At 38.5% G+C, this 72,089-nt stretch overlaps 4 protein-coding genes across 4 annotated transcripts in view; all 4 read right to left on the reverse strand.

The window, feature by feature from the left end:
• Nucleotides 1-18,899: 18,899 nt before the first annotated feature.
• gjd2b (gap junction protein delta 2b) lies at nucleotides 18,900-23,618 on the reverse strand. The gene is made up of 2 exons (XM_079375399.1): nucleotides 23,366-23,618; nucleotides 18,900-21,212 (listed from the first exon to the last, which is right to left on the reverse strand). Exons 1-2 carry the CDS (start codon nucleotides 23,434-23,436, stop codon nucleotides 20,369-20,371), a joined length of 915 nt encoding a protein of 304 aa, XP_079231525.1. The 5' UTR covers nucleotides 23,437-23,618; the 3' UTR covers nucleotides 18,900-20,368.
• A 726-nt stretch (nucleotides 23,619-24,344) lies between these two features.
• Nucleotides 24,345-29,278, reverse strand: LOC306843692 (actin, alpha cardiac muscle 1). The gene is made up of 8 exons (XM_079375314.1): nucleotides 29,244-29,278; nucleotides 28,344-28,488; nucleotides 28,003-28,242; nucleotides 27,692-27,776; nucleotides 27,451-27,612; nucleotides 27,184-27,375; nucleotides 26,226-26,407; nucleotides 24,345-26,121 (listed from the first exon to the last, which is right to left on the reverse strand). The coding sequence occupies exons 2-8, from the start codon at nucleotides 28,470-28,472 to the stop codon at nucleotides 25,978-25,980; spliced, it is 1,134 nt and encodes a 377-aa protein (XP_079231440.1). The 5' UTR covers nucleotides 28,473-28,488; nucleotides 29,244-29,278; the 3' UTR covers nucleotides 24,345-25,977.
• A 13,073-nt stretch (nucleotides 29,279-42,351) lies between these two features.
• Nucleotides 42,352-50,088, reverse strand: znf770 (zinc finger protein 770). The gene is made up of 2 exons (XM_079375334.1): nucleotides 49,886-50,088; nucleotides 42,352-49,018 (listed from the first exon to the last, which is right to left on the reverse strand). The coding sequence occupies exon 2, from the start codon at nucleotides 49,004-49,006 to the stop codon at nucleotides 42,572-42,574; it is 6,435 nt and encodes a 2,144-aa protein (XP_079231460.1). The 5' UTR covers nucleotides 49,007-49,018; nucleotides 49,886-50,088; the 3' UTR covers nucleotides 42,352-42,571.
• A 15,127-nt stretch (nucleotides 50,089-65,215) lies between these two features.
• Nucleotides 65,216-72,089, reverse strand: part of meis2b (Meis homeobox 2b) — a 16,423-nt gene continuing 9,549 nt past the window's right edge. The window contains exons 9-13 of the mRNA XM_079375311.1: nucleotides 70,171-70,247; nucleotides 68,353-68,411; nucleotides 68,172-68,261; nucleotides 67,967-68,053; nucleotides 65,216-66,301 (exon numbers count right to left, since the gene is read on the reverse strand). Of these exons, the coding sequence (XP_079231437.1) occupies nucleotides 67,995-68,053; nucleotides 68,172-68,261; nucleotides 68,353-68,411; nucleotides 70,171-70,247 (285 nt within the window). The 3' untranslated portion in view covers nucleotides 65,216-66,301; nucleotides 67,967-67,994. The remainder of the gene's footprint in view (nucleotides 66,302-67,966; nucleotides 68,054-68,171; nucleotides 68,262-68,352; nucleotides 68,412-70,170; nucleotides 70,248-72,089) is intronic.

A 72,089-nucleotide genomic window follows, 5' to 3' on the forward strand; every position in this document is an offset into this window, starting at 1 on the left:
TTCTTTGTATGTTTAAAGAGTGTGCTCAATAAAGACATGAAAGATGATGATTGATTGCATTTGATCAGCTTAGAAATATTGTGTTTGTTGATATTTCAGACTTTAGTGAAAATCAAATCAAATTTCATGACCAATTTATGCAGAAAACCAGAAAATTGAAAACAGTTCACTTACTTTTTCTCACCACTGTTTATCTGATCAAAGGGGGTTGAACACATCATTTTTTGCTTAATTGGAACAGCAGCTACTCTATTTTTTCTCAATTTGCTTCTCTGTTTACCTTTACATAGTCACCACTGATAAGGTACTCCTAAATATAATGTAGAAACTTTTTAAAACATTCTGTGAAGCTGCTTTGCAACGATTTGTATCGTGAAAAGCGCTATACAAATATACATTAATTGAATTAAGTTATTAAATTATTGAATTTAACTGGGCTTTTATTTCATTAATATTTTCTGCAGTTTTTTTATGTAATTAAAATTTTTTAAGTACACTACAAGTGCACATTCAGTAAAATTAAGTGCACTTATTTTTCACAAGTGTCCTGTTTAAAATATATCTTGTTGAATTATGTGCCAAGTATAATGCACAGTTTTCTGTTAGTAGTAAGCTAATTATTTCATCCCAAATATAGCCACAGACTTTTCCCTTATGATTTTCTTGCAGAGCATTCTGGGTAGTTGAGTTCATGTGAGGCTACAGTACATGTTGGTTGTTGGCTTACTTCACCTGACAACAATGCGGAGAGGGAAGAGGCCACAAATCTCATAATCCACCATGACTCTGAACCTGGGATGATTAAAAAACCAAGCCCGAATAATGCACTCTGCTTTAAATATACAATCACAACCCAAATACTCCTAATGGGCTCACCAGAGAGACGAAAAAACAAAAAAGAAGAAATGAAATTGGAACAAACATTTTGGCAAAGATAAATCTGTTGAGGGTGGATAGAGAAGGACAGACCCAAGCAGCTTTGTCTCTTCAGTTATTCTCATATGCTGTGACTGTCATATGAAAAGTATAATGGTTGGCAAGTTAACATGATTATAACAAGCATAGTAAGAATTCTGTGTATGTGGATTTCAGTATGCATGCATATTTATATAGACACAACACACACATACTTGCACATACATATCGGTCAATGACAAATAAGGACATCCAAAATTAGGGAAAATATTTTTAAAATCAGTTTTATGTTTTCAGTTTTAATTTAAAGACTATAAATGTCATGAAAGCAGACTTTCTACCATAAAGCAGAAAGTATGCATAGTCATATATAATATATTACTTTCACTACCATTCAAAACTTTGGGGCCAGTAAGATGGTTGATAGATTGATTGATTGATGGATTTGTTTTTATTTATTTATTTGTTTGTTTGTTTGAAGGAGAAGAAGAAGATAATTCATCAAACTGATCAAAAATTACAGTAAAGACATGTAAGATTTCTACTGAAACTAAATGCTGTTCTTTTGAATTATTATCAAAGAATCCTGAAAAACTATTTCCACTACTTTTTTTTTTCAGGAGCTGTTCCCTTCCAGAAACTCGAGCTGCGTCGAAGCGCTAGGGGAACGCCCACAGCGTGACCGCGCTCTGAACCAGAGTGTAACGTGTCCAATGGAAGGGCGAGACGTCATAGGCGGGTGACGTCACTGAGCGGAAAGCATGAAAGCATTATGAATGAGAACGGCGCGCAGTCAGCTCTAAAAAAGGAGAAAGGGGGCTGATTGTGTTTCTCTCCGCTGTACATCTCGCATTCCCGCCGCTGCTGAGGCACGGCGGCGAGTGTGATTGCGGGGATCGCAGCGCGCGTTGCCGGGGCGACGCGTGCGTTATGTATTCTCATTCATATCAGAGCGATGCCCCGGGTGGAACAGACGCTCGCGAGCTATCTTCCCCCTTGCGTGGCGTTGTCTCTGAAGGCTCGCGGCTGCAGGTCAGGCTGGTGCGTGTCTGCACACTGAAAAAAAAAAAAAAGAGTGTTGCAGGCGCACCAAGCTGACGAACCTGCTTAGAGAGCTGGATGAGGGATTGGGGCTCAATTTGATTGAAATATAAGCTGATGTCTGAGCTCCCTAGAAACGCTGTCTGTGGTCGACCCTATCTGACATGAAGGAGAAGATAGGATTTTCCTCATGGACGCCCCGCTTGCGCCTTCTGGCCTGTTCGGCGATGCCGTCAATTACGTCGTCAACAGGTACCAGGAGGCTTGTAGATAAGCGGCGGCGTTTCAGCGGTTTCTCCCTCACCTAGCTCAGGGGGCTGCTGGGCGGGAGCAGCCCTCGCCGCGTGCCAGCCCCTCTTTAGAGAGGCGCAAAACAGAGCGTGAATACTCGCACCCCACCGAGGTGGGGCCGTGGCGGCTAACGCTCTGGGTCGGGGAACTCTAAGGCTAAGCCGGATCTGCGGACCGTTCTTAAGTCTAAGGGGGTTCTCGGCCAAGAAGCCTACGGGCGTGGGAGATCAGTCTGCCAACCCTGCCAGAGTTCCAGGGCGCAGCTGGCTCCAGCAAGCGATGTTCTCAGTTTCTTCCGCCCCAAAGTGTAGCGGAGCTGAGAAGCTCGCCACCCCTGCGGGGGTCCCTAGAGCTCCTGGTTCGGCCGTCTCCTGCCGGTCCTCCGCTTCAGGGCACCGTGCCAGCAGCTCTGGGTACATCAGAGGCCAGTCTCGAGAGACTGGTTCCCTTAGTAGACCATTTAGGTAGCGTGGAAAATACTGCCAAATGGATCTCATTGGGTCCTGCGTACTGTAGAGAAAGGCCTTTTGTATTCAGTTTGGCGCTCCGCCACCGCCTTTCAACGGGGTGATTCCCACGTGCGTGGGCCCCCAGCAGGCTCTGATCATGGAACAGGAAATAGACACTCTCTTGAGGAAGGAGGCCATCGAGGTGGTCCCTCGTCACGGAAGAGAGTCCGGGTTCTACAGCCGTGCTGCAGGTCCTCAGTCCTCCTCCCTTTCGGGAGCCTGACCAGCGAAAGCATAACTGTGTGTGTCCAGTGCGAGCACTGGACGCATACGTCCACAGAGCTGCCCTGTGGAGAAGGACGGACCAATTGCTAGTTGGCTTCGGTCCTCCTAAGCGGGGTCTGCCTGCTTCTAGGCAGACCCTTAGCAGGTGGATTGTGGATACTATTTCCTTGGCCTATGAATCTTCAGGCATCCCTTCACCTCTGGGGCTTAAGGCCCATTCAACTAGGAGTATGGCGGCCTCCAAGGCCTTTCCGGCAGGGGTTTCGATGCAGGATATCTGCAATGCTGCGGGTTGGTCCACGCCCCTCACCTTTGTTCGGTTCAATCACCTTGATCTTACGGCCACTCCCAGCTCTTCTTTTTCTCGCCCTCGCTGTGCTCCCAGTGATACACACAGGGCAGGTATTTTGGAAGTCTGGTGGCATGGGCATCTCGTTCCCCTAGCGCTTCGACGCAGCTCGAGTTCCTGGAAGGGAACGTCTCGGTTACGTATGTAACCCCAGTTCCCTGAAGGGAACGAGACGCTGTGTCTCGAAGCCATACTTCCTGTATCCCTGCGGGCGGTTGCTTCATTCCTGGAAGCAAACGCCGGCTCCACCGCACGTGCTTATATGCTTTCCGGTCAGTGACGTCACCCTCCTATGACGTCTCGCCCTTCCATTGGACACGAATGGAGGGTGGGAAGTCGTGGCCTAATGGTTAGAGAGTCGGACTTGTAATCCGAAGGTTGCGGGTTCGAGTCTCCGGCCGGCAGGAATTGTAGGTGGGGGGAGTGAATGTCCAGCGCTCTCTCCACCCTCAATACCACAACTGAGGTGCCCTTGAGCAAGGCACCGAACCCCCAACTGCTCCCCGGGCGCTGCAGCATAAAATGGCTGCCCACTGCTCCGGGTGTGTGTTCACGGTGTGTGTGTGTTCACTGCTGTGTGTGCGCACGTTGGATGGGTTAAATGCAGAGCACGAATTCCGAGTATGGGTCACCATACTTGGCTGAATGTCACTTCACTTTTCACTTTTCTTTTCACGTTACACTCTGGTTCAGAGCTCGGTCACGCTGTGGGCGTTCCCCTAGCGCTTCGACGCAGCGTCTCGTTCCCTTCAGGGAACCGGGGTTACATACGTAACCGGGAGGTTTTTCAACATTGGTAATAATAAGGAATTTTATTATTTGTTATTTTATTATTATTATTCAATTTTTTTGAGCAGCAAATCAGCATATTAGAATGATTTCTGAAGGATCATGTGATACTGAAGTCTGGAGTAATGATGCTGAAAATTCAGCTTTGCATCACAGTAATAAAATATATTTTAAAATATATTAAAATATAAATAGTTATTTTAAACTGTAATAATATTTCACAATATTACTGTATTTTTTTTTTACTGTATTTTTGAAAAAAATAAACAGCTGTGGTAAGACTCGTCAAAAAAATAAAAATAAAAAAATGACACCAAAATTTAATCCCTTTAACATTTGAGTACTTGAACTAACCTTTTAATGTCATAAAGAGCTCAAACTATCTTGTAGTTTAAATAAGTCATCTCTCTCTCTCTAAATAAGTCACATTTCTGTGACTTTTTATCTTTATTATAATCAGGATGGTTACTCCACATTTTTATCTTTAAGTCTCCCCCCAAAATAAGCTATGATAGCATTCACTATTTTGGGAGCTTTGTCTATAGTCTCTGCAGCTGGAGTGCCTGTGACACCTTATATGTCATGTCAGGTGATATTTTTGAATTAATGGCTCTGCACTCCTCGTTCTTGAGGCTTAAAAACATATGTGGTGATAAGTCTTACTGCCCTTGAGAGTTATGCTTACAAAGAATGCCTGGCATGTGCCGCTCTGTGGAACCAAAATCAGCTTAACGCTGAATAACAGACCTTTGCATTAATACATGCTTCTCTGATCCTAGAGAGAGAGCGAGAGACAGACAGACAGACAGAAAGACAGTGCTTTGGGGAACACAATGATCACAAGGTGAAGCCTGTCATTTTTGGACTTTAAATCAAGTGTGACATATTTGGAACTCAGTGTTTAGAGCGTTTGCACGAATCGTCAAATCTGAGGACTCTTGGTTGCTCATAGATATATTAAGCTCCCCTGGCAAAATATTTTCTAGTAAATCAATCCATATTAGACATTAATCCAAGTTCCAGTGTTTTATTTGTGTCCTGAACGTTATCCGTGTGGACTATTTACCGAAACAAAAATCAGGGAAAAATTATAATGGCTAAGCCACACAACAGAGAGAAAAAACAAAACAAGCATATACAATATATATATATACTGTATATATATATATATATATATATATATATATATATATATATATAAAACAACTCGAAAACAACTTGTCCTTCTAAATCATTTTGATGTGCTGATTTGGTATTCAAGAAATATTTATTTTCAATATTTCAAATAATTTTTTTTTTCTCTGATGTGTCAATGGTCATCAAGGCTGCATTTATTTGATTACAAAAAGGCAAATATAGCAATATTGCGATATATTTTATTTTATGTTTATATATTCCTTTTAACCTATGCCATTTACAGCTTTGGACCAGTAGTTTTTCCCCCGCATATGAGTCAGGATGCAACAAACTAATCAAAAGTGACAGTAAAATCATTTATAATGTTACAAGAGATTTCTACTACAAATAAATGGTCTTCTTTTGAACTTTCTATTCATTGAATAATCCTGAAAAAAAGGGTCATGTGATACTGAAGACTGGAGTAATGATGCTGAAAATTCAGCCTTGCATCACAGGAATAAATTACATTTTAAAATATATTTAAATAGAAAACAGTTGTTTTAAATTGTAATATTATTTCACAAAATTACTATTTAGTAAAACACAACAAGTCATGTGTAGCATATTTAGGACTCTTGGTTGGTCATAGACATATTAAGCTCCCCTGGCAAAATATTTTCTAGTAACCCAATCCATATTAGACATTATGCCAAATTCCAGTGCTTTATTTGAGTTCTGCATATTATCTGTGTGGCCTTTTAAGAGAAACAAAAACCAGGGCAAAACTGCAAAGCCCAAACCCCACAACAGAATAAACACATCCAAGCCTCTGAGCAAACAACTGAATGGACTGAATGGATTCTCCCCCAGCAAGCGGCGACAGGGTTATCTCCCTCCCAGTGCATGCTGGGTAACAGTTTTGGGCACATTCAGGTGTCAGCAGATCTCTGTTGTTGGACGTCAGGGCCGATATTTCACGGCGTGACAGCACGTCCCTTCACGCAGCAACCTCCAAAGGCCGACGTCAGCTGGACATGACGAGATGTGTCACACCGCATGACCAGCGCAGTTCAGAGATGGGGACAAAGCCTGCATCATAATGTTTGAGGGCACACAGAGACGAGAAACCCTGTGGTCAGGCTGCAAGTCTACAGTGTGATGGTTTGATTGATGTGTGAGTCAAATCCGAGCGTGATAGACAGTGTTTCAGCTCAGATATCCTGTGGTTGGCGGTATGGTTTCCACGGGGAAGGGTTATTGGCTGCTGGTTGTTGAGGCTTTGGGCTGCTAGCTTCAGTCTGCGTTAGGCATGTTGACTGCAGAGTCACTAAGAGAAGGTTGTCATCACCGCACCCTTGAGCGGGCCACTTAAAGTGAGGTTGCGCCGGGAGAGCCGTTCGTGCAGAGTGTACTGTAAATGGCTTTGGATGAAAAGCCTCTGCTAAATGACAAGTGATGTCTTCTTGAGAGCCATTGTGGAACCATGAGAAACCATTTCATCATTGAGAAACCATTTATGTCCACCATTGTAAAATTCTGTTAATTTATTGACCAATGATAAGTTTGTCCCCAATAATAATAATAAAAAAATAAATCATTGAATTTGAAACGCGTGTATCAATTCTTAGAAATGTACCTTTTGAATTCATGTTGTTTTATATATTGTTGGTTTGCCTATATATTATTGATCTTTTTTATCTATCTATCTATCTATCTATCTATCTATCTATCTATCTATCTATCTATCTATCTATCTATCTATCTATCTATCTATCTATCTATCTATATATCTATCTATCTAATCTGTCTGTCAGTCTATTTATTTATTTTGTTTACCTTTTTATGAATGTTTCCATTTTTTTATAACACACACATTGAGTACTCAGTAAACACATTTTGTATTTATTTTTTATTTTTATACATCAAATTTTTATTTTATTTTTTTTGTTTATATTGTAATTAATATTTAATTCATTTACACACAAGTACACACACACACGTGTGTATATAAATTTTTTCGGGAATATTTGATGAACAAAAAGTTCAAATGGACAGCATTTATATGAAATAAAAATATTTTGTGACATTTTAGATATCTTTACCTCTCACATTTGACCCCCCCCCCAAAAAAAAAGATAAATAAATAGATAATAATATGCATAATTATGTGTATACAATATGACCAATACATAATTATATATTCCCATTATATACATACATAAATACATTCATACCTACATACATACATACGCTAAAAGGGTTCAATCTCTATTACACCGAGCAAGGATAATAATGTGTCAGCTGTGCCTCAGGAGGTCTTTGGTAAAGCGTCTCTGGCTGTTTAGGTTTAGGAACATGTAACAGCATTACCGGCAGGTCCTTGTCACCCTGATGTCTCTGTTGGCTATCAATCAGACAGACGGGGAGGGGAGGGTGTGCTGGCGTGTGTGTTTAATGTATGTGGCTGCTGATGGATCGCCCTTGTGTCACTGCGTTAGTCTTCTGGCATCACCTCTTCCAGCAGTTCTCCATGACAAACCAGCGCTGGCCTTCTCCTCTCACAGAATGAGCTGATCGACACGGCCACAGATGGATACACACACACACACATGTTGGTTTTTGTGGTTTATGGGGACTCTCCATAGGCGTAATGGTTTTTATACTGAACAATAATATGAAGTTGCCTCAAACGCTCCTGTTTAGAGTGAGCTGTCACATAGATACTCAACACGAGTTACTGTGCCTCCATAAATCCAGTCTTGTGTGCTGGTCAGGTGCTATTATCTTATTGATTACTTATTTTCATTAGGGCCTGGTCAAGGAGGGGACCAAGAAATCACCCATAAATCTTTACATAAGAGGTTGTAATTTAAATGAATGACAACCCCTCCACCCTCTGTAAGCCAGCTGATATCTGAAGTCTGCACAAGAGAGCAACAGGGAAATTTGGTCAGTTCACGGTTTCCTCTGAGATAAATAGTGGTTCGAGCTGCCATCACACCGCGTTTCTTACTTGAGCACTATCAAATATATATATATAATATATCACCTCATTCAGTCTTACCTTGATGCAGTCCAATAGAACTTGATGTACTGTGGCCATCAGTCAGGTCATATGTTCAGCAGTTTCAGTTGCTTCATTTTAGATATTTAAAATAGCATTTAGTATATATATGTTACACAGCAATATATATATATTTTTAATTTTTTTGAGGTAATATAATATTTATAAATTAAATTAATTTTTATTTAGTTTTTAATTAAATTAAATTATTTTGTGATCATTAAGTGTTAAATAAATAAATACAATTTATTTATTTATTTATATCTCACATTTTATATTTGTTAAATATTATATGCTTGGTGCTTGGAATATATGACATTATTTTAAGGTATTACTTGCCATTGTGTTATTGTTCTGTTGTAAAGATTTCTTTCATATAGTATTTATGTCACTTAATGTTGTTTAAATAATGATTTGTATGGATTTGTGATAATTTGGTTTATATGTGAAACAAGAATAAAGAATATTTCAATTGCAACAGAACAGATGTTCATATATGTTTATATAAATATATATGCAATATGTTAAATGCAATATATATATATATATATATATATATATATATATATATATATATATTGCATTTAATCCAATGTTTTTTTTTGGTTTTTTTTTACTAGCAATTTTTTAGTGGAATTTGTTTTAAATTGTTTTAAAACAATTGGAACATCTTGTGCATGGCAAAAAACTAGTTGCTTATCTATTCATTGAGTTTTTTCATTCCACTGCCCAGGGTCTCGTATTTTTAAACATGAAAACTTGTTCCGTGTGAATGGACCCTGAGTGTGTTTAGTCTTTCCAATCAACTATGTTTGACTTGTTGTGAAGGCTTATGATGGTAATGTGATGAAAATCTCATACAAACACACAAACAAAAGCCCACATGAGCATATGCAGCCAAACTTAGACAAACAAAGGGAGACAGTTAGCCTGGGTTAATCTTGTAGAGCCTGTAGTCTTAAATTAAGAAAGAAAAGAAAAACCATGCAGGAGGAAATGGATAGGTGAGAGGTTGTGAATTGTGACGTATCAGGTTGTGACGTCTTAATTAATAATCCACTAAGAAGCAAGGCTCAGTCGGGATTAACCTGTGAGTCTTTTCTTGGCACCACAGTGACTAGCTGTCCTTACGCAGTGGTAAGTGGTAAGTGGTAGTTTGTCGGTGGTGCAGTGATAGTAAAGTGTGATTGGGCACGAGACAGCTCAAGGCCTAATACGATTGGGTAACATGACAGCAACAACACTCAGTAAGTCATTAAGGTCTGTCTCTCTGTTGACTTCTTAAGAGCTTTCTTTGCAGTGAGGATTGTTTCTGAACAGTGAAACCTCTGGTTCCTATCTTTACATACGGAGGTCAGAAAGGTCATTGTGGATAACAATAGCTCTCAGGAACATGGTTATCAGACACCTGTGCTGAAACCAAAGCAGACCTTTATCTGGGAGCTCCTGTCATGCATCTAGTCAGAGTCTTAGTGGTAAATTTGTTTATAATTATAACTCAGGGTTTTCTTAGCTTAAAGGGTTTTGTGCAACCAAACCGAGGTCTATAAAGCATTAATTTAAAGCAATCAAGAACACGTTCTGCATGAACTCCTCTTTAAAGCACACATCCTAAAGGAATGGCTCTAAGAATGTTTGCTAATGTAAGTTGTGAAAACGTTGTTTCTGAATGTTCTCTGAATGTTCAAATGTCCAGATATTTAAATGTTTTTATTTATCGACATATTTATTTATTAATTTGGTTCTGGAAATAAAAGATGGATAAAAGTTAAACATGTCCATGCCCTAGATGAATGAACATTCTGTTAATGTTGAATGTCTGTTCATAATTTTGATAGAACTGGCCAGAACAAAAAACATTGGCTAAATTAAGAACATGCTATTTCTGAAGATTCTCTGAATGTTCAGTTGTCCAGATTTGTAAATGTTATTTATTTTTAAAATGTTATTTATTTTATTTGGTTATGTGGTTGTGGAAACTTTTGAATAAGCGTTTGGAAACAAACAAAAAAAACATTTAAGACACTTCAAATAAATGATTTCAGAAAAATGTTCTTGTACAAACATTTTTGAGAACATTATTAAACTCCAGATAACTTTGAATGAACTTTTTTGTTTGAACATCTGAATGTTTGTTTGTAAATTTGAGAGAACCTGGCCTGAACGTTTTGCTAATATTCCCATGAAGTCATGAAAATGTTACTTCTGAATGTTCAAAACATCCTTTTTAATTGTTTGTTATGTGAACATTAGAGAAAACAGTTGGGTAACATTACTTGTGAATGTTCTCTGAACGTTCTGACACAACTTTTAAGTAGTAACATTAAAAAAAAGACGTCCTCCTAAAACTGTTCCATTAAAGTTATATAAATAACAATTTTCTGCTAATCTTTTGAGAATATTATTAAACTCCAGATAACTTTTGAACATTTTTTCATAATGTAACTTAACCTTGCAAGTGCGTTTTGCTAATGTTCCTATTAAGTGATGAAAACATTAATTTGGAATGTTCTCTAAATGTTCAAAACATCCAGTTTTTCATATATTTTAAAAGTTTAAATGTTAGTTTTGAAAGTTTTTCTGAACGTTCTGAAAGTAGTAAGTGGTAACCTAAACAAAACAAAAAGTCAGACAAACATCCAACAAAAATGTTTCAGAAAAATGTTTGATGAATGCTGTATGAATGACGTTTCTGTGCTAATGTTTTGAGAATGTTATTAAACCCTAGATACCTTTAAATGAACATTCTATTTATGTTACTGAAGAAACATTTGCTAATAATTTCGAAAGAAACTTGCCAAAACGTTAGCCAAAGTTCTGAAAAAACTGAAAAAAGACAGCGAGAAAAATCACAATGTTCTAAACAAATAAAGAATGTTTAGAAGAATGTTTCATCTGCTTTTGTCCATACAATGAAAAGTCAATGGGGCTCTAAATCTTCACTCTACTGTATATGGACAAAAACAACACTGATAGATCATACAGGTTTTGAAAACAAATGAAGCTAAGTACACTAAATGATGGCAGAATTTATATCAGAACTATTTCTTTAATAAGTAAGAATGTGCTGTAGAACTGATCAATTATGAAGGTTTCAGGTCATGGTTACAGCTATTTTGATTAAAGCAATTACAAATGAATGAGCGCCGTGAAACCTCTGATAGTATTAGGAGTGTGATAAGCGGTTTTTAATGAGCGTATGATGTTCTAATGCAGATGAGTCCCTTTCAATTCTCATTTATTGTAGATAATGCAGGCAGAGCGAGAGTGAGAGATTATCACGTGACCCTCTGTATTATGACGGCATGTGCAGAGGATTAGAGAGGAAACAGGGTGAGCAGGAAGACAGGCTTGAACAGCTGCAGCGGGACTGAATGATGACCGCTCCTCCAGGTCTCCCTTTAGAGATGCTGAGAGATACGGACCAAAAGGAAGCTCTCGCAGCGCCGCCGTTCAATTTGTGCAGTTGTTCATTTGTTCAGACATTCAGTCACTATGATATTCCAGCTATCCACTGCGGAGTAATTACAACACAAACAGGAAGTCTCCAAGGAGAATTGCTGTCACAAGGGACTTGCAGAAACTTGAGGGGATTTAATATGTCAGGCTTTATGGAAATTAACCCGCCTCTCACAATGCCTCCTCAAGAGGGGTAATTCCTGTGATGTGCATGTGAGGTGGAAAGCCATTTCCAGAGCAAAAATTATATGGGAAAACAGAGCATAAAAAGACAACAAATCATTGCAACTTCTAAATTATATTATATTACATTTCCAAAGTAACGTTCCCCACACTGGTGGTGTCCCTCCACCCGCTCACATTTGTTTTCTGTCCTTAGCCACTCAAACATGTATAGCTACTTTTTTCTAAGTAGACTTATTTAAAAAGACTCAAATGTGACACTGCTGGAAACATATTATTAAAACACTCAAATTTGTCCTAAGAAGCATGAATAGTACAATGAAACTCTAATAAGGTGTAATGTATAAAAAGTGTTCATAGAAGTGTAAGTGTTATTTAACTGAGTTAGTCACATTCTGACCCAGACTCTGATCCATTCTCAGAAAGAGATGTCTGGAATAAATGGTTACTGAGTCAGCCTACATATCATGTTTTACTCAGAGCGTCTCTAGGTTTCTCTAAACTAGCTAAAAGATAATTACATAAGTAGATTATTGGTTAGTGGGTAAAGTGACTGTCTGAGATAAAAACCCAAACAGTCGAAAATACAAAGTGTCTTTTTTCACATAAGGAATTATGGCAGTGACACATTTTATTGCACACAAATAATAATAATAATAATAATAATATCTTAAACTTAAAATAACTTAAATTGAAACATTTTATCATAATCATTTGATTACAAAATTATTGAATGTGCCTTTGAAATCACTTAATGTGCCTGCCTTACCTTCCTGCGGAAAGATGCATTATGCAATTTTGAAAAATAGTAGATGTCTTTAACTGGTTTACACTTGTGTGGTAAATCCAGCTTTGCTAGAGATCCTCAGCACTCTTAAGAGGCTCAGGTGCATCTTGTCTAATGAGCACAATCCTGAACAATATCAAGGATTTCCTTTTTGATTGGTTTTGGCAAATCAGCAACCGCTAGCCAATCGCGTCTTACACAACTTGACGGGAGCATCAATGTCATCTCAGAGTCCCCTAAAAGAGGTAATACCTTTGATCCCTGCATCTTATACAGGAAGATTATGTTACGCCACGGTGAAAAGAGGGAGTCTTAAAGGGATGTACTCTGAATGAAGACCCTGGTGCTGGAGAATGGTGTGGGCTGGAAAGGGCCCATGGGCTTAAGCCTCTGCAAGACATTCTAATCCCCTTGGGCTTGTACCAGTGTTTTGGCAGGTGACTTAAGGCCCAGCCATTGTGCTCCAATGAGATTTGTGGGATTCTAATTAGATTTCACCAAGAAGAGTTGGCAACTGTTTGTTGGAACGAAAGCCAGTTGTGAAAGAAAATGATCTAAAACAGATGGAGTGAGTATTTAAGCAGTTTTTAATAAGTGGGAAATGGAGCTGAAAATGAATCTGTTTGACTTAACTGACACTGTACTTTCAGTAGTGTTTGTTCTCTGCCTTTTGCTGAGTTTGCTGCATGGAGTATGCTTGTATTGACCATACACATATCTTGGGATCAGAACATTGCATCCCAATATTTGAGTTGGGCTCCTTTGACTGCAGTAATGAAATACCCTAGCAGTCACTCATAATACCATAGCAACCACCTGGCAACACTACAGCCATCACCAGAGTACCCTAGCAATATCATAGCAACCTCTCAGAAAACCTCACTATCTATCTAGTAACAGTATAAAACCCACCAGAACACCCTAACAGTGCTCTAAAAACCACCTAGCAAACCAACATGTCTCTGAGCTTCTCAACAGCCATGAAATGCCCCCAAAAAGCACTCAGATCTCCTTAGCAACCAACTAGCAATGCCTGAACAACCTTTGAGAACACCTTGGCAATCACCTAGCAACACTAGAGCATCAATCAGAACAGCGTAGCAACAACCAGGAAACCACTCAGAAGAACTTAGCAGCACCAGCGGAAACTCAAGCAAACACCTAAACCAAATAGAATAACTGAGCAACCACTTAGCAACACTTTATGGCAACCCCTAACTATGCCTAAAAACTCTCTATGAACCACTCAGAACACTGTAGCAACTACCATAGCAGTATACACTATAGCACCCATAAGAAACCCTATCAATGCCAATCTTACTATCTAAACAACCACCCATAAACATTAAAAACCACTCAGAAGACTTTATAAGTCACTTATCATCATATACCATTCACCAGAACTTCCTAACAGAGCCCAAAACACTCAAGACACGTAAGCAACCACCTAGCAACACTATATAATTCACAAGATCTTCCTAGCATCACCCAAGAAACCACTCAGAAGACCTTAACAACACCACAAGACACCCTAGCAACCACCTTGAAACCACCCAGAACCCATGCAGCAATGGCTAAAACCAGCACCCTACATACCACTCAGAACACCTTAACAACTGCAATACTAGAGCATTCACCAGAACTGCCTACCAGCACCCAATAAACCACTAAGAAGACCTTAGGGACATCAAACAGACAATCTAGCAACCACTGAAAAACTACTCAAAACCCATGCAGCAATGATTAGAAGACCACCGTCCTACAAACCACTTGGAACACCTTAACAACCACATATAGCAACAGTATAAGATTCACCGCAACTGTCTCGCTACACCCAATAAATCACTCAGAAGACCTTAGCAACACCAAAATTCACACAAGAAACCATTTACAAACCACTCAGAACCCATGCAGTGATGACTAGAACATCAGCGTCCTACAAACCTCTCACAACACCTTAACAACCACCTCGCAACACTATATAGCAACCACCAGAACTGCCTAGCAACACCTAAGAAACCACTCAGGAGACCTTAGCAACACCAAAAGACACATAGCAAACACTCACAACCCATGCAGCAATAATTAGAAGACCACTGTCCAACAAACCACTCGGAACACCTTAACAACCCCCTAAAAACAGTATAGCATTCACCAGAACTGCCTAGAAACTACCAAGAAACCACTCAGAAGACCTTAGCAACACCAAAAGTCACACTAGCAACCATCTACAAACCACTTGGAACCCATGCAGCAATGGATAAAACCAGCACCCTACATACCACTCAGAACACCACCTCAGAACACTATATAACAACCACCAGAACTGCCTAGCAACACCCAAGAAAGCACTCAGGAGACCTTAGCAACACCAAAAGACACTTTAGCAAACATCTACAAACAACTCAGAACCCATGCAGCAATGGCTAAAACCAGCTCCCTACAAACCACTTGGAACACCTTAACAACCGACTAAAATCAATATAGCATTCACCAGAACTGCCTAGCAACACTAAAAAAAAAAAAAAATACTCTTTACAACTTTACAACACCAAAAGACAAGTAAACATCACAACCCAACATTATAGCAACCTCCAGAACAATCTTGTAACTTCCATAAAGCCACTCCAAATCCCTTAGCAACCACGTAGCAACGCTATAGCATCAACCACAACACCATACCAGCGCCCTACAAAATTCTCAGAATGTTTTCGCAAACAAACTTCTTAGCAATAATCTAGCAACTCTATAGCAACCACCGCAATGCTCCTTCTTCAGATGTAAAGATCTTGTTAGTATTCTTTCTCTAAGAAGATACAGCAGTCAACAGAACAACAGAACAGTCATTCTTAGAAGGCTTCACCTGGGGCAACCCAGGATTAAGTGTCCCGTTCAAGGACACAGTGGTGGTAGCTTATGAATTGCCCCGTCTGGCCTTGGAGTCCACAACCTGTGTATTAGTCTTTGGTTTCTCTTTAACTATAAGCCATCCTCAGCGGAACTATTTTTACCACAGAGAGAAAAAAAAACTGCCGTTCTTTTTTTCTGCTGTGTCTAGTATCATCGCAGTGTATTTTTTTAGCACATTGTGGGAACTTCATGCATGTCTTGGATGAGCAAAAGTGCCTGTGTTGTTTTCGCTGTTCTGTTTTGGCAGCTGTTCTTGCTGACTGTGACTTTGTGATTCTGATGACTTTGCCAGAAATCCCTGACTGATGGCTGATGACAGCATCTCAGATCAGACAGGCTTTTGGATACCTCAGTATACACCAATGGTTTGACACGTTTGAACTCTATCGCAGATGCCGTGAATTGTTTTGGTTATTATGCCAGTATATTTACATGGGCTCATGTCTGGCAGTCTAATGAGACCCTGATGGCCAGGCACGGTGCCTACATCAAGCGGACGTCTGGTGGGTTGGTTGCCAATGGATGCATGAGAGGCCCCTTGCAAATGACCTTATACCCAGATGACTGTGAGTTTGAATAATTACAGGGCACTTTGCCCAACTTTAGGCCTGTTCACTCCAAGGACAATAAATAACACAAAGTTTTAAAAATCATTCTAATTTTACAAGGATCGGGAAATCTGTAATGACACAGAGGAATGACATTATTTGAATCACTTTCAAAACAAATTTTTTCCAGCTGATAAACAATAAAAACATGGAGAGTCAGTCAGAATCCTCTTGAATTTACAGCTTGAGCATTTAAAGCAACTAAATGTGTTTTACCTTGAAATATGTGACGCTGGACCACAAAACCAGTCAAAATATTGAGAAAATCTCCTTTAAAGTTGTCCAAATTAAATCCTTAGCAATGCATATTACCAATCAAAAATTAAGTTTTGATATATTTAAGGTAGGAAATGTACAAAATATATTAATGGAACATGATCTTTATTTAATATCCTAATGATTTTTGGCATAAAAGAAAAATCAATAATTTTGACCCATACAATGCATTGTTGGCTATTACTACAAATATATCCGTGCGACTTACGACTGGTTTGGAGTGAACACTCTCTGTGATTCATTGATTCTGTCTTGCAACATTTGCTTGTGTTTCAGATGAGCAGGAAAATAGTTCTATCCTACACAATTATTCGCTAACATATAGGTTATTCATCCAGTTCAATGCATGCGTTTTTTTTGTTAAATAAAAAAAATCACTGGTACACCTTAGTATCTATATTTTTTTATTTGAGTATTAATACTTTCAATACTCACATCAGTATTGATTTATCGATCCTTCAGGATCAATACGCCCATTCCTAAAAAATGCCCAGAACTACATAGAGTTGCTTTAAAGTGGCAAATGACGTAACTGTAGCTTGTGCATAAAACAAACAGAATGTTATGGTATGTTTGTGTGGACGCGAATATCTTTATCGTTATAGTTATCTTTCCAGATGCCATTCTTGGTGAGAATGTCTCTTTAGTGCAACTTTTATTCACTGTTAGGGAAAGTTACTTTTAAAAGTAATGCATTGCAATATTGTGTTATTATTATGGAAAGTAATGTTATGTCTGCATTACTTTTTAAAAATCCATTTAAGTATATCATAAATTGTACACATCACACACGTCTCAGACTCTCTATCTCTCTACTAAAGCTCAAGGACACTTCTGTGCTTCCCTCAAGGTTTGCATTGACGCTCTTTTGCCTTAATCTTTTATTAAGCTTCATAGATGATGAGGTGGAGGGGATCTTTGGGGGGTGTTCTAAGCATCAGCATTCCCTAACCTGCTTTAGAGAATTACAGTTTGTGCCAGTATATTGAGCCTGAATTATTCAAAACGCTTTCTAAGCATTGCACAGTACTAAGTCTGACTGAGAGCTAAAAATAAACCAACACGCGATCCTTTGAATTGCTTAAATGTTCCACATTTGAATTGTTAATAAGTTACTAGTTTATTTGTTTGGGACATGATTTAAATGTAGTCTAACCCAGTAAAGTGTAACTAATAAATAGTACAATTCATAAACCACATAATATATTTTAATATATTCACTTAAAAATGGATGAATTTATTAGTCTAAGATGCAAAATCTCAAACCAAGTGGCATCTGCAAACAAATTATGCTATGCTAGAACAGTTTTTTTCTTAGGCATTTTACAATGATTCCGATCGAGTTGCCAAAGATCTTCACATTAACATGTCGCACAAAGTTTGATGAAGTAAATTTATTTTTATTATTTATTTATTATTTTTATTATACTATTTGTTATTTTATTTTATATTAAATTCCACTTGGATTTTATTATTTTGGTATTTGATGCATTCTTAAATGTGGCTTAATATACTTAATATAATACACTGTTAAATAGTGCTAATATACTTTTAAGGTTCGTTTATAAATATGTGTTATTAAATAATTCTGCAAAGTTTTAAAAGACAATGTACTTTGGTTCCCCCCGCTCTTTCTTGTTTTTATGTTTTTTCAATTCTGCCATACACCAGAATTGATTTCCTTTAAATGCATCAGAGAACAAATTCTGGAGGACTTTTTTAGGACTTTTGGAGAAGAAACTAATGAAAGAGGGAGGGTAAGAGAGCCAGTCTGAAATTGTACAAGACGCACACACGCAAGAACAGCCTCCACTGATGTCCTGTCAGGTTGGACCTTCGCTGTTTGTGTTGTGTCAAAGAGGAATCTCAGGTCCCTGCTGAATTCCAAATTGATCTGTCAGGATGCTTGGGCCTAGTTTTCCCACCCCCTCCTCTCTGCTAAAGAGTCATCTTGGCACTTTTGTGAGTCTCAGGCCTCTCCCGATCTGTCAGCAGAGAGAAATCCCGGTTTGAGGCCACCAGCTGCATTGTTCAGCACTTTCTCTGTGACCTTGGCACAAGGGCCACCGCAGCTTCTGCAGGGACCGGACCTCCGCATAATACAGCGATGCTGTACACAGGGCACCGGCCCGAGAGGAAGCCTCTGTCATTGTGTCAGCATGACTGAAGCTGGACAGGTAGAATTATGGCGCCCGGCTCAAATTTAAGCACTGTGCTGCTGAACCAGTCAAAAAAATACATGCAAGCATTTCAACTGACCTGACAGGAAGTCGATTCATGGGGAAGATGACAGGGACCTCAATCCCTGAGGAGAAGACATTACACTAAAATTCAAATTCTATCATAAAGGAAGCAATGCAAATCACACAGCTTTGTAGTCATGAATTCCATAATTTATTATTAGATTTTTTCATCTCATGTAGTTGCTAACATAATTTTTTTGAGAAATAGAAGCACCAGGGGAAGTGAATCTCAACCCCTTATTCACTGATTTCTGATCATCTGTGATTTATATGTACTTTAAATGCAATATCATACTTTTCATGAATGTAAAATATGGATGGATGATTTTTTTTCCCACTCTTCCATTCCAAAACATCTCACATTTAAAGGATTGGACATCCTTTAAAACAGTCCACGCAAAGAGTTCATGGAATTCATATCTCATGATAAAGATTATAATATACTATAATATGTATATATCTATGTACACATATGGCACTTGAATACATAAAAGCAATATATCTGTTTCCCACAAATGAAAGCAATGGGCGCTTTGGTGTCAAAAATAAATATATCCAATACATTAATAAATGAATAAAAAAGATAGACAGTTAAGCATTATGCAGCATTGGCCAGTTCACCGGCTACTGAACTGCAAGTCAGCTTAAATATAACAGAACGATAACTTACATTAAGGTCAGTGGTGCAAGCACAGACAACCAAATCATTAAAGATGCCAATCTATCTAAGCTAGAAGAGATATATGATTCATATAGTACAGATAAACGTATGCAAACTGCGGACTAACTAGTTGTGGTGAGTAAACTGAAACTATCACATGTGCGAGCTAAAACCAGAATGAGAATACAATATAATGAAACAAAAGACCTTCACAGCACAATTCGGGTTCATTTTGGCTTCTTTAAATTTATATTTAGTGCAAAACATATTTCGGGTTCAGCTGATCACGTGAACGAAGAAATACATGTCGAAAACTCATTGCAAGCTTTCCGTTCTGACCAATAAAAAAGTTGCATCAGTGCCCTTCAGTAACTGATAAGAAACAAATGTTTGTTCGATCTGTTTGTTCTGGTTGTCCATAACAGACAAATAAAATCCATCTACCCCACCATGAAACAGGTGAGATGAACAGTTCATAACCTAACCTTTCTTGTATATAATTGAATGAAGTTTGAATAATAGAATCCTAGAATCCCGGGGTCCTTCAGAAATGCATTTTGGATGCCAAATATGAAAATTCTGTCATGACTTACTCACCCTAATGTTGTTCTGTAGACCACAAATGAAGATATTTTGAAAAAAAAAAATCTCAGTATGGTCAATGGGGCCAGTGTTATCCCATTGATTTTCATTGCATGGACCAACACATTCTTCAAAATATCTTCTTTTGTTTTCCACAGAAGAAAGAAAGTCACAAATGATTTGGAACATAATGAGGTCTAGTAAATGATGACCTAATTTTCATTTTTGAGAGATCTATTCGTTTAGAATAGAGGCTCCGAGACTTCAACTGTGTGTTTCACCCAAAATGTGCATCCTGAGGTCTTCCTGGACCAGGATCAAGCACCTCTGCTCTGATGAACAACTGATCAAGGAGCATTACACATAGGCAGAGTCACTTGACTGGGTGCGGCCGAAATTCGGCATGCTCATCCGCGGTAAGTCCTTGTTTCTGATCTCGTATATGGACTTCCTCCTGGCCTGAACCCCCCTCACCGCCGTTTTAATTTTCCTCCAGCCCAGGTGATTGAGTTCTGCAAGGTTTAGCACCACGCAAATCCCACTGACCGCAAACATGAAGACCAGGAACACAGTTTTCTCAGTGGGCCTCGAAACGTAGCATTCGACATCTTTGATGCAAGGGTAGCGATCGCACTCGTACACAGCGGGAACGTTGAATCCGTACAAGAAATACTGGCCCACCAAGAATCCGATCTCCAGCGCGTTCCTGAAAACCACCTGAATGATGTAAAACCTCGAGATGCCCTCTTGTCTTCTCATTTTAGATTTGGTAGTTCTCATGGCTGAACTGGGGATCTCTTTCACTTCCAAACAGTCAGGCTCTGATTCTTTGGTGGAGTTTTCCGTGTTCTGAAGTACTCCGTTCACGATGGTGTTTTTGATCTTTTTGCTGTCGTCTCGTTTCATTGAATCGGGATCTTTGTCGAGGGACAGGTAGATCGTGGAGTATCTCCGCTCCTTCTGTTTGGCCGACTGATGCACCGAGTATGTGATGAAGCACAGACTGGGTGTGCAAACCATGATGATCTGGAACACCCAGTATCTGATGTGAGATATAGGGAACGCTTTGTCATAGCAAGCTTGGTTACAGCCTGGCTGTAAAGTGTTACACACGAACATGGACTGCTCGTCGTCGTACACGGTCTCTCCTACAATTGCAACGATTAGAATCCGGAAGATCACCACCACTGTCAGTAGGATCCTAAACATAAGGGCAGAAATAGTTGAGTTCATAGTGTATCTGCTAGGTATTCTCAAGCAGTTAAGTAAAAGCAAGCAAAGGGATATAAAACAGTTAAAAGTTGAAAACTTGCAAAATAATAATAATAATAAAAAAATAAAATAATAATAATTAAAAAAAGAAATACACATAAAATGGGCATTTGTGATTGCAAGAAATTCTAGAAAACTCTAGAAACTGTAAAAATACATTGACAACACTTCCTTTTAAGGGTGCAAATTCTACACCACTATATATATATATATATATATATATATATATATATATATATATATATATATATGGAGTTTTGCCTCTGTAGCTATGGAGTTTTTTCCTCTGTAGTGGACATTCTATTTCAGTGAATTTCTCTGAGACCTCACATGTCACAGTTAAGTCTGGATGTCCTGTACAGAGCACATTCAGGGCTTTATAGAGATACTAAATGATTGAAAGTTTCACCAGGACCACTCCCTCTCCTAGGTCTTTAAAGATGGCTAAATTTAATTTAGTGAAATATTTTACATCCTTATGGAAATATAATTATATTTTGTAATTGTCATTTAAATCTGAATAATTTTCAAATTGTTTGTCATAAAGCAACATCTCAGGAAAATGTTACGGGTTGTCAAATTCAAATATGACTTCCTGTTATGAAACGGGACATAATTTCATACATGTCCACTGTAGAGGACACCGGGACTAAAAACATGTTATTATGAATTTTGGGAGACATAACAATTGAATAGGAAATTATTTTGTTATGAAATATTAGATATTATTATGACAATCTGGCCAATTATTACTCCCATTATGACAATTCTTTTTTCAACATGCTGTCCCAACAGCAACCCATTAATATGCAAATTAGATACACTGTGTTTAATTGGAAAACCAGTTTATGGTATATCAAATCATTTTGTTATATATTTTATAACATAGTTGAGAATCATCCTTAAACCATACTCATGCCATTTTGTTTTTAGAAAAAACTTAGTCCTAGTGTCCTCTACAGAGGACATAGAATAAACCATGCAATAAAATCTTTCAAAAATTTTAATTTTCCATTTTTTTCTAATGCTCTAAACAATGTAATGACATGAAAAAAATATTCAATTCACAAAGCTTTTTTTTTTGGGGGGGGGGGTCTCAGGAGGATATATATATATATATATCAAGTAAAAAAACAGAATACAAGAAAATTAAATAAATATTTTGCTGTGATTTGCTAGAAATTCACTGTAAAAAAATGCATGTATTTTGCACATCATAGCCATATATTAACTGATTTAATGTTACTATTCCAATGATGTACTGATACTACTGATACTTTTATCTGACAATATTAATATTCCAGTAATTACAATGTACTAAGCTCTGCTCTGCATATACGGATGCATATTGCTAAACACAAGACCACATTAACTAAATAACATAAAATGCACTATGAATGTGGCTGATTAGGAAAAAGAAAGAAACAGCAGTATTTTATTGAAATATGATGTGTCACGCGTGGACTTACACATGTGAATGCACTTTTACTGATTTTCTCGGTAAATTATAAGGTGACTTTTGATTTATTAGCTGCGACTGTACATTTACTGTCGTGTCGAATATTTCCCCGTTATTTTTATGGTAGTTTATACTTTCCACTTTCAAAAACATCACTTTATAGTTTTTACAGTAAAATTGCACGCAATGTCTGTTAAATTTAACCATTATATATGATATGGTAATTTCCAGTTAACCAGCTAACAGGTTTTAACCGTATGGTTTTCTGTTCTTTGGACTGTGAGGGTTGACGCGGGGAGCTGTCCAGTGCTGAAACTCTCTCCACAGGCAAAGGCGCGCTTCCAGCCATGCAGGGCGCGCACAACATTTCTTTGAAAGCAAATCAGATCTGACATGGAACAGCACTCTTACCGATGGCACAAAAGCTTTGTTGTCTAAAATGTGCAGTAATAACTATAACAACAGCAAAAGTAATCTTAATTCTTCCCGTCCTTTACAATGGGCACATTAAGCTCCAATAGCCAATCGCCCTCATTTAGAAGGGTCACTGCGTAATGACCTCGATATTTTTCTTTTAATGTGCAAAGCAATCAATAAACATTTTCTACTTTTTTTTTTCTCACCTCCCGATCATAGTAGAGTGCTGCTGGACAGCCGCCTCCAGGAGACGCTCGAGAATTGTCCATTCCCCCATGGCTGTTCATTCGGAGACGATATAACACAGTGGAGGGTCTAAAATCAAACGCGAGCTACTGTTCCGCTCCTAAAGCGAGTGTAGTATCGGGCGAGTGCATTGATTAGTCGCTGCTGTCCACCTTGTTCCACGCCTCGCTCCGGAGGGCGCACTCGTCTGAGGTCCTGATTAGTCGAAAGCCCTCTTAATTTCTGTCTCGCGAGCAGGACGATAGGTCGCTCTGAGCCTGAATTGAGGGGAGTATAATGTTTGGCTCGTGCTAATCCCGCTTTAAGTAGACTGCCCCCCTCCTCTTCCCCCTGCGTCACGCACAGACAGGTTGGAGAGAAATCAGAACAGCGGGATTTCTCCGTTTCATTATTCTCCGAGTATGCCAGAGATGCCCTGATTAATCCGTAATATAAAAATCATTGGTGATGAACTCAAATCACTGGGGAGGTCTGTCTCCGGCGACTAGCGTGACAGGATGGGAGATTAGAGTTAGTGTTTGTCTAATAAACAGGGCGCGGGTCATGGGGGGTATTAAGGCTTGAACCCCGCCAAAGAAAGCCAAAGGGTAAGTACAGGTTTCAGAAGGGCTTTTCAACGTTTTAGTAATTTAGATTACAAGCTTGCCAGAGCGCGCCTTTTCAATTGCCGCCAAAACGCTGACGAACAGAAGTAGAGTTTGCTGAAGGAACCGGGTCACCATAGCAACACTTTACATCGCGAATTCAGTGTTTGGGGATTTTGTCACCAAATTAGCAGCTTGCGGCGACTTTTGTTAATGTAAGGTTTTATTAACGTAATGACTTTAAAGTAATTTTTTATTAAAGTTTTGCGACAAGGAGCAATTGTGTAGCCTATATATTTTGGTGATTAACAACAACAACAACAACAAAACAAGATAAGGGAGTTTGTATCGTTTTCTCTGTTCTGCCGTTCTCAATTTATTTGTATGGCAATTTTGTCAGACGACTTATACATTTTAGCAGATTGGAAGTAACTGCATCTTAATTAATCACGTTATCTGATAAGAGAAACAAAAATAGGCCTATGTAAATGAGAACAGAAAACTAATATGAAGGGCTGATAGGATGTGGTGACTTGTCATATATGCTAATAAGTCATGGCGTCATCTATCGACATTTGAGAGACTTTTCAAGCAGGCATTTGGCAACAACAATCGATTTCGGGCGGTACATCAATAAAGCATAACATGCACTGTAATTATATATCACAAGACAAATTTAAATTGTATATTAGATGACATTTAGCTAGACGTGTGAAATTACAATAGACTTGAATTGCTACCGCCATATTTAACTTTTGACAGGAGTGTAAACGAAGCAGTGAAGGATAGAAATACAGTGCATTTTATGGATTGTAGGCCTACTGTTACCGATTGTTCAACTGACGCATAAAACAACAATAACAACAAACAAACCAAAACTGATAAACCAAAAGACGAAAACTGTGAAACTTTTGAAAACTGCGTTGGGGTTTTCACAGTGTGTTGTAAGGACTGCAAGTCTATCCTTCACAGCCACATTTTCTTTCGCCTTAAATTCAATATGGCGTCTAACCTGACTAAGGTGTTGCATGAGACGAACCTCGACCAATTGTTCCCTGAAAATTACCTTCATAATAATTAGTTTAGCAGATATTTTACTTTAAAATTGTCAACTGCCCTGAAAGTCTGTATGTTTGGAACACTGTTTATAAATGAAAATTATGTTTTCTATTCTGCAAAAACATGATTACATGCTGGTCTAATTTTTGTAAACAACTGTTTGAGTTGGTTAGTCTGAACTCTTCTCATCAAGCACAGTTCTTAACCCTTGCTTGCACTCTCCTGCAGGTGATGAAGAGGTAGGCCTATTTGTGGTAACGCCTGTGGTGAACTTACTCTGGTGAGTAATCGCTTTAGGACTACCCACTAGGATTGAGAGATAAAAACAATTAATGACAACATGGGATATCCCTGCTAGAATCCAACTGATAACTGAAGCTGCAAAATTCAACACTGGGCAATCAATGTTTGCACATATTTATAGTGTAGGTAAGATAAAAATAAAACCCTCATAAGCCTGAAGAGGGCATCTTGACAATGAGCTGCATTTTTCCCTGATCTCCCTTCGCCTCCTAGAGAGCCGCAGCTATTTTTATACTGGGTGCTAATTGAAGTTGCAAATATGAATCCATCACAGATGGCTTTTATGCAATCCTGTATTCACTGTATTAATGAACAGAGTGTTACATTTATTGTAGTAAATGACAAAGATTAATTAAAGACAAATTAAAATAGTGACACTTCTGGAGGAAAAAACATATATATATATATATTTCTTCACAAATTTCCTTAAAAACCAATAAATATCCACATACAAATGTATTTATGATCCAGTAAATAACTACAAACAAATTGCACTTTGGTGTAAACATACTGTACAAGGAAAAATAAAGGTAAAATCTGCCTGTATGCGTAACAGGCGGAGGTAATGTTGAGAATTTCTGTTCTTTGCATCCATAATCAGCGGTGTAAAAGGGGTATCCTGGCACTTAGAAGCACTTCCTGTGGACGATGGATGGGCCAGCCTCATCATATTCCTGCTTGCTGATCCACATTTGCTGGAAGGTGGACAGGGAAGCCAGGATAGAGCCACCGATCCAGACGGAGTACTTACGCTCAGGGGGAGCGATGATCTGTCAGAAAGAAGACATGTAATGGTTACAAATCAAACATCTTGCTAAACTGAATTAAACTTAAAAGAAGACAGGAAATCTGAATGACTGAATAGATGTTCCACCTTGATCTTCATGGTGCTGGGGGCCAGAGCAGTGATCTCTTTCTGCATACGATCAGCAATACCTGGGTACATGGTGGTGCCACCAGACAGGACGTTGTTGGCATACAAGTCCTTACGGATGTCAATGTCGCACTTCATGATGCTGTTGTAGGTGGTCTCATGGATACCAGCAGACTCCATACCTTAGGTAAGAAGAAAACAGTGTTGTTATTGTTAACTAAAACTTGGAACATTAGTTTTTTATTTAAATAAAACTGAAATAAAATATAATATAAATATTAGATAAAAAAAGCAAAAATTAGAAATGATGCCTTGGTAAATAACTGAATATAAGTTAAAGTGGAAGTAATAAAATTACTAAAACTAAAAATTTTATAAAAATAAAGTTAAATAGATTTTTAATAAAAAAAAGCACAACAAAATTACAAAAAATTAGAAACTATGAAAAAAATCATTATTGGTTAGTTAAAACAAATTGAATTAATTATTTAATTAAAACAACACTGCTAAATATAAATATTGGCAACTAACTTAAATAAAACGTTTGAAAGTTTGAAGTACTAAAATACTAAAACCCAAACAAAAAAACAAAGTATAAATATAATTCTTAAATGAAAAAATAAATAAAATTAAAATGACAAATGTTGCATTGGCAAATAACTGAAATAAAATAGGTAGAATTATTAAAATGACTAAAACTAAAACTGAAGTAAAACTAAATAAATCTAAATAGAAATGTTTAGAAAAACTAATAATAATAAAAATAACAAAATTACTAAAACTTAAACTATAATTAAAATCAAACTGAAAATATATTAAAATAAGCTAATTCAAAATATTCATTAATATATATAATAACTTATAAGTAATACGACCACTGGACTAGTTAAGAACAATAAGCAGTGATATAAGTAAATAAATAAATAAAAAATGGTAGAATCAATATGGTTTCACCCACCAATGAAGGAAGGCTGGAAGAGAGTCTCTGGGCAACGGAAACGCTCATTTCCTATGGTGATGACCTGACCATCAGGCAACTCGTAGGACTTCTCCAGAGAAGAGGAGGAAGCAGCAGTGGCCATTTCATTCTCAAAGTCCAGAGCGACGTAGCACAGCTTCTCCTTGATGTCACGAACGATCTCACGCTCAGCTGTGAGAATATAATTCCAGTGTTAACAATATATTTTGATAACTCTAATAATGAGACAGCATAACTTATTCATACCTGTTGTCACAAAAGAGTAGCCACGCTCAGTCAGGATCTTCATCAGGTAGTCAGTCAGATCACGACCGGCCAGATCCAGGCGCATGATGGCATGGGGCAGAGCATAACCCTCATAGATGGGCACATTGTGGGTTACACCATCTCCAGAGTCCAGCACAATACCTACAAACAACAAAAATCTTTAAGGCTCCAGAAAAACCTGCAAGTAATGAAGTATTTCAATGCATTTATTAATACTCACCAGTTGTACGTCCAGAAGCGTACAGTGACAGCACAGCCTGGATGGCCACATACATGGCAGGAACGTTGAAGGTCTCAAACATGATCTACATATTAGAGGATGCCAGACATTTGTTAAGTCGTCAAATGTATTTATATAGAGCTTTTCACAATACACATTGTAAAAAAGTACATACCACTTGTACTATGTGCTTGTATATGCTTAAAGTAGTTATATAATTTGCTATTTATTAGTCATTCATCAATTACTTTGAACAGCCTTTTGTGAGTCATGTGAATGTGGAGTATTTAAGGATGTTTAAATAATTTTACCTGCGTCATCTTCTCTCTGTTGGCCTTGGGGTTAAGAGGAGCTTCAGTGAGCAGGGTGGGATGTTCCTCGGGGGCCACACGCAGCTCATTGTAGAAGGTGTGATGCCAGATCTTCTCCATATCATCCCAGTTGGTGATAATACCATGCTCAATTGGGTATTTTAAAGTCAGGATACCTCTCTTGCTCTGAGCCTCATCACCCACGTAGGAGTCTTTCTGTCCCATACCTACCATGACACCCTGTTAGAGAAGATACATTGTCAATATTTCAGTACATACTGTGTAGTATTCCTCATTAAATCTATAATATAGCCCATTTTTGCATTGCAAAACCATTGTACCTGGTGACGAGGACGACCAACGATGGAGGGGAAGACAGCACGAGGCGCATCATCTCCGGCAAAGCCAGCCTTCACCAGGCCGGAGCCATTGTCACACACAAGAGCGGTAGTCTCGTCGTCGTCACACATGGTGTCAGCTGCGGGTCTAATTGTGGAGCAGATACATGTATGAACATACTGTGAACATCCAAGTCATTATGTATGCGTTCCTGACAAGCTCATGTTTTCTCTTCAGAATAGACCACAAAACCATCTGAAATTCTTCTCCAAACTTATTTAAAATAAACTAAAAATCTTTACTGCCATCTATGATTCCATGAAGAACCTTTAACATCATTGGAACCTTTTCCGTTGTTCAAATGGCTCTTTACAATAGAAAAAGGTTCAGATTATGTTCTTCACACTAAGAAAAATAACTTTTCAATGAAAGTTTCTTTGGGGAACCAAGAGTGAATTATTCCATGAACTTCCATTGAACAAATGGTTCTTTATAGTGGAAACAGTTTCTTCAGATTATTCAGAAGCTCTTCACACTTAAGAACTGTTACGTAAAAGGATCCTTGAGAATCTGAAAATGGTTCTTATATGACATCACTGCGAAAACTCCTTTTTGGAAAGCATATTTCCGTACCTCCCGAGATGCTGAATTATCTGACTGACTTATCCTCATGACAAGTTTTCAAAGTAAAAACATTAACTTTTTTTGAAACTCAAAGTCAAAGTATGCATAACTGACAACTCTAAGCCTCTGAAATGTTTGTTTTGCTCAAGAGTCAATTATTTTCATTAGAATTCCAGTGATATTGCACCAGAGCTGCCCTAGTTTAAATCCTAGCGTTCAGAAGATCATCCCATTAAATTAAGTCTGACATTTCGGAAAGCTTTAGCAGCTGTACTTACCAGATCAGCACCAGGAGCTGGTTCCCTTGGAGAGTGAATGGTAGACAGCGCTTTGAGCCAATTTATACTCCAAGAGTGGTCCGGCGACTGCTGGACTTCCCTCTCCTTATTTGGTCGCCCGAGCGCCATTGAGAGCGGAGTGGCCATGAATGGAAGGGCGCGGAGGGGAGAGACCCTCCGCGAGGCATTCGGTCCCACGCCCATGTATGGGAAGAGAAGCGGGGAGGCATCGCGGGGGGCGAGTGATGGTATTCCACGATTTTCGGCACGTCATTATTAATCACCGCGAACATTGTTGAAATGGCATTCCTAAAATCGGCACGCTACCCGCTAAATATAAATTACAAGACAATGAGCGATTGTTCTCTTTAAACAACAAATAATCCACCGTTTACACTTAACGATGTCTCACTTTGTATATTAAGGTGTTGAGTTTGTCAACGTATCTGAGAAAAACAAAGAAAATAAAAGAGGTAAACAAGGAATAAACAAAAGAAAAGAACACTATTGAATGGGAACAACAGATTGTTGTATTTGCTGTGTTTCTTTCTGTGCCAATATGCAATGACATTTTTTTTCATTTTTATAATGTATTTAACCTATTAAATCTATCTATCTATCTATCTATCTATCTATCTATCTATCTATCTATCTATCTATCTATCTATCTATCTATCTATCTATCTATCTATCTATCTATCCATCTATCTATCCATCTATCTATCATCTGGAGAAACCATACTCTTTATATAAAACACAGTTTAATATCACTACATTGGGATAAGTAAATTGACTTTGAAATTAAATCATATGTTAGTCTTGGAAACAGAATTGAATCATAATGACATATCTATAGAGGGGACTGACAATAGAAATGTATCAGGGAGAATGATCATTTGTGCAAATTCAATTTGAGCAAAATCCTGAAAACACAATAGACAAGACAGGATGCCCAAAATGCAATTGTGCTGTTTTTTCTTCCATCCCCCATTCAGGGCAGCCCTTTCCTCTGACGTGTCCCTGCCATTTGTTTCCATTTATATCATAGTTGAAGTGTTTGAGCTTTAGGAAGATGAAAGGCAGAGTGCAAAACTCATGTAGGGTTATTTGTCTGCTTTATTACGTGCATGGAACTGGCACTGGATATCAAAGATATTTAATGAAACTTTATTTGGCTTGAGAGTCATCAACCGTTTAAAGGCGATGATTAAGATGAATTTATTCATAGGAAGCTGCTCTGATTCTAAGGAGATCACTAAGGTTCCAGATCAGCACCCTTGAAAATCCACGTCAAAGACCCACCGCCCTTAGGTTGGCAGAATTATAATAATAAATAGGATTGTTAAATAGGAATTTTGGAAATCAAATCACCAACCACTGCCGGTGTGTACTCTATTAACTATTATTTAACCAAAAAATGGCTGAGTTTTGGTGTTATCATCCCTCTCAGTTCACCTCTTCTCTCCGGTATCAGCATTTCGCCTCATTTCTGTTTAGTTTTTTTAGGAGGCAAAAGCAAGTATGTCTGGTTGCTGGGTCTAGATCTCCATTGAAATGTTAATTTGCGCTACACTGTCTACCAGTAATGACCGTTCCCTCTCATAATGTTAAATTCATGTGACTACTGAATGATGTAACATGCTGATTTTTGCATAATCCCCAACATTCTCTGTCTGAGCATCTGTCAGCCGGCAGGGGCTTAAGGTTTCCTCTATTTGAACTCGTTGTGGCTGTGTTAAGGGTGATTTGGCTGCTACCAAAATAACCTTGAATATGCCAATGTTTGGAAATGTATTTCAGACAAGATACCCAAAAATGCTCATGATCATCAAGGCTGTTCTTTATATAGCCTGTGTGTTGCTGTAGAATGAAGTCTAACCAGAAAATGTAGTCTTCACAACTTGCTTTCCCCTGGAATACACTCGCTTTGTATTTACAGTAAACGTTAATCCCTTTTAGCAGCAAAACAGCCTGTAAACCTCACGGTTTCCCAAAATTACAGTAATCTTTTGTTCGCAGTGTTCCTAGCTAATCTTAAAAGGCTATGCAAATGGCTTTCGTGGCATCTCTCTTTTGAAATGTACGTGCATCTCCTTTGCCCTTTAAGGACCTTTTGTGCTTATTAGTTGCTTAAAAAGGAAAGCTGAAGGTCATAACTCTTCAGATGAGCTGTGGTTTCCGTTGAGCAGAGAACCATTATTATTCTAGGGTCAAATTCTCCGGATAGTAATGCCGTCTGGTTTTGTCACAGGCTTGCTGTCGGCAAGATCTTTTCGTGGCCCTCTGAAACTCGATGCATTTCATATTCTGATTTGTTGAAATGAATTGATTGGGACATTCATCACACAACACATTTTTGATTTCAGAAAAGACTTAATCAGATATCCAATACTATGTACTGGGCAATGGTCACTCGCATTTTATAAATAGCTGTATGATTACATAATTATGATGTGAGCCATGTTGCGTGCCGCTAACCACTTTCATCGTTCATCATGACCCACAGAACTGACGTTCAATAATTCACATTACACTCAGCTGGATTCATATGCATTATATGCGTTAGACATCCAAGTCAGGCAAACCAAATAAAATACACTTGTTGCCAGTTATAATATTCAAAATTGTTGTGAATTGGTATATCAGTAAATTAACAAGTAATCAATAACCAGTTATAATATATAAAGGCCGGACACATAGTTTGATGGATAGGGGATTGAGTGGTCTATGTGTCAAACATAATCTCAAATAAAGGCTGGGTGAGAGCCAGACATTTCATAGTGGAGTGTGGAATGCTGAATCCACACCCTCTCTGTGATCTTGTTCTATGTGTGGAGAGCCAAACTCATGCCAGCTTCACAGGAATAACCTGTCACCACCCTCTCTCTTATTCTTCTCTCTTGTATAGTGTAGATACACTCATGTAAACATATATGCCGAATATGTATCACTGCAGTTGGTAAACAAACATAACCAGTGCTGGGTAGATTACTTACAAATTGCAATCTGTTACTGATTCCAAATTACATGATAAAAACTGTAATTAGTAACGTAATCCATTACATAATTCATTATATATATATATATATATTAACACTTGCTAAAAAAGATGAATTATTATTTTATTATTAATTTATTACCTTAAAATTTCAATGAGTACTTCAAGTAAATTTAATAAAAAGTTTGGGAATCCCTGCATTAATAATAATAATAATAATGTGTGCATTTTAATGTGTTTGAAAGACAAAAGCCTTCCAAAGACATATACTACATGGCTAAATAACCCTCTGAGTGACCATTTAAATACAAATGCATGTGTTTATCTGTAGTTGATGCAATGTTGACATTTTGAGACACTTCTTAAAACTGAAATGATTTTTTATAAATTGAGTGGTCAAATGCTGTGTGACCTCTCAATTATCTGTGTAAATATAGTCAGTGACTAGTGACTGTTTTTTGTGTGAATGTCCACAAAACTGGAAGTCTTTCTGAATCTAAGTAAGTGGTAGGCTATTTTAGAAAGGACACTTTAAAATGAGAAAAGAATAATTATGGATAAGTTATTGCTATTTTGTGAATAATGTGTAATCAGGTAATCAAAAAAGTAACTGTAATCCGATTACATGTATTTCTAAATTTAATCTAATTACAAGTAATTAATTTTTGGAATCTGATTATGTAATTCAAATGACATGTAATCAGTTACTACCCAGCAGTGAACATGATATTTATTAACTCTTGACAACCTTTAACATGAAGCCACGAGAGAAGAGTTTGTAGTGAAGTGGCAAATTTGCATTGACCAACAGAAAGCTTCTTGATTTGAAAGAGTCAGCTGTGCTTCCTACAGTACATTGCTACAATATTACTGCCCCTGAAATTTTACAGAAATATGAAGACACCTTAAGAGAATTACGATATTTGTGCACGGAATATCTAAACTATACTGTGGTCTGCTGGTCCTTCCAGGTTTGGAGACTCCAGGTGTCTTGAGAAGTTTTCTTTCATGTGTGGTCCAGTGTTCCTGAGATTGTTTTGAAACAGTCTTGTGGCTAAAATCTTCTTTCAAGTGTTGATTCATCTGCTGTGATTTGAAAAAGGACTGAATGGAACAACTGTTTCGTAGACATCGGCTTCCTGTTGCTTCCTGTTACTTTTAGTTTGACAAGGTTTGTATGTGTGTGTTTTAAGGGGAGAGTCTCTTGTGGAACAGCTGCTGTGGAACACACACACCCACACACACACACACACACACACACACACACACACACACACACATCCACACACACACACACACACACACACACACACCTGTCTTCCCAGAGCAGAGAGTACCATGCACAGTAAAACCCAAGACTTAAGAGGTGCCAAGTTTGTTGTTTGTTAGGTCAGAAAAATGGTGACAAATTTTCCCTAGGAAGTGTTTAGACCACACAGACAATGGATGCGCTACCCGAGGAAACATTTTATAATTCACAACCATGCCAAACTTTGCATATGTCTGAAGATATGTACATTTTCTTAAGCAAATGTGAATGGTGCTTGCCCCATTAGACAAGCACACTAGGGTATACTTTTCACACTAGCAACTTTGCTAATACGTTCTGAGTTTTGTAAGCATGTCACTCTGCAGTTCTGATTGGTTGTAGTAACTTGCTAACATTTTGTGTGGTTGTTAGCATATTATGCAGTTCATAGCGTGTTCAGGTTGGTTCTTCGCTAACTTTGAGTGGTAGTTAACATGTTGTTATGCAGTTTCTAGGATGTTCTAGTGGCTGAAACAATTTTGCTAAGATTAAAGTTTTTGTTAGCATGTTTATCTGTGATTCCTAAGGTGTTCTGGTGGTTGAAAACATTTTAGTGGTTGTTAATAAGTTGTTCCTAGAGTGTTCTTGGTAGTTATAATGAGGGACTGTTAGCATGTAGCTTTGTGGTTGTTCAGTTGTTTCTGGATGCAATGACTTGGACATGAGTATCTTAATGTAGCATGTTCTGAACAATTGTTAACACCTTGCTATGCTGTTCTAAGGTTATTCTGGGTGGTTGCAACAACTTTTCTAACATGTTCTGAGTGGTTGTTAACACATTGTTTGCCTCATATGATGCTCTGGGTCATTGCAATGCCTTTGCTAATATGACCTGAGAGGTTGTTTGACAGTTGCTCTGTGGTTCTTAGAACGTTCTGGGTTGTTTCTGGGGCATTGCTAAGTGGTTTCAGGGCATCTGATTTTTTTAAAAGTAAAATTATGTCACCCCAAAGTATGATAATTGGTCCATAGGTTCCTAGTAAGTTCATGGAATCATTTTACTAATTTTATCATCCACCAGGCAAAGGTCTGATCATTTAGAAAAATAACAGTACGCCTCTACTTAAACCAGTGATTTGAGATATTCATAGCACAAACTGTTTGGGCCAGCATATGTCAAATAGTTATTTATGGGAATGTGTACAATCTAAAAAATGGGTAAATTATGGACAAACCCAGTGATTGAGTTGTTTTTGACCCAGCGGTTGGGTTACTGCCCAGATGGTTGAAAACAACCCAATCGCTGGGTTTGTCCATATTTAATCAAGCATTTTTTTAGAGGGTAGCAAACATGTATTTCGCATAAGCAATAGTAATGCTTTCCTTAGCCAGCACCAGTAAATATCAAATGCCTCAAGTACTATTAAAGAGCCATTAATAAATCAATCAACAGCAACAAAGCTCAGAGATCCAAACAACCATATGACCTCCCAGTCTTGAATACCTGACCCACTATGGTCGTCAGTGAAGTTGAGGAGCTGAGTCACATTAAGTCAATTCTTGTGGTGTAATGTTTCTGTGCTTTGAGGAGGGGACGGCCTTGAAACCAGAACCTCTGCTGCTGAAGTGAAAGACCCTGGCCTAGCCTGTCCAAAATATCCTGGCCTCCAACCCTCTGAGATGCCTCTCATTCTCACCCCAGCTCCAAAGATTGGTTCCCGCATCATCACACACTTAACCTTCTATTATTACCACTAACACAAACACACAGGAGAGGGCCAGCAGACAGACCCTGGGGGCTACAGCTGAGAGAGACCCTTGTGACTTCAGACCACTGGAATGCCTATGTGTGTAACTTCATCCCAGGATTGGCTGAGAGGGGAATCTTCAGGATAGGGACAAGGTCACAGTGGATGTGGAGTGGGGTTATGGGAAGAGCACCTTTATATGGTGCCAATCCAGAGTGGAGATAAGTCTCTTTGGCTGGCAGCACAAGAAAAGTATTACAACATGACTAATGGTTTGGCTGTTGCTCATTGATCCTGGCTTCATAATAACTTGATCAGGAACTGACAAATAAAAATGTACACCAATAGTGCTATGGACATGATTGATACCTCAGATTGTCTGACTTGCTATTACTTTTGTTTGTTATGGATTTCATGTGGCAGATGATAAAAGGGGCCAAAAAGAGTATATCCTATAGACATACATTGAGGGAAAGATCTGAGACATTCTATGGGACAGAAAATCATAAATACTGGTGGTTGACTTTTTTGACTTGGGCCAGTAAGCAACCATCTGGCAATCACACTATAAAATTACAGTATATTGATCAGCCAGACCCTCCTTGCTGAGAAAAACAAAAAAAAAGCTGAAACCAGCCTAAGCTAGTTGGCTGATTTTAGCTGGTCTTCCAGCTTGGTTACAGCTTGTCTGCAGACTGGCTTTAGGTTTTTGACCACTTTTTTTAGCTGGTCAGGTGGGCCTTAGCTGGTCAGACTAGCATACCAGCTGACCAACCAGAAAAAAACAGCTGAAGCGCCATTTCTTCAGGAATTTAAACATCGCAGTCTTTATAACTTGAAGTTACGCAATGTTGTGGCATCTTAGAAAACTCACTGACTTTTTACTGTGATTGACAACACATTGACCGTTCCAAGATGGTGGACAAGTCAACATGTCTGGAGCAGTTGAATGTTGCATCTATGTATATATACTGTTTGGCAACCACATACTCCCTCGCAATCACCCAGAACATGAGTAACTATAGCACAACAACCAATTAGCACATGCACTAATCATGCTAAACACTTTCAGAAAATATTAGTAAATGCATAAAGCAATATACACAATATCTAACATAACAATAAAGCAATTTTTCACAGACAAGCACAACTCTCTATTTTTATTAAATGTAGATTGCCATTAGGCAGTCATTTAACATTTATTTAAATTACATTCATTTATTTTTTCTAAATTATAAAAACAAATATGATTTTTTTTATGATTTTTTCTGATCTGCAAGTGTCCTTGCATGACTGGGCCTACTTAACGGAAATTAAACCGCTGGAATCCTGTCGCCTGCAGGGAGTTTGACATCGTCACCGCTTCTTAAACCGAGTGTGGCAGAGCCCTGCTGAGAGGTGTACTCGGCTGACATCTTTTACTGGCTCATAATAAAAACATGCAGCCCTCTGCCTCAATGTCTGAGGTTATTTTGGAACAGTCTTATTGACACTGAGCTGCCATTGTTGGAATGAAAAAGGGATAGAGGGATTTGAAAGGAGATCCTCACATCATAGAGAGAGCGCTTGAACCTGCATGCACAAATGGGCAAACACTACAGGAAAATGAGAACATCTGAGCTCTAGGGATTTTAGTTGAATAGAGTATTTAACAAAAACTCGGATTTAACGCAAGGGATTTTTTGAACTAAGAAGCTCTGGAAATATCAGCATTGAACCTTGTCTAAAAAGTTTCAACTTCCCATTTTGAGAAGATTCAAAATGTGCAGACATACGGATCTGCATCAAAGTGTCATACCTTCAGACACTGCCTGATAAGGTCACAATTTTTAGGTTTTGGACAGCCAGTTCAGTGTGCTCAGACATAGTATGGGATAAATTACACGTTCACCATATTCAGCTGCTGACTTCAATCAAAGAATAGTACAAAAGACCCATTTGGCTATCACTTGTTTTGTCTTAAATGGATCTCAACCTTTCACTCTGTTTGCACTGATGCACAAATGGTCTGATGAAACAAGACACCCAAAAGCTGTCAATGTGAAATTGCAAAAATAATTGCTGTGTTTGACTTAGACTGTGCCTTGCCTTACCGATTGGCAAGATTTTGACATGGGAAGGACTTGAAAACAAGCTTTGTTGTCGCTCTGTTGGCAGAATGAACTAATGGAATTGGTTCTTTCAAACTGTTAATTTCTCATTTCTCAAAAGGTTCAAAAATTGTTTGTGATTCTTTTGCCATCTTGTTGTCCAGGTACATATTGCTGTTTTGCATTTTGTTCAGCTCGTTGCAGCCATGATTCAACTCAGAAAAACATAGTAATTTAAAACCTACATAATTTACTTCATCATTAAAATAATCCAGAACAGATTGGACTCATTTAGGTCGATTCCTTAACTGTTTTGTGAACCTGTTCAATGAATTCATTAAAATATTAATTTATGAATTGCACACTGCTACAGTCAAATTAGATTAGATTAGATTAGATTCAACTTTATTGTCATTGCACATGTAAGGTACAGGGCAACGAAATGCAGGTAGCATCTAACCAGAAGTGCAATAAGCAGAGGTACAGGATATACAGTGCCTACAATATGTTACATATGTACAGAATATACAGATAAGGCAGTAGTACTATGGACATAATTTACAAATTTTTAAATACTATCAGTATGATATACAGATGGGTGATATGAACATACTATACAGATGGATTGTACAGTAAATGTATGCAACACTATGAGCAAAAACTATGAATATAATTACAAATGGATATGAATAAGCTATACATTAAGATATATAAATACTAGTGCAATGAACATTGAAAGTGCATAGAAATAAAATTTCCAGTACATAGTACTCAGTGTGTGGATGTTTTTTTTTTTTTGTTTTTGTTTTTTAACCGATTTAATGATAGGGAGGGGTGAAGAGTTTGTGGTGGTGTGTGAGGGGGGTATCATTGGGCAGAGTTTAGTAGGGAAACAGCTGAAGGGAAAAAGCTGTTCCTGAGTCTGCTTGTCCTTGATCGGAGGCTCCTGAAGCGCCTCCCAGAGGGCAGTAAGTTAAACAGTCTATGGTCAGGGTGAGAGGAGTCCTTAAGAATGCCGCGAGCTCGACGTAAACAGCGTTTTCTCTGGACGTCCTCAATGACAGGAAGTGGTGTCCCTGTGATGCGTTGGGCGGTTTTCACCTCTGCAGTGCCTTGCGGTCAGCAACTGTGCAGTTCCCATACCAGACTGTGATGCAGTTGGTCAGGATGCTTTCAATCGCACACCGGTAGAAGTTCCACCAGGATGGTTGGAGACAGGTGGTTCTTCTTCAGTGTCCTAAGGAAGAAGAGGCGTTGGTGAGCCTTCTTGACTAGGCTGGATGTGTTGGTGGTCCAGGTCAGGTCCTCCGAGATGTGGGTTCCCAGGAACTTGAAGCTGGAGACACGTTCAACAACCATCCCGTTAATGTGGATGGGGTCATGCGTTCCACTTTTCTTCTTCCTGAAGTCCACAATAAGTTCCTTTGTCTTGCTGGTGTTGAGGAGCAGGTTATTGTCAGCGCACCATGCAGCCAGGTGCTGTACCTCCTCCCTGTAGGCAGTCTCATCGTTGTCTCTGATGAGGCCAATCACTGTGGTGTCGTCAGCAAACTTGATGATGGAGTTGGATCCATGCACAGGCCTGCAGTCATGGGTGTAGAGGGAGTAGAGAAATGGGCTCAGCAAACAGCCCTGTGGTACGCCGGTGTTGAGTGTGATGGTGGTGGAGCAGGTGTGGCCTGACCTAACATGCTGAGGTCTGTTGATCAGAAAGTCCATAATCCAGCTGCAGAGGGAGGTGTTAACACCCAAGTCACCAAGTTTAGTGATCAGCTTGGAGGGAATGACAGTGTTGAATGCTGAGCTGAAATCAACAAACAACATCCGTGCATATGTGTTGTTATTATCCAGGTGTGTGAGTACCGAGTGCAGTACTGTGCATACTGCATCCTCAGTGCTCCTATTGCTACGGTAGGCAAATTGGTGTGGGTCCAGTGTGGGTGGGAGGCAGTTCTTGAGGTGTGCCAGGACCAGTCGCTCAAAGCACTTCATTACAATGGGTGTGAGTGCTACGGGGCGGTAGTCATTCAGGCACGTCGGGGAGGAGTGTTTCGGCACTGGCACAATGGATGTGGACTTAAAGCATGTTGGCACAGTTGCTTGGGTGAGGGACAGGTTGAAAATGTCTGTGAAGACCTCTGCGAGCTGCTCTGCACATATCCTGAGCACACGTCCAGGAATGCCGTCGGGGCCAGTGGCCTTGCATGCATTGATCCGGCTCAATGCTGTGCAGACATCTGTTGAGGTGAGTTTGAGGGTCTGATGGTCTCCTGAGAGTGTGATCTTGGTGGCTGTCTCCTTGTTGTTATTCTCAAAGCGAGCATAAAAGTCATTTAGCTCATCAAGGAAGGAGACGTCTGTGACCGTTGGAGTGGAGTTGCATGGCTTGTAGTCACTGATGACCTGGATGCCCTGCCACATGCGCCGGGGGTCAGAGTTGGAAAAATGCTCCTCTACCTTTAGCTTGTAGCAGTGCTTGGCCTTCTTGATACCCCTCTTCAGGTTAGCCCTGGATATGCTGTAGGCCTGAGCGTCATCTGATCTGAAAGCAGTGTTGCGGGCTTTCAGCAGGAGCCGCACTTCCTTGTTCATCCATGGCTTCTGATTAGGGTACGTTGTGATCTGTTTCTCTGTTGTAACACTGTCAATGGAGGTATTGATGTAATCCAGTACAGAGGTGGTATAGATGTCAATGTCCGTGTGAGAGCCACTGGCAGCCTGAGAAGCAAACATACTCCAGTCCGTGTGTTGAAACTTGTCCTGAAGTACAGACTCTGCTCCCATTGGCCACACTTTGATGGTCTTCACTGATGGCTTCACACGGTTGATGAGGGGTGAATACTTGGGGGTGAGAAACAAAGAAAGGTGATCACACTGTCCCAGGTCGGGGAGGGGAGTCGTGATGTAAGCTCCTGCGATGTTTGTGTAAACATGATCCAAAGTTTTTTCTCCTCTAGTGTGGCAGGAGACATGCTGATGGAATTTGGGGAGCACTGTCTTTAAGTTGGAGTGATTAAAATCACCCACAACAATAAATGCAGCTTCCGGGTGTACAGTCTGTTGTTTACTAATGGCCGCATGCAGTTCGTTCATAGCAAGCTTGGCATTAGCATCCGGGGGAATATAGGCTGCAGTTATGATGGTGGACGTGAACTCCCGCGGCAGATAGAAAGGTCTACACTTAACCATGAGAAACTCTAGGTTAGGTGAGCAGTGTTTTCCAACAATGTCAGAGTTCGTACACCAAGCTTTGTTTACATAAATGCACAATCCTCCACCTCTGGTCTTGCCGGAGTCATCTGCCGTTCTATCTGCTCGGAGCGTGTAGCGTCCGGTTAGATCAATAGCATTATTTGGTATGTCACTATGTAGCCATGTTTCAGTGAAAACCATGACATTGCAGTCCAAAAGTTTCTTACTATGGGTGATGCAAAGTCGTCAAATGGTGAATGGCTTACTTTTGGCTTGGCTCTGCATATTCAAGTGGGATACTAAAAGGTGTTAACATTGAAAATATTACACTTAAGCTTTAAGATATAGATTCTAGATGGGTCAATATATGATTAAGAATTGGTTTCAGGTTTAAAACAAAAACACACTAAAATCTGAATCAGCATAATATTAGTGAAGCCTTTTGTTGTTGGACTAATGACCTGCCATGTAGTTGTGGGTTGCATGTTAATGTTCATCCGCTTGGCAGGACAATATCCTCTCATTGGTCTGGGTCATGCATTAAAGAGCAGAAAAGCAATACATGACTATGAAATTATGGCGCTTGAACAAGCATTTCTGGATATATTTGATGGGATAAACAAAATCCTTTTGTCTCACCACAAAACATCATTAGCCAATATTTAACAATGTATCTGACCTAAATGATTTGATGATCCTATCAGATAGAGACTTTTCATTGGATTAGACTTTGTGTTAACCTCCTCAAGAGAAATGTAAATGATGAGAACAAGAATTAATCTGAGGATGACCTAGAATGTAACTTGAATACTGATAGAGTGTCAACTAACTCGCAGCAGATTTATGACCTGTCATTTAAAGTATCTTGTGAAGGATTAGGTTGGTTGATTGTTTGTTCTTCCACTCCCAGGACAAGCCTGTTTGATCCAAATAAAGGCTGTTCCTCACAGGTAAAAACAAAGCATATACTACACAAAACCTCATACAGACTCTCATACGATCTGTTATGGGAAACCGACATGCTAGCATGGGAACTCCACAAAGAAAAAAATAAAATAAAATCATAGTCTATATTTTTAATGAAACCAATCGGAGTAAAACTTGGCATAACATAGAGGTCAGTGTGCCCAGCGAGGTACTTGTTCCCAGGTACAGCATACACTTATTAAACTTGAATAAAGTCTACAGGTACATGGAGTGATTTCCTGTTAGCAATGAGCCATTACTGTGATTGGACGTTGGGTTGCTGAGGTAAACATAAATGAATAAATATATAAACACTCCTCATTTCTGGAAATATTTGCTTAGATTGACATAAATGAACCATAGCATTTTCTTCTAGTTTCCTATTGAACTCTAAACTCTCAATACTCATTACCCCCATACTGAAGCAAAGGCCTCCAGAAGTTGACCAAAAAAGGTTAAAGTTGAAAAGTGATGTATAAAATGTGTTGACAGACATATGGCTATTATATAGGATACATTAATTTCAGCCATAGTGTGCGAACCTGATTGGTAGCTTTGCAGAAGCCATGACGCATTTCCGTGCTATAGACATTTGCGGTGGCCCATAGGTGTCCGTTACTTTTGTAAATTGATAACAGTGAGAAAGCAAATTACACCATCTAGTGGCTATACATAGAAGTACTGCAAATGACAGATACTGAATAATGTTTTTAAGTTGGAAAAATCGAAAACAGATGGTCAAATGGCATGCAAAACTTTGGTGTTGTTGTAATGATATCTGATGCACATTTCTTACAGCAAATTACTTTATCATTAAATTAAAGAAGACGACGAAGAAGAAATGGAACGGCCACTTGGCGAATGATGAACCATCAGATTTCAGTTTTTAATTAAATTTCTGTCTTGTTTTTTACACATCAATGCATTATGTAAAATATATGATTACATCACACTGTAACAGGAAATCCTAAATTTATATGAAAAGCCAAACCATAGTATTTCAAAGAACAACTTAGCACACAACTGAAACAAATGAAAACCCTTTTGGTTTGGTCACATCTTTGGACAACCTTTGAGTAACCCTTCTACCTGTGAGACAGCATGTGTGTTTTTAGATGATGGGACTGTGTGAAGGACTTCTGACACTGTGTGCACTGGAATGGCCTCTGACCAGTGTGAGTAACATAGTGTCTCTTCAGTTTGGATGGTGCATTGAAGAATTTGAAGCAAATGTCACACTGGTAGGATTTCTTCATTTCCCCTTCAGGATATCTGTTTGCACAGTTATGTGCATGTAAGTTCCTTATGGTGCGGAAGCTCTGATTACAGTCAGGACAAAAGGGGAGGTCATGTGGAGGTTTGATAAAACATTCACCTGGATTCTCAAAGTCCTCAAGCTCCACAACAACTTCTGGGAATCTGGGGACATCTGGTTTCTGCTGATACTGACAAGAACTGGGGTTGAAAGAGTCTGGGACACACTGTGTCACAACAGTGTCAGAGTCCACAAAGGGACAATCTTCAATATCATCCATGTGATGTGTCCATTTTTCCTCAGTTCTTGATTCGGGAGCACAATGAGGGAGAGAGGAGTCAGTTTTGGGTGGACAGTCACTCACCCTGCCAAAAGGCACAATGTCACATGCCTTTTTCCCATCAAGCAAGATGTGATTTTTATGCGTCAGACCCCAAACTGATTTGTTGTTGCACCAGAAAACAACCTTGTTCTCAACATTCTCTAAAGTGCTAGTACTTTTTGACAAATATACACCTGAATCACTGCAGCCACCACTCATATTTTGAGACAGCATATCCTCTGTGAGCATATTTTGATCTTGTTGCACGGCTGACTTTTGTTTAATTGTTGAAGTGGTATCATTGTGGGCAACTAGATATTTTGGAGAGGGTTTTAACCTTGACTTTGATGCTCGATTACAAGGCATACTATTGTCTCTATAGCTCTGGAGTGATGGTGTTCTCCGTTTCTCAGGAATGCTGTGAGTTCTGACGTGTACTATTAGATGAGAGCGTTCTCTGAAGGCACGGCAGCATATGGAACACTGAAAGGGCCTCTGATTCGTGTGAATAAGACAATGCCTTTTTAGTTCGGATGGAGCACCAAACCGTTTATGGCACACAGGACAATCATAAACTCTTTTGTTTCCATCACTATTCTTACAGGGCACACTGGAGTCCTTAAAGCTGTGGAGTGATCGTGTCCTCCTCTTCACAGGGTTGGTGTGAGTTCTGACGTGTACTTTTAGATGAGAGCGTTCTCTGAAGGCACGGCAGCATATGGAACACTGAAAGGGCCTCTGATTCGTGTGAATAAGACAATGCCTTTTTAGTTTGGATGGAGCACCAAATCGTTTATGGCACACAGGGCAATCATAAACACATTTGCTTCCGTTAGAATTCTTACTTTGCCACACCTTTGAATTTACATAATTGTCCTCCGTTTGTGTTGTGACACTGACTTCTTGTTCTTCCTCAGATTCTTGGATTTCCTCCATCCACTGGCCCTTTGAAGGATTGGAAGAATATGCAGAACTCAATCCAGAGTGAAGATCCAAACCTTCCTTATTTAGAAGGGAATCTTGAAAATATACATCTGATTCACTGCAGTTGCCACTAATAATTTGAGACGCCGCATTCTCTGAAATCATATTTTCATGTTGGTGAACTGTTGACTGTTGGTTTTCTGTTGAACTTGCATTGCTTTGGACAGTTAGATAATTTGGAGAGGGTTTTAACCTTGAATTTGATGTTCGATTACAGGGCACACTGTAGTCCTTAAAGCTGTGAAGTGATCGTGTCCTCCTCTTCACAGGGTTGGTGTGAGTTTTGACGTGTACTTTTAGATGAGAGCGTTCTCTGAAGGCACGGCAGCATATGGAACACTGAAAGGGCCTCTGATTCGTGTGAATAAGACAATGCCTTTTTAGTTTGGATGGAGCACCAAATCGTTTATGGCACACAGGGCAATCATAAACACTTTTGCTTCCGTTAGAATTCTTACTTTGCCACACCTTTGAATTTACATAATTGTCCTCCGTTTGTGTTGTGACACTGGCTTCTTGTTCTTCCTCAGATTCTTGGATTTCCTCCATCCACTGGCCCTTTGAAGGATTGGAAGAATATGCAGAACTCAATCCAGAGTGAAGATCCAAACCTTCCTTATTTAGAAGGGAATCTTGAAAATATACATCTGATTCACTGCAGTTGCCACTAATAATTTGAGACGCCGCATTCTCTGAAACCATATTTTCATCTTGGTGAACTGTTGACTGTTGGTTTTCTGTTGAACTTGCATTGCTTTTGACAGTTAGATCATTTGGAGAGGGTTTTAACCTTGAATTTGATGTTCGATTACAGGGCACACTGTAGTCCTTAAAGCTGTGAAGTGATCGTGTCCTCCTATTCACAGGGTTGGTGTGAGTTCTGACGTGTACTTTTAGATGAGAGCGTTCTCTGAAGGCACGGCAGCATATGGAACACTGAAAGGGCCTCTGATTCGTGTGAATAAGACAATGCCTTTTTAGTTTGGATGGAGCACCAAATCGTTTATGGCACACAGGGCAATCATAAACACTTTTGCTTCCGTTAGAATTCTTACTTTGCCACACCTTTGAATTTACATAATTGTCCTCCGTTTGTGTTGTGACACTGGCTTCTTGTTCTTCCTCAGATTCTTGGATTTCCTCCATCCACTGGCCCCTTGAAGGATTGGAAGAATATGCAGAACTCAATCCAGAGTGAAGATCCAAACCTTCCTTATTTAGAAGGGAATCTTGAAAATATACATCTGATTCACTGCAGTCGCCACTAATAATTTGAGACCCCGCATTCTCTGAAACCATATTTTCATCTTGGTGAACTGTTGACTGTTTGCTTTCTGTTGAACTTGCATTGCTTTGGACAGTTAGATAATTTGGAGAGGGTTTTAAAATTGAATTTGACGTTTGATTACAGGGCACACTGTAGTCCTTAAAGCTGTGGAGTGATCGTGTCCTCCTCTTCACAGGGTTGGTGTGAGTTCTGACGTGTACTTTTAGATGAGAGCGTTCTCTGAAGGCACGGCAGCATATGGAACACTGAAAGGGCCTCTGATTCGTGTGAATAAGACAATGCCTTTTTAGTTTGGATGGAGCACCAAATCGTTTATGGCACACAGGACAATCATAAACACTTTTGCTTCCATTAAAATTCTTACTTTGCCACACCTTTGCATTTACATCATTGTCCTCACTTTGTGTTGTGACACTGGCTTCTTGTTCCTCCTCAGATTCTTGGATTTCCTCCATCCACTGGCCTTCTGCAGGTTTGGAAGAATATGCAGAACTCGGTCCAGTGTGAAGATCCAAACCTTCTTTATTTAGAAAGGAATATTGCAAATATACACCTGAATTACTGCAGTCACCACTCATTTTTTGAGACTTCATAAGCATATTTTGATCTTTGTGAACTTTAGCAGAGTCTTCAGCTCCATCTTGTGATGATATTTGCACATCTTGTTCCTCAGATTTTGCAGCATTACTAAAAGAAACTGTACAATCCTGTTCGAAATGACCAGCAATAATATTCTGACTCTTTTTTTTGTGTATCCTCACATGGCACTGCAAATGCCACCGATATCGAAATGATTTCAAGCACACGTGACACTTAAATGGTCTGACATCTGTGTGGCTCAAAATATGTCTGGCAAGCTTAGAAGGATATGGAAAGTTCTTCAGGCAGATGTTGCACTGATTTACATTTTTATGTGTGTGCTTAAGGTAAATTGGGCTGGACGTTGTGATCTGCACTTCAGTATTTGTCAAAGTGTCAGAGCTTTTAATCTCTACGGTACTTGAATTTGACTCAGTCAATGTGATCTTTTGGTTAAGCTTGCTTTGGCATTCTGGTTTTTCATGCTTTTTCTTTTCTAAAGAGTCTAATATCTGAGGTATACACACATTACCACCATCTAGTCTGCAGTTATTTGTACATTCAAAACCTCCAGGTGTTGGAGATTTGGCCCCATGCTTCTGCTGGACGCTACACAACCTAGAATTTCCATTTATTTTTCCTGTGTGTACCTTGATGTGTTTACGGAGATAATAGGCCTGCTTGAATGACTTTCTGCAGATTGTGCAAGTGTAAGTCTTGGCGTCAAAATGAACGAACATATGTCGAGTTAGTTTTGAGGGGAAACTGAATTTCTTCAAACATATTTCACACTGATATCCACTTTTCTTTTTGAGTTGAAGCGTACACATGCGATCAGAAGACTTGGATACTGGAAAGGTCCTTTTTCCGGCAGTTGTGACAGCATCTGGTGATGAATACCTACCTTGAATATCATTTGAGTCAATTGCGGTAGACACAACACCTTCGTTAGCATTATGCTTGATCGTGTTATGTTCTACTTGCTGATCACTCAAAATGGAGTTGAATTCCAGGCTGAAGTCTTCCGTACACTTGTGAACTTTCAAGTGCGATTCCTCTCTGAAAATTCTGGGGCACACAGAGCATTTAAAAGGTCTTTGCCCCATATGAATCAGAATGTGACGTTTGAGCTTTGATGGGGCTTTAAAGTATTTTAAACATAAAGGGCACCAATGTCCTTTTGTATCTTTGACACCCATGGTACCTGCATTAGTATCGATTAAGTCTGCTGCACCTGTCTTTTGTTTATTTGTTGAACAGGTATCATTTTGGGCAGTCAGATTTTTTGGAAGAGGTTTTAACCTAGACTTAGATGTTCGATTACAGGACAAATTGTTGTCCTTACAGCTGTGGAGTGATCGTGTCCTCCTCTTCACAGGGTTGGTGTGAGTTCTGACGTGTGCTTTTAGATGAGAGCGTTCTCTGAAGGCACGGCAGCATATGGAACACTGAAAGGGCCTCTGATTCGTGTGAATAAGACAATGCCTTTTTAGTTTGGATGGAGCACCAAATTGTTTATGGCACACAGGACAATCATACACTCTTTTGTTTCCTTTACAATTCTTACTTTGCAACACCTTTGCATTTACATCCTTGTCCTCATTTTGTGTTGTGACACTGGCTTCTTTTTCCTTTGCAGATTCTTGGTTTTCCTCCATCCACTGGTCCTCTGAAGGTTTGGGAGAATATGCAGAACTCTGTTCAGTAGAAAGATCCAATCTTCCTACATTTAGTAGGGAAACTTGCAAATATACACCTGAATCACTGCAGTCACCACTCATTTTTTGATTCATCATATTCTCTTTAACCATATTTTGATCTTGGTGCACTGTAGCAGAGTCTTCAGCTGCATCTTGTGAGGATATTTGCACATCTTGTTCCTCAGATTTTGCAGCATTACTAAAAGAAACTGTATGATCCTGTTCCAAATGATCAGCAATAATATTCTGACTCTTTTTTTTGTGGCTCCTCACATGGCACTGCAAATGCCACCGAAACTGAAATGATTTCAAGCACACGTGGCACTTAAATGGTCTGATATCCGTGTGGCTCAAAATATGTCTGGCAAGCTTAGAAGGATATGGAAAGTTCTTCAGGCAGATGCTGCACTGATTTACACCTTTATGTGTTTGGTTAAGGTCAATTGGGCTGGAGGTTGTGATCTGTACTTCAGCATTTTTCAAAGTATCAGAGCTTTTAATCTCTACGGTACTTGAATTTGACTCTATCAACTGGACGTTTTGTTTAAGCTTGCTTTGGCATTCAGGTTTTTCATGCATTTTGGTCTCTAAAGAGTCTAATATCTGAGGTAAATACACATTACCACCATCTAGTCTGCAGTTATTTGTACATTCAAAACCTCCAGGTGTTGGAGATTTGGCCCCATGCTTCTGCTGGACGCTACACAACCTAGAATTGCAGTTTATTTTTCCTGTGTGTACCTTGATGTGTTTACGGAGATAATAGGCCTGCTTGAATGACTTTCTGCAGATTGTGCAAGTGTAAGTCTTGGCGTCAAAATGAACAAACAGATGTCGAGTTAGTTTTGAGGGGAAACTGAATTTCTTCAAACATATTTCACACTGATATCCACTTTTCTTTTTGAGTTGAAGAGTACATGTGCGATCAGAAGACTTGGATACTGGAAAAATCCCTTTTCCGGCAGGTGTGACAGCATCTGGTGATGAAGGGTTGGTGTGAGTTCTGACGTGTACTTTTAGATGAGAGCGTTCTCTGAAGGCACGGCAGCATATGGAACACTGAAAGGGCCTCTGATCCGTGTGAATAAGACAATGCCTTTTTAGTTTGGATGGAGCACCAAACCGTTTAAGGCACACAGGGCATTCATAAACTCTTTTGTTTCCATTACGATTCTTATTTTGAAACACCTTTGCATTTGCATCCTTGTCCTCACATTGTGTTGTGACACTGACTTCTTGTTCTTCCTCAAATTCTTGGTTTTTCTCCATCCACTGACCATCTGTAGGTTTTGAAGAATATGAAGAAGTCAGTCCAGTGTGAAGATCCAAACCTCCTTCTTCCAGAAGGGAGATCTGCATCTGAGCTGACATCTGGCTTGAGATGTTAAGCATTCTCTTCACGCACTGCAAAGACAGAACAATATTAGTGCATCCATTCTTAAGCACATCTATTTCTTCCAATACATCGGTTTTTAAAAGTACAAAGCCATTTGTATTGTTGTCAACCTTTTATTTATCAAGTTTGATGTCAGGACTGGGACACCTAGTTCTCAAGGAAAGCCTATCCATCACGCGTAGGTTGTAAAAAAGTATCTGTGCAGCCATTTGTGCAGTCCATTTTCAGTAATTTCAGACACTCGAAGCCATTCATTTAATTGTGATCAGATCAGTGTTTTTTTTTTCTGAAAATATAACCGACTAAGCACTATCATCATATTCACAAGAAAATAAATAAATAAATACAATAAAAAAAGAGAAAGAAAGAAAGAATGGTAAGCAAATATGTAATTAAATAATAAAAATTAACCATGCTTTTAAAAGTGCAGTAACCGTGTTTTTGGCGTATTGATTATCATTTGTATAACCACCACACCGTTTTATTACAAATACTATGGTTAAACTATGGTTAGTATTGCAAAACCATGTCTTATTTGTGGTTACCATGGTTTAACTACAGCAACCATGATTTCTTTCTTTTTTCTGGTTTTATTTGTAGTAAAACCATAGTTGATTTCGCAAAATAGATAGATAGATAGATAGATAGATAGATAGATAGATAGATAGATAGATAGATAGATAGCCTACACACACACACACACACACACACACACACACACACACAGGAGGACATATAAGTTATTTGTCAATAGTGAATTAGCAGCAAACACTAATAATTAGAACATTCAGAGTGGGCGAAATTAACACAAACGTTAATGAATTTCATATTAATGAAATGTAATGAAAGTAAGAATGAATTTAGCAATAACTTACCCGCAGGAATTTCGTGATGTTTATTCGAAAGACGATTTCCTCAATTTGTCATAAATTCGGAGGTTTGTGTTCAAAACTGACAATGACAGGCTTCCGATGTAAATATATAAATACAAGGAACAATTCATTAACAGTTCTGTCCTCGCAAAGGTTCTTCTGCGAACAGATGGTACTTCTTCTTCTACTTCTTCTTCTTCTTTGACGTTTTTTTGGCGGTTGACAGCAGTGAAATTCCGCCACCTACTGGGATGGGGTGTGAAGTCCAGATAGAGGAGAAACAAAAATCCTTTTAATCAAACCTGTCTCACAAAATATTTTTAACAGAAAGTTATAATGTGCATTCTTGACTGTTTATATTTTGAAATAGATTCTTTAAAATTATGAAATTATTGTGAAAAAGCTCAATTCGTTATGGCTCACAATGTAAGAGCCAATGCTCAACAGTAAATTTAGCAGTGACTCACTTTTCCCATAATAAATAAATAGAGCTGGCATCTCCAATAGCCCACACCATTCTATACCATATAGCACACTTTGCCTGAAAGGGCTTTGTAATTTGTTAAGGCAGTGTATTCCGTCATTGCTTAGTAATTATTTTATTTTATTTTATTGTTGACAACATTGAAATTGCAGACAACTAATTCTCACAAACAGAGTTTCTTCACTAGATGGCAGTGTTAAGCTGTATGGCAGGATCAAGGCACAGACATAAAAAGCAATGTAGTTCAGCTTTGTTTAACCTTGCATAAGATGAGTTTAGTTAAATAAATACAGTTATATCCCTTAATATCGATCTCAGACATTGAATACAATTTTAAAACATTTATATAAATACACACACACACACACACACATATATATATATATATATATATATATATATATATATATATATATATATATATATAATTTTATTTTATTTTTTTATAATAATAATAAATACTTCTCGTGGGCACAGTAATACACCGTGTAATTTCTTTAGTTTGCCGAAAATAATGTAGGCTTAAATCTTTAACCGAAAGATGTTATTTGCGATATTTAAGGTAGGCTGTTCTTTTTAAGGTTCAGAGTGTTATAATGGAATAATGCTTTAAAATATGCCCTGTTTTTAAACCACCCTCAAAATAAGGGGGTGCATATTTCAAAGAAGTCACACGCAAGAGGAGCACAGTTTGTGCAACCACCCCATCACCGCGCGCTTGTCCATGCAATTAGCCCTTATCTGTGAGCAGTTTAATTTTCTGCGACATGGCGCGAGCGGCTCGGGCCTGATGGATGTGACATTAACGGGAGATGAAGCTGGGGAGATTGGACGCTGCAGTCACATAGTGGCATTTGTCACTGCCCCGGTCATGCAGATTGCGCGAGCACCGGCCACTGACTAAGATTAATGACGACGGCTCTCAGTCTTTGTTTCTCTCTGTGCTTGTGTCGAGCTCGAGCCTAAATACCATTCACACACACCCGGGCTTTATGATAAGACCTCATACATACAGACTGCACGAGAGTCCTGGTAATTACATTAAAATGCAGTGGATCCCATTTATTAATGTAAATTCAAGTCATGTCATTAGTGGTGCTGGTAAAGAAACTAACACTATTACATGCTTGGGGATTTTTCAAAATAGGTGTGCTATTAGCCTACTACTTTTAGACTTTTCACAGACTGCAATGAGGCATTTCCGCAATAAATATCGTTCATTTTGTTTATTATACATTTTATGTATATTTCTAACACTGTTTTGTGGTACAGTATTTTATTCTGACATTGAATTCCAAAAACAAACAAACAAACAGCAACAACAACAATAAAAAAACTCACTTCAGAATCTTTCTCTGTTGTATAATCTGTCTATTTTTTATTTTTGGAAAGTGGTGAAAATGCACTATGGGATGTTCTATTTTGCTGCTGCAGTAGGCCTAAATGGGAAAATAAAAATTGTTTCCATGTACCACCATATAAATTTACCAAAATGTGAGAATGGTGCATAATAAAATGAGTACAATTATACTGTATTTTACACTCTAAACAGAGGACCCAAGATATATCTAAGGACTGGAATCATAGAGGCTTGGATATGGGCTAGTAACCAACCTAGAGACCACCCTGCCCACCCTGGTAACCACACAGCAACACAGTGACAACCATTCCCAACACCACAGCATTGTGGTGGTGAGTTTTGCAGGGTCATTTTCTTCCGAAAATATGAAAAATCTAGTTCTGTGCAGTTGTTGTTATTATTATTATTATTTAGATTTATTTGCATTTATTTTGTTATTTTCCTCCCTCTTTTTTACCCTATAGCCTGCACACACATATACACACACAGCATAGTAGCACCTGCAGACCTATATCATTTTTGAAGTGGTAAAAGCAAGCTGATAAATAAGGACCAAGGGATGTCTAACGATTAAACAAAAATGCAATTCTTCCAATCTCTTACAAAAACGCTGCGTAGAATCATGAAAGGAATTCCAAAGAAGTGTACGAGACCTCCACGTATCCCCTCAGTTGTAATAAGGGAGAGAACGGTAACCCCAAACTGGCTGCTCGGCTGCACAGAAAATGGTTTTCCTTGACAAATGAGGTGATGCGGACCAGGCTCAGATGGATGGGGGTTTGGGCTGGTTGTATCAGGGCTCTTGGGATGCTGGGTATTTACTCAGTCATTCATCATCCTCTGGCACATCCACTTATACAGGATCTGCAACGCACACCCATACTGATGTAATTCTCCACATGGAGAGCTGAATTACCATAGCCTGTCCTCAGTGTGTGTGTACGGATATGTTATTGTGAAGCGTGGAACAATTTTCTGGATGTGCATTTGTGCACTTTTATGTATCTGTGAACCTCAAACTGTAGCAACACACTCTAAAGGCAAATCTAACGGCTTTACGTTTTGGTAAATTGGTGGCTAATACGTATAATCTCATTCATGCGCTTTCCTATGATCATAAAGTCAGGTTATTCCATGAGTGTATTTATTCTAACATGTGCCCTTGATGGTGTGAATTGGATAGGACAGTTGTACCACCCTGACAACTTTGACCTAATGCCCTAACACTTTTACAATTCATTTTAATTAAAAAGGATAAACATTTCATCATGAAAGAGATTAAGTCATGTTTTTGCATTTAAGTCACACCACATGATTTTGTTGGTTGCACCACATGACAGTGATTTGATGGACAACAGTTTTTCCAATGTTAATAGTATTTTAAACAAAACTGCTTTGCTGTTAATGTTTTTCACATTTATAAATTTTAGTACAACCCGCTTACACCCCAATGACAGATTTTGGGTTGGACCTTCATTCTAACTCTTTTTTTTTTCTAAAATTAAATCCAACTGTTTCGTAGGAATCACATCGTTCAAATTCATAAAAAAATTGCCACCTTGTAAAATAATTAAGTTTTCTCATTAGATCGGGTTATTCCATGTATTTGTTCTAATATGTGTCCATAATTTTATTTTCAAGTAGGCAAGAAACCTCTGGAAACTGCAAGCTCTTAATGAGCACATCCCATGGTGCTTATTTTAATTTGAACAGCTTTGATCCTGGTCTCCAGTCATCTATGAACTAGCATTGTCATTCATTCCTCGAAGCTGCTCTGAAATGACAGAAGCTCACATTGTCCAAATGTTAAGCATCGATCTGCCCACGTTGTCTTGCTGTCCGTCTGTAACTCCCTTCCCTATTTGCTTATGCACCTCTCGCAATGCTGAAACTCTCTGCACGGACACCATATCCCATCACCCTCCTGATGCTAGCTTTTTCTCAGCATGGGCTCCGACCAGGGCGCTCATGCGTGAGTGACATTTGCTTCAGCAGAACATTGGAGTTTCAATCAAACCACATGGGTCCTGGGTGTAGTTTGTTCTTCAATACAGTATGGAGTGAAAAGACAATATTTACCCCCACATGGAAATCCCATGTGGATTCACCTTCGGCCGGTTCGTGTGTGCCAACTGTCTGCTCCGGAATCCCAGGGTGCACCGGGAACAGGCTGGTAATGTGGCAGAGGGTGATGATGCAAGCAGCTCAGAGCTCCCTGGGGGACATGAATGTTGATTAAACATGTGCTCAGCCTTGGCTATTGAGCAATGGGACGTGGAACAAATGTCAAGCGTTTGTTAATTTCTCTGCAGTGGAGGACTTATCAGTGGAGGGGGTGGAACCCACACCAATGAGGCATGATCCCAATGAGAAACCGATTGGCCGGCCAGACAAGATCAATCTTCTAGAATCAATTTTGAGGAAAGAACAATGTTTCTTGTCGGCGTGTACGCATGTGCAGCGGCAGTAAGTGTTTCTTTGTAGTAGTTGTTGGGAAATGCAGTCATCCAAATTGCAGAGCAATGCTTAGGACCTGTCTATAATAAATTAAATTAACAGGTGCTGCTATTCTAATTGTGGCTTAGAAAAGGAAACATATGAGATTTGAAGTGAGAATCTTTTTAAAAACCTTATGCCAAGTTTTTACTTTTTTTTTTATTGATGTTGGTTTCTTATTATAATTTCTCCCCATTTTAAAGAGAAGTGTACATTTAATGACTCTAAAATTGTCATGTGGTGTAACTATTGAGTAGAAAGTGACAACATGTTTTCCTCAAACTCTTATATATTGTATGAGTGTACATATTTTAAAAATTATTTTGAAAAAAAAAAGTTTTCCAATATATTTTCAAGGGTACATGTTTAATTTACAAATATCATACATTATTCCTTCCTAGATATCTTTAATTAATTAATTAAATTAATGGGGGCTTATCATACTTTTTTAGAACCTAAACCCATCTTGCCTTATTATAAAACGTATTTTAAGAGACCTTTTTTAATTTGTATTAATGTTTTTAATTTTGCATATCTCTGCATATTTGTTGCACCACATGGCAGTCATTTGGCAGACCTTTTTGAGAGGTCCTAATAATAAAGCATTATGCCAAACTGCTTAATAAGGTTTCTCTAAAATAATGTCACGCTTTTACTGAGGCTATTTTCATCATTATAATGTCAGGACAGTCATACCATCATGACAATTTTGACTTTATGACCTAAACATTTTTACAATTAGTTTTAATCAAGAAATTAATTTTCATAAAAAAAAAAAAGATAGTTGCACCACATGACTTTGTTGGTCTCACCACATGACAGTGATTTGGTGGACAAATCCCCCCTACTGTTATTAACAGTTTTAACACTGTTAATTAATTAATTTATTTTCTAAGAAATATGAAAAGAAAGATCATGTCAAACTAATAATTTTCCTTTTTTAAATAAATTAATAATGTTTTTTATCATTATTATTATTATTTTTAAAATCATCATGTTACCAACCACTGTACATCAAACCAACAGAAGATTAGTTGTATTAATCTGGCTTATTGGATTTTGTGGCAGCACAAACTAAGGAAGCAGAATATTTGTTGGAAGCTAAATTACATACAGTTATGCAACCTCCACCCGTCATTCAAACTCACCTCGTTGTTGGGGGTGCGGCTTAAATTGTATCATCACTCTGTGTCGAGGCATGTTAGGTGTGAACTCACTGCATTCCACAAACAACTGAAGGGCAGTCTCATGGTTAAACCAACATGAGTTCCCTCGATATACCTCCCCTGATAAAAACACAGAGTTGGAACTCTTTTGTTGAGAGCCGGATGTTAGGAGAGAGAGGATGTAGATGAATGAAAGTGAAAGAGAGATGCCTACAGGGTAAAACAAAAGATTAAATGCGAAGATCGAGGGTCTTCCATTTATACGTTCTCGCATCTGTGGATTGCCAGCCGTCAGTGTTCAGACCGGCCCTCCATTTGTCTTACTGCACTGTGCTCTGACAATGAACCACCGGTTTCCTTTATTTCCTCCAGTCCAATCTAATGAGCATCTTCTGCGCGCAGGGATGGAGGTTCTCTCTTTGTGAGCGCCGGACAGGTGTCTAACTGAATGATGAATGTCCTTGCATCCTTCCATAATTGGCTTCTCTCTGTTTGGCCTCAGTCTGGCTGCATGTCTGCCCGGTGGCCACCTCCATCTGTCAATCAAGTTTGCCCCGTTGCCGACTGGCTGGCCCTCTGATAGCTATGCTAATACGGCCGCTGGCTCCTGATTGGCTGCTGCTTGGCTGGCCTAGGCTAATCCATTATGGCCCTGACAGTAGTAATCTCCCCCCCAACACTGGGTCCCGTGTGCTAAACGTTATTTGACCGTTCCTGTCACGTTCCTGCTGGCAAACGGACAGCGAAGGTGATGGATGACCCTGCGCAGAGCGCGCTCGTTCATCACCCCCTCTGACTTGTTTGTATGGCACAGAAAAAATTAGGCACTGTGATTTTTTCAAGATTACTTTTTCATCAAGAAATGCTTCGCCCAAACAAGGTTGGAATGCGTCGGCATACGGGATCGCCTCGGCTGATTTTCACCATTAGCTAATGCCATATCACAATCATAACGATGATTTCGGGAGCCGACTGAATGGCGATTCTGACTGGCCGTGAACCTGTGACCGTGTTTATTCGGCAGAGTAATTGGGACAGATCGTCATGAGAGATGTAATCAGTGTCCAGCGTCTGAAGTTGACATAAGTAAATATACAGTCGTGGGACTGTGGCTCTCGCCCATTAACTCCAATGGTTTGTTTTCTTACCTCACTCAGCGACTGCGGAGGGTCTTCTCACACGCTCCGGCCTGAAAAGAGATTTGCTGGGAGGACCGTATTGGATGTTGTAATGCTAACATGGCTGCCGACAGCTCGAGATGTGAGGTCCAATGAAATCATCGCTGAAGCTGGCCTCATATCTTGTCTTCTTGACCAAGTAACCATGGTTTTACAGAGATACCCGTGGGAAAGAATAATCACGAAAGCCATTACTTTTTATTTCAACTGTTTCTCACAGACAGTAATGCGATTAAATAGAGAACAGGTAGGTCTCTTGCTGCTTAGATTTTTCTCCTGAGATAAAGATCCCAGTCATCTCTTGTCTCATCTTGAATTTCAGAGGAGATATAAACAATATCTCACACGAGGCATAGTTTAGATATCAAGTCAGGGATTTTAAATTAAACTTAAAAAAAAATACTAAATGCTAAATTGTAACAGTCGACTAGTATAAAAATATACATCCAAAAAAGTAAGCATAATATATCTGCAATATCTTATCATTTCATTGTACACTTTGTACAAAAAAAAATTAAAACCCTGTTTTACAGAAATAACTAACAGGTGTGATTGCCAGAATAATTTAGTAAAAACACAGCAAACATTTAAACATATTTACAAAAGCTGTATATTTTACAAACAAACAAACAAACAAGCAAACGGTAAATCCAGCAGTCATCTTCTGTTGAATTAGCAAAGCCACACTGCTACCAAAATCTGTTTTGAACCTTTAAAATACTGACATCCATAACATAGGTTGTAAAGATAAACCTAAATGATGAATCAAAGCTTGTCACAAGTTGCTTTTCCACAAGCTGAAGTAACTACTAATATATAGAAGGTGCAACGTGTCATACACACAAATACAAAACACAAACATGGTAACACACACGACACTAAACTAATGCAGCAAACATGAATTAAACAACATGATTGTAAATTGAAACTCTAATATATAACTAATAACAAAAACTATTAAAAAGCACAATTAATGAAATACCATCAAATGTTGAAGTGTCACGCAGGGAATTCTGGGAAGGTCAATTTATGGTTTTCACTGTAAATTAAAAGATTATTTTTTCTTATTCACTTTCACAAACTGTACATTTAACCTGTTGCTGTTACAGGAAATGTAACGTTAGATTTATTACAGTTTTTCAGCGTGTATATTAAAGAAACATAGGTTTTTATTGTAGCATTCCTACGGTCTTTTACCGCATGTTTTACAGTGTATTGTATGAATTATTGCATTGTCATTTCCAGACCAAACAAAATAATAATAATAATAATTGTACTGAATGTGCACTTGTAGCATACTTCAAATCTTAAAAGTATTTAAAAAAAAAATCTGCACTTGCAGAAAATATATTAATAACACGAAAGGCTATCTATCTGTCTGTCTGTCTGTCTGTCCGTCCATCCATCCATCCAGCGCTCCATCCATCCATCCATCCAGCGCTCCATCCATCCATCCATCCATCCATCCATCTATATCATTAAATAATTTAGTCACTAATTTAACAGCTGTTTCTGTTTGAGGACATTTGTGTGTTTTTATTATATAATTTGTTTATGTAAGGATTTTATAGGAGAAACATCTGAGACAAAATTCATACTTCAAAGAAATTAATTAAGCCTCCTGAAGTACGAAAGAGCAAAATCTGAGCAATAAAATATTCCTCTCAGAGGGCTTTGGCTCTCTAATATTATTTTAAAACCACTCATCACTGTGGAAACAAATCTGCAGTGTATATGACGAGTTTATTGCTCACTTTCAGAAGAACTTGTTTACATCATTAATACATGTAAAGGCTATCTCGTATATCTGTCTTGACCTACTATGGAAACAGTCAGAAGTGTTTTGTTTAAAATAACTTCACATAGCCAGGGGCTGGTCTTAGCTTCTTCATCTGATGACACTGTCACTAACATTTTTTTCACATTATAACATTTTCATCTTTTATTTCTCTAAAAAATGTCTTGACTAGTTTTCTGGGGAAACTCTTGATATATAAACCAACAGCCTCACATTTGACCAAAACCAAAGATGAAAAGAGCAATGATAAATTCATACAAAATAGAGTGAAGAGGATCCATGCCGTCTGAACAAAAGGCCTGTTTTGTCATGGCAGGTTGTATAAAAGATCTCTCTCTGTAGTTTTTTTCCCTGTTTTTTAGGGGTCAGCACGTGAGATTTATGTGATGAGACTGGTCCGTGTGCACTTCCTCTCTTCTCTGGCCTTGTCAGATCTGGTTGCAGACAGAGGGCAAAAACATTTGTCATCTGTGTGAAATTCTCACCACAGGCTTTCATCTGAGGTAACATAATATGGATGCATGGCAAGATTTGCCAAGAACCATGTTGTTTTATGTTTTATAATAAGCGTGTAAAAAGTGTGAGGCAGTAATACTGTGTGTAGAGGGTTGTCTTAGTTTACATAAAATTATAAGCACCACAATGTGACTAGTTCATCTAAAGAGTTTTTAAATGTCATTTTCTGGTAAGTGTGTAATTATTATTGTGACTTCTTTTTTTGAGGGTACTTTGAATGTGTGTACTTTAAAAATGCATGTGTCACAGTGCTGGGCTGCTTACAAAAGCTGTCAGAAATAATTAGATGGTAACCAGTTACAGAACTTACAGATGAGCATAAAATAAAATAAATTAACAATTGATATGCATTTGTCAAAATGCCTACTATATGGGTGGACTGTAAGACAGCAAAACAAGTACAGTACAGTTACAGTAAATAAAATGAAATAAACTTAAATTTAAAGAAAAATGTAATTCATTTGTCACAAGAGTGGCCTGTAAAAGTGAACTGTAAGAAATCTAAAAGATGAAAATAAATGAAAATAATATAAAATATATTTTAAATGATGTACTGTACTGTACTTACATTTCAAATAAAATAAAATAAAAACAATGCATTTGTCAGTGCTGGGCTAACTGAACTATAAGAGACATAAAAGACTAACTAACTAACTAAAAAAATAAAATTAAATAAATAATGTATTGCATGTTGACCAGTTGCAGTACTTACAGATTAACATAAAAATAAAATAAATGAATAGGTTAATATGTTACCAGTTACAGTGCTTAAATTATACACTTATTTAATGCGCGCACACACACACACATGTTTGTTTTTGTGTAAAGTGAGGACATCCCATAGGCGTAATGGTTTTTATACTGTACAATCTGTGTGTGCTATTGCCCTGCACCTACCCTACACCTAAACTTAGCCCTCACAGGAGACTGTGCATTTCAACTTCCCCCCAAAAATCTCACTCTGCATGATTTATAAGCATTTTGAAAAGTGGGGACATGGGTCAATGTCCTGAAAAGTCACCTTCACCTTGTAATACCTGTGTCATTATACAAATGTATGTCCTCATTTGTCACAAAAACACGCACACACACACACACACACACACACACACACACACGTTTGTTTCTGTGAATTGTGGGGACTTTCCATAGCCTTCTAGTACTTTTATACTGACCAAATATATTTTCTATCCCCTAACCCTATGTTTCAGATTAACGTCGTTTACTATTTTTAATATATATATATATATATTTTTCCCCTTGTGGGGAATGCCACAATGTCAGAAATTTCAGGTTTTACTATCCTCATGACATTTGCCCCCCCCAAACACACATTAAACTAATACCTATATGTTGTGAAAAAGTGTCCATGTTTCATTTAACAAGAACCCAAACAATTAAAAATGCAACATTAAAATTCCAACCATAGCTACTGTTTTTACTCTGGGATTTCTGGGGTTATAGAGTAAAGGGTGCATGGGAACAGTAGAGTATTCCTGTCGGAAGACAATTCCTGGAGGACAGGTCCTTCTCACTAAGAAATCTGACTCAGGTGTCAACTGGAGTCATGTCCCCTGGCCAAACCATAGCTGTCCCCTCCCCTCCCCCCACTCAGGGCTCACTTTACCTCCGCCTGCCCCTCTGTCTGTCAGCTAAAGCCGCTCCGCTGAGGCCCTAGTACAGAACCAGATGTGCTGGCTGAGTCCTGAAACATTCTCTTCCCACTGACATCTTAACCTGAAAGGTGTGTGTGTGTGTGTGTGTGTGGGAGAGAGAGAGGTCAAACTTTAGCTTGGCCTCTGAGAGAGTGTAGATTACTTACGAAGGTGGTGTTTATTGCTTCAGCACTGATTGTGTACTCGGTTGTATGTTTTTATCCTGTACAAGAAGAGCCTCAAAGTACAATCACAAAAAAACAACATTTAGATTTTTGTTTAGCTTCGTTCCATATCATTTCAATACAATCCTAATGACGAATCAAAAGCCTCTAATAGCCATTATTTCGATCATAATGGGACGTGCTTGTTTTGATTGTATTTGTGTTTGGGTGATCTGTATCCGTATTGGTTTTATAATCAAAGTCACATTTGCGTCATGCATCTCGCTTCACCCTTTCACCCACAATTCATCATCTCATTCCAACCGATATACGATATCTAATTTATCAACACATGCCCAATCTAAGCAGCCCCACACATGTGCGAGCAATTAGGCAATAGAACAGTTGCTAACACAAACACCTTCTGATAGATGACACTCTAAATGTAAGGCCAAACCATGGCAAACATGACTCAAAGATCTGCGGTATCAATCAGATGAGCAGTGGCCTTTACTGTCACCTCCATTGATTAAACACATTGTTTGGAGTATTTGAAATGTGTTGCCATACTGAAGTCTGTAGACGATTGTGCTGTTTACTGTGTAGGCTCAGAGGGGTGACAATTCCTCTCACAAATGATACACCATGTCACAAAAAAGAGTATTAGGAACATATTGATGACAGAATAAGGGGTCACAGTCAATGGGTGTCTATATTTAAACCATATGTAAAAATATTTTGTCTATAACATCCACAAGGGATCCGCAGAACAAGACCTTGTTGCTCAGAAGACTTAATGGAGTTCTCAGTTGTGTTTTATTTGTGTATTAACTTTACTGTCAACCTTTGGACAAATAAAAAAGACTGTTGACATGCACTACAAAAATTAGAATAGCCTAGATAAATTTGTCTTCTGATGAAAAATGCTTGAGTTCTTATTGAAATTGAAGCGATTGAATGCAGACGTGTAAATTTGAGCACATTGTTAAGATGCGGTATGCGGTGAGGTCTTTTTCTCGGAAGAAAAACTTGAGATGTGAAAGACTCAATTTGATCTCAATTTAATCTTACTAGAAAAAAAAACAGTTAAGATTTAAATATATCTTGTGCAATTCAAAGGTTTGGATATGTATGATTTTTAAAACATTTCTTTGAAAGTTTTTTATGAGCAAAGCTGCATTTATTTAATGAAAAATACAATATATTATAAAATAAAAAAATAATAATAAATAGAAAAATATAATAATATTCTGAAATATTATTACAATTTAAAATAAATGTTTTCTATTTTAATATATTTTAAAATGTAATTTATTTCTGTTATTTTTTTGCATTATTACTTTAGTCTTCAGTGTTACATGATCCATCAGAAATCATTCTGATATGCTGATTTGTGACTCGAGAAACATTTCATATTATTATTAATGTTGGAAACAACTGTGCAGCTTAATATCTTTTTGGAAACCATGATACATGTTTTGTTTTTCTCTCTCTCTCTCTCTCTCTCTCTCTCTCTCTCTCTCTCTCTCTTTCTTCAGGATTATTTGATGAATAGGGAGTTCAAAAGAACCACATTTATTTGCAATATAAATCTTTTGTAACATTTTAAATGCCTTTACTGTCGTAGTCATATATATACTGTATATATATATACTATATATGACTACGACACACACACACACACACACACGTGCATATATATATATATATATATATATATATATATATATATATATATATATAGTGTGCATGTTAAAGAAGTTAGCTAGTTGCAACAAGGACAACCTAATATATATTTTTTATTAAATAATCTACACTGGAACAAAATAAATCTCAAAATAAACACTGAAATGGCTGAATGAAAAGCACAACAGACACTAACTACAGTGTGTGAGGCTGTCAGATCCAAGAAAGAAAAGTGGAAATAAAGTTGTCAGGTGAAAAAACCTGGACCGACATGTGTCACTTTAATCCCAGCGCATCTGGCCGATGGTTGAGGTCCACTGTCCAGCACGACTGTCCGAATTGAGTTCCTTCTGATCTTAATAAAAGTGAAAATCCTTCAGCTCCACAGCTGGGAACCCTCTGTAGTGTGCAATCCTGAATCTGACATTTTTTATTTTTTTTTCTGGGGGACACTTCGCTTGATGGCACACTCGCTGTTGTGCAAAGAATAAAATGGGGGTTCTGATTGGTGGACATCATAGATGACATCATTTGAAGGATACTTTGATGTTATTTAGCCATTAGTTACTGGGTTTACATCCTTCAACAAAAGCTTAGTCTGTTTTCCTTTTTGAACATTAGAAGACCTGCTTTTGCTCATCTTATAGGGAGCGGTTTAACGTTGATCAGCTTACCGGGAGTTGAAAGAGAGAATGCACAGAACTCCAGGCATGTGGAACAATCAGTGTTAGGAGCAAGATAGCTCTCTCGTTGGCCCCGTTCTCAACTTTGACCCCTGACCTCTTGGCACACGCGCTGCTGTAAATAAAGCTGAAGAGAGGCCTCCCCACCTAATTTCCTTTGGCCTCAAATTTAAACACCAATCCTTCTGACTGTTCTGTAACCAGGGGATAAACATCTCCTCACGTGGACCAGGTTCTCACCACGACCACTCGAGAAATCCAGAGAGAGGAGATATACACAATAGAAATTGTGTTTGACAAGTTAAATTCAGCGGGTCCGGACAAGTCCTTGGCTGTAGTCAAAGCGAGATGTAAACTACTGCTGAATTGGGGAGGGGTGTACAGAATTGCTACTGCTATGACAAGCTGATTCGTAAAATGGTTATTGCCATAATTCAGTTATAGACTTGATTTCATGGTTTAAGATGTTACTGCACCTAGTTGCACCAGCTGTGATTACATTTAGTATGGCTTGATGACACACCATTAGAGTTTCACTCGTAACATTCACTTCAGTTCAGTTTTTACAGCAGGACCTGAGGGAAACCAGCCAGAAAGGAAAACCTCCACAAATCTGTGCGCCAAAATAAAGAAGAAAAAATATCATGTTATATATATTAGGCTACTTATATTAAGTCCGTTTCGTATTTTTAGGCAGCTTCATTACAATACTTTTTCGGCGTCTTCTTTTACGCGCAGAGTAAATATTATTAGCTGATGTGTGGATTATTGGCTTCATTTTACGTTGTATCTTTTTACGTTATGTTGCTCAGTGTGGGAAGGATGACCCATATTTCATTAAGCTGTGCTTTTGTTTCCGGCAGCTTTCACAACGAATTTATCTCTGACCAAGATATACACACTCAGCATTTGAGTTATCTGTATCAACACTGGCTGTGCTCGAGATAATAATGCAGCTTTAAACTTGTTTTTATATTCCAGATGTAAAGTTTTATTTTACAGAAACACATAAGCTTAATATTTTTCTCGACTAGCCTAATTCCAGTATTCCTATAAAACATTTCCCTCACGAAACATTTTTATAAGCAGCTAAATACTTATGATTTAAAACAGCAAGAACAATTCAATGCTTGGTTTAATAGAAATTTAAGATGGTTTATGAGGTGAAACCCGTTTTATAATACACAGTCGCCACATTCAGCCTTCCTATAGGCTATTGTGCACGAATTGTGCCTTTTATTTTCAAACATAACTAGCCTATATGTGGATACGTTCAGCAGTCGACATAAAAATAAAATAAAAGAAGGAGAAACAAAACGGATTGGAAGGTCTTATTAAAATAATTCAATTATCGAAAGGAATGAGATGAAAGGGCATTGGGCGTCGCGTTATTGCAGGTATTGTTGCGCCTGTGGCGTAATTCTCCTCATCAATACTGCAGTGAGATCGTTACGCCGCTGACATTGATAAATGACCACCGAACTACAGCATTTTCTCACCAGTACTGCAGGCCAGAGAAACACAAACTGGAGGTCGAAATAAGCAGGGAAACGTCTGCAGGAGCAGTCTTAGCTAAGATATCAAACAGCATGAGAAAAACCATTTGAAAATGTCAATTGCGTTTAAAAGATGCTGGGGACGAAGAAGTGCGAGGGGTTTGTGTTTCTGAAAAATTACACGCGGTGCAGTTGCCTGATTTGGAAATATTAAATTAACGTGATTTATTTCTGCACATATTGCCTCAAACATTTTACAAAAGAGCTCTACACACATTTTAATACATGCTTGGTTTTAGGAAGAGACGGTTATGAAATTATTATTTTACATTTTCTTATGCCCCTTTCAGTAGATGGTATTTATGCAGTATTCAAATTCTCAGTTTTTGTAGCCTATAGGCTAATGTTTTATTTTATAATTGTTTGATGCACACTTCTGATATTTACGCCATTTTTGAGATGATTAGGTTCGTTCGCGTTTCATTTTTCTTTCCTTTTTTTTAACGGACAAATTAGTTAATGTTATATAGCCTACACCGTTGCATTTTATCTGCAAAATAAAAATTGTTATCTATAGCCAAAATTAATTTTAACTGCATATCGCATCAGTATCGATTCAATGCATGAAATAACATTCAAAGCAAGAGATTTAACATTTTGAAAATGAAGCATTTATTACAAGAATTCGACTTTTGACTGTGTAGAAATACTGTACTGCTTTAAAAGACTCCTAAAAGAAAAATGGACAGAGCGGGAGGATCGATCAAACTTATCAGTACATCAACAAATATATAATCGACTTTTTTTCCATTGAGAAAAGCAAGAGTGAGAACGGACCAAAATGTACAACAATATCCCATCTCAATTTTTAAAGGATCTCGACTGAATGCCTATTTGACATTGATGTGTTTTACAAATAACATTTACATAATTATGTACAATGGAACATCTCTAGTGGTTTAAAAACTCCTCCAGGCATATTTAGCCTTACAAGAGCACTGTTGCTCTCCAAAACGACAAATAAACGCACAACTCATTTCCTAAGCAATGCTCTTCAAAACATCTCATGTGGGGAAGACTGTGTGGTTTCACATACTGGAATTTGTGTCAGATGTGCGCCATAATGATCCCATCAAGTGGTTTCATTTCCTTCAAACTTTGTAGAATCATAAATGCAAAGGTCTAAAAACTAGTCAATGACACAAACTCAAAGGTAGAATATTCCCCCCCACCCAAAAAAAAAAAACTCATCATACACTCACAATTCAGTTCTTGAGGGCTTTTAGCATCTTTTACTATATTCCACCGTTAAATGCGTTTAATATGAGCGTGTGTGCACTTGTGCATGAGGAGGTATGGAATATTTGCGTCTGGGGCGGCCACTCTATGGTTGAGCAAAAGTGCACAAATGGTGTGGTCCTCGTGCTTCTTGACGGCATAACAAGAATACAAGAATAAATAAATAATTTAAAAAGAAAAGATCTCCAATTGTCTTTTCAGAAGTCTTTCTTTTGGCACAAATGCTTCAAGTCTGATTTTGTAATGTTGGTGCTCCTGCAGACAGTCCTTTGGCTGGAGATATGGTGGCCAGATGATGAGGGGTCCGTGAGAGATTTGGGAGGTCTCGTGAAGACAGGAGGTGATCGGACTGGGACGTGATCAGGTGAAGATTAATGTGACGTGACTCCTCATGCCTCTGGCCAGCACTGGGACTATTCCTGAGGCCACCATCAAAACCTAAAACACAGAGTTGAAAATACAATATTAAGAGATTTATTCACTAATACCCACATTGTGAAATCTAGGAATATTGTGCTGTTAATAAAAGAAAAGAAAAAAAAAAACATTACCATGTCCCCCCTTTTTATTTGAAATAAGCAAAAATCTGGGTTACAGTAAGGCACTTGCAATAGATGTGAATCTGTAAATGTTAAAATACTTTTTTTAAAAACTTTTCAGTAGTACACTGAAAACAAATTTAGTGTAGAAACTTTTTTTTTACATATTGAAATAAATATGAAAATTTGAAGTAGAAAGACTGAAATAGCAAGTTTTTGTAAAACACACTCCAATAAACTCCAATAAAATTTACAACTTCAAAAAAAGTATATAGCCATAAGATAAAGACAAAGCACATGTTAATTTGATTTTAATGTGAACAAATTGCTAATAACCTTTTTTGAATACATTTTACTATTAAGTGTCAACATGTAATGCCTAAAACAACCCTTAAAAATTACTATTTAAAACTGCTTTACAGCTAAAATAATAGTAATATATTTTTTTTAACAGAAAAAAAGTCAATTTAAGTGGTTTTATGAAATTATAAATTTCATATTTCAGCTTTTAAATTAATTCACAATAAAGGTTGCAAAAAGAGGTGTGTGTGTGTGTGTGTGTGGGGGGGGGGGGGTCACTGTGATGCCATTTTGGAAACATTTTGCTTCCTAAAATAACAACTTTTATCTAAAGAACCCTTTTTCCACTTTACAGAACCTTTTATGCAATGTAAAGATTCAGTGATGTTAGAAGTTCTTTCAAATTCAAATAAAGAACCTTAATTTTTAAGAGCGTAATGCCTTACTGTATCCTTACTGTATTTTTCCTTTATTTGTATTTATTTTTAAAGAAAAGTATTTTTTTGTGTGATTATCAACCACAAATGCTGTCGATTAAACTTAACTTGTACCCAAGTCAAAATATTCCTTTGAAAAAAACATACACCTGCCTCTAAAATCATAAATGTGTCTCTATCCGCTTTACGCAGGAAAACAGATCTTCATAATGATCCCAACGATCCACCAGCATATGGTGTTTAACCAGAGCGAATTAAGGATGGGGAAACATTCCTCTAAATGACGCAATTACAGTAACGACTCGATGATAATTCAATCAAAAAAAGGTAGGATTAAATAGTCTGGAAATTATTTAGTCTGCGTGTATCTTGCAAGCCTGAGATCTCTAGGTGTCTGAGGCTTCGGTGGGGGGTGTTAACCTCCGCTCACCTCCCCGCTCCTCTCCCTTCATTAGCAGAGGCTGAGGTTGTTATTTGAGAGGAAAGGGCTGTGTTGGCACGATTGGAGAACTGGATGCGGTGCCTATTTACATATAAAGAGCTCTATTAATCAAGGTAAGTGTCATTATGGAGGGGCTCATTGGGCAGCACAGTGTGGGTATTAAATAAAATTCTCCATGCCAGGCCGCCCGCGGCGTGCGATACGTCTTGATTTGTGGACTGTCAGAGACAGGCAGCAAAGATAGAGCCGGGGAAAGAAGGTGCGTGTGCGCGCGCGTGTGAGGGGGGGGGTCGTCAGAGAGCGAATTGCCACCATAATCAGATTTCACACACCGAGTGAAAGGAGAAAGAGAGGGGATGTTCTAAGTACCAACGCGTTTCCTTACGTTTATGGTTTGGGAAGCGGGGAGGCGTTTACATGTAGTGCCACTGTCCATCCATACCCATGTTCATACCCATTCCTCCCATGGGACCTGCGAGACGGAGACAGAAAATTAAAGAACAATAAAACACAGGCAAATGCTTTCAACATTTTTATAACAGCACTAAAAATGACTAACGTGCGATTATTATTATCAAAGTGCAACTTACCGCCAGGCCGGAGACCCATGTGTTGTTGGCCGTCAAGCACAAAGCCACCCATAGGCTGACCATCGGGGCTGTAAGCGGTTCCTTGACTTACTAAACACACAAAAACACAACATATATGTGATATATGCACACGTTGTGTATAGTGATTGTAAAGATTATATAACATAAGCCATCACTTTACCTGCTCTGTTAGACTGATCAATCATGGGCTGCACGATTCTTCTTCGAGCATTGATAAACCTGTCAAAGAGAATACAGGGAACACATTTACTAAATCTGTTTATATTACTGACCGCCCACAGTATATTTTACTCTTATTTAAACATTCTGGACTTTTACTACTGTGAGCTTTTTGCTATGATTTACTGCAAAATATCCCTTAAAGCAGTGCGATTTCTCTTGGGCCTTTGGGTTAATGGACCTGTCAGGAGTCCACAAAAAAGCTAATGTACTGTTTTAGCGCCAGACCAAAGAAATAGTCTAATTCATAATTTAAACAAGCAGAGGTTTTGTTAATAAAGAGATTTTAACACCTTTTACAAATTGGGTGTGAGAAACATTCCCTTTAACGGCGAATTTTATAGTAGCAGACAATACAAACAAATAGTTTTATTTGATTTGTGGTGTATTTTTCCTTTCCTCAGCAGTCTAAAGATAACCTCTGTTTTTAAGACTTGCTTTAATTGTGCTTCTTGCTGCAATATATTAGCGAATCAAGTAAAGGGGTCATTGCTCAATAAATATTCAATTGATATAGCATTGGCCTAGTAGCCTCAGGGTATGATTAGCCTAACTGCTTTTCAGACACTAATATGCTTCAGCAGCCCGTAACAGAGAGGTAAGAAATGCCCCTGACATGAACTGGGGGAAGGAATTACTCATAGACAATGAGTCTTAGCCAAATGTTTGTGAACACCTTATTTTGTTGCAGTAAACACATGATAGTATATGTTAAAATAATTTGAAAACAAAGCTAAAAAGAGTAAAATGATATAAAAATGACAACTGGCTCAAAAATATATTTTAAAGTCAAATTTTTCTGATGTCTATTCGCAATGAGTATAGATATCAAAGTTGTCTGCTAAAGCCTAGTGTTGATTTTAGTAGTGTATGCTTTCCAAAATTATGTTAATATGACAGTATATGTTATAGATTAAGTAAACAGAATACAATTGAATGGTGTAAATGCATACAGAATTAAAGCTTAATTAATATTGAAAGGTCATGAAAAAAAAAAAAAAACTAAACGTAAAACTTAATTCTGAAAATAAAGTAATATCAAATATCAAAATTGTCTGGGTATGCTATCAAAAATGTAAATGTTATTATGACAGTATATCTAAGTATCTAAGTTATATGGTTTAAAAAACATACATAATTAAATAAAATATTGATACAAATGTCATGTAAGAAGGAAAAAAATCTAGATTTGCAACTTAAAATGTAAATTTAAACTTAAATTTCAAACTTAAAATGTTAAATTTTAATTAAAAATCATTAAAATTTATAATGGCAATGATAATATTGTTGATTTGTAGCCATATGGAATTTTGCTATTAAAATAAATGCCAACCAAATATATAGAAAAGGTCCTTTCAATCTGTAATCATACATACATGTATCATACATTCCCATTCTAAAAATGAGAGAATGAGAATGTCACATTTGTGTAATTCATTAACATCTTTTACAAACAAGATGGTTACAAAATGAATAAACATTCAGGAGCACTCTGGTGACCGAACAGCATTCCGGAATACTCCAACATAACATTTGACAACTTTTCTAAGTCCCTCTGAGACCCTGGGCAAACCTCATCATTGCTCCTATTCTTACTTTTATTTGTCTCATTGGGGCTTTGAACAGCGTCTAATAATAGTGTGAGAAATCAGGATCACCGGACTTGAAATGGAAATGTTACAGAGATCCCTAACCCTGACTTCTAAGTGCTGAGAGGTCAAGCTGGCAAGTCAAAAGTCAAAGAGCAAAGGTCACTCACCAGTTATTCACTTGTAGGATGGTGAGGCCTGTGTCCTGCGCTAGCTGCTTCTTCTGCTCTTCGGATGGGTAGGGGTGCTGCAAGACAGAATCAACAAGAAAAATTATATTAATATGTAAAAAACTTCTGCAGTTAATAACACTGCTGTCCGATGATCCATAAAGCGATAATGAATGGAACATGCAAATGTCTTCATTTTTTAAAGTAGTGTATTTCTCCTTGCAGTCTCCATCAATAAAGCAAATCAAGATGACCTGACTTTTTCTTAAAACTAATCTGTTTAAATGACTAATGACCTCAAGCATCATGTGAGACTTGGGGCAAAAACGTGGATCCCATATGACTCTTTCAGGAAATTACATCATTATGTATGATAGACTTCCCATATGCAGCCCCGAGTTCGAGTATTTCCCTGCGTCTCATTGGCTGAGCGCTCGTGGTTTTGTTTGACATTATTTGACATTACTTGACAAATGATCGAGTGGGTGTGAAAGAGAGACAATGGAGAGTTTTGTTTAGGGTTGAATAGGGCTTGGCCCTTGGTGGCCCTGCGGTGGCCCCTGGCCCCTGATCCTCTTGCTCTCACTGTGAGTGCAGAGGGAGGGCAGCAGATGGCAGGCAGGGGTGAATGTATAGACAGCGCAGGGTCGTGGGTGTGCACCAATTTTGGCACTGTCACGGCCTCACCTCCCGTGGTCAGTGGTGAGGGACGAGTCCTGTTACATGTCTCATTCCCTCGCTCTCACACACTGACGGAGATTTCCCTGCGCACCTCCTGGCTTGCTAGCTGTCATTGTGCTGATGAATGACTGTAAGCTCCGCCCCTTTTCTACAAAACCCAGTGACGGCCGACTGCGAGCTGTGCTCTGGGATTCATCTTTAAACTCTTATCACAAAGCTCTCAGCAGGTTGCAGTGTGATTGTTCGCTAAAGTTTAGCGAGGAACCTACATGTTCAAAAGATTGAAGCAAGCTCGCTTTCAAAGAATCACTCATATTTGCACGAATTCCACTTATGTCTGTTAAGAAGCCCCCTCCTAGTCTCATTTGCATGCCAAAGGAGATCTCTCTATCTCGTCCCAGTGCAACTAACAGTTATAACTGTAATGTTCCACTGAATCTTAATGTTCCACCTTTCTTTAAGATTGGCAGCACAGGGGGTCTTTATCGCGGACCTCTGAATAGGTCACAAAAGATGGAGGCTTAGACCATATGTAAGAGCCCCCCCATCTCAAACGTCGCACACTGGCTCAAAGTAGAACCCGACAAAACGTAATCCTGCAGCTTTCATTCAGCCCGACCCCAAATGAATGCATGATCGCTTGGGTGTTGCAATGGGGGCCATTCAGAGGCCAAAGTCCCCTCCAACACTTTTTTTTCGTCAGAGGACACATCCTGCAATGGGAAACACTTTTGCTTCACAAATCGCTCTGAAAAGAAGCTGGGAACAGAGAGAGGATAATTCAATTAGGCTCTCCTTTTTTATCTCTAAACTCTAAAGGTGGGTAAAAGGGAAAGGATTACTATGTGTACAGGACCTGTGTAGCCCTTAGAAAGTGCTGGAATTCTGAAAGAGAATGGAAAACAGGAAGACTCAAGAGAATGGTGGGAATTTGAGGAGGTGGACCGGTGAAAATGTGTCGAAATTTGAAGAGGTTGAGAATGCCACAAATCAACCCAAAACCAGCAAATTCTGGGGAAACGTACTCAACCCCTGGGCGAATAGGGCCCTTGGTTTTGACAAGCGAAATACATGGGAGTGCCCAGAGACAGATAATAACACACCCTGCTAGTTTTAATGCTGTTTGGATGCAGGTCGCTGAGCTGAGAACAGTGGAATTGAACTAATTCACCAGGAGACGTGGTTGGACACTCTGGCCCGTTTTCCAAAAACTTCCAACTTCCGACCAGAAAATCTGA

The sequence above is a fragment of the Barbus barbus genome, assembly GCF_936440315.1.
Source record: "Barbus barbus genome assembly, chromosome: 24".
Lineage (NCBI taxonomy): Eukaryota > Metazoa > Chordata > Actinopteri > Cypriniformes > Cyprinidae > Barbus > Barbus barbus.

Coding starts and splice junctions, on each gene's coding strand:
- gjd2b (XM_079375399.1), bottom strand. CDS start 23,436: ATGGGGGAATGGACAATTCTCGAGCGTCTCCTGGAGGCGGCTGTCCAG. Junction 21,213..23,365: donor CACTCTACTATGATCGGGAG/GTGAGAAAAAAA, acceptor CCTTATGTTTAG/GATCCTACTGACAGTGGTGG.
- LOC306843692 (XM_079375314.1), bottom strand. CDS start 28,472: ATGTGTGACGACGACGAGACTACCGCTCTTGTGTGTGACAATGGCTCC. Junction 27,376..27,450: donor CTACTCTTTTGTGACAACAG/GTATGAATAAGT, acceptor ATATTCTCACAG/CTGAGCGTGAGATCGTTCGT. Junction 26,122..26,225: donor CCAGCACCATGAAGATCAAG/GTGGAACATCTA, acceptor TCTTTCTGACAG/ATCATCGCTCCCCCTGAGCG.
- znf770 (XM_079375334.1), bottom strand. CDS start 49,006: ATGCTTAACATCTCAAGCCAGATGTCAGCTCAGATGCAGATCTCCCTT.